Source organism: Pyxicephalus adspersus, chromosome 6 (genome assembly GCF_032062135.1).
Source record: "Pyxicephalus adspersus chromosome 6, UCB_Pads_2.0, whole genome shotgun sequence".
In the NCBI taxonomy this organism is placed as follows: domain Eukaryota; kingdom Metazoa; phylum Chordata; class Amphibia; order Anura; family Pyxicephalidae; genus Pyxicephalus; species Pyxicephalus adspersus.
This window is the reverse complement of record NC_092863.1, coordinates 18779131-18851219: the sequence shown is the minus strand read 5'-3', so window position 1 is coordinate 18851219 and position 72089 is coordinate 18779131. Positions and strand designations below refer to the sequence as shown.

General features: G+C 37.3%; 3 protein-coding genes across 4 annotated transcripts in view; 2 read left to right on the top strand and 1 right to left on the bottom strand.

Annotated features, from left to right (window-relative positions):
- The window catches only part of LOC140333285 (embryonic polyadenylate-binding protein-like), a 29482-nt gene extending 19553 nt beyond the window's left edge, over positions 1-9929 (top strand). Inside the window, exons 12-15 of one of the 2 annotated variants that reach the window (XM_072414849.1) lie at positions 1370-1407; positions 4672-4762; positions 6492-6622; positions 9603-9929. In XM_072414849.1, the coding sequence (XP_072270950.1) occupies positions 1370-1407; positions 4672-4762; positions 6492-6622; positions 9603-9680 (338 nt within the window). In that variant the 3' untranslated portion in view covers positions 9681-9929. Of the gene's footprint in view, positions 1-1369; positions 1501-4671; positions 4763-6491; positions 6623-9602 lie in introns of both variants that reach the window. The other variant, XM_072414847.1, reaches the window with a different exon arrangement.
- A 6695-nt stretch (positions 9930-16624) lies between these two features.
- On the top strand, positions 16625-56953 carry LOC140333283 (serine/threonine-protein kinase 4-like). The gene is made up of 11 exons (XM_072414845.1): positions 16625-16780; positions 24259-24339; positions 24860-24988; positions 27941-28055; positions 31579-31743; positions 33532-33699; positions 42349-42486; positions 45413-45541; positions 48530-48719; positions 52055-52206; positions 56300-56953. Exons 1-11 carry the CDS (start codon positions 16746-16748, stop codon positions 56456-56458), a joined length of 1461 nt encoding a protein of 486 aa, XP_072270946.1. The 5' UTR covers positions 16625-16745; the 3' UTR covers positions 56459-56953.
- Positions 56954-59065: 2112 nt separating this feature from the next.
- Positions 59066-68798, bottom strand: LOC140333284 (delayed-rectifier potassium channel regulatory subunit KCNS1-like). The gene is made up of 3 exons (XM_072414846.1): positions 68538-68798; positions 65643-66630; positions 59066-62249 (listed from the first exon to the last, which is right to left on the bottom strand). Exons 2-3 carry the CDS (start codon positions 66606-66608, stop codon positions 61860-61862), a joined length of 1356 nt encoding a protein of 451 aa, XP_072270947.1. The 5' UTR covers positions 66609-66630; positions 68538-68798; the 3' UTR covers positions 59066-61859.
- Positions 68799-72089: the final 3291 nt, after the last annotated feature.

The following is a 72089-nucleotide window of genomic DNA, read 5'->3' as shown; positions in this document are numbered from 1 at the left end:
GCCCTATGTTTATCTATTTTATTTAGGACATGTTAAAATGGCTAGGCTGAACTTTAAAATATACATTGAAGCAGGTCTTGTCTATCAACGACTAGATCTATCGCCATTTTATCGCAGAGCACCGCTATGCCTCCCTGAACGCTATCATTGGCGGTTCTGGGACGATGTATATCATTCCCAGCACAGCTTTCCCTGGAAATCAATGCATGTGCAGCTGAAGCCTGTCCCTTTTTGCAATAACCATCTGCCTGAAATTTCTATTTTTTTTTTATTTCTGTTTTTTAGTATGTTTTAGAAACTTGCATCACTGTATACAGTTTACCTAGGGAAAACATTTTAAGATTCTGTAGAGAGGTTTGCACAGCTGTTGCCTTCAGTTTATAGAAACAGCTTTGCCAACTTGCTGTGCCATGTATACCTTCCAATCAGGTATTTGCATGCCACCGGCAGAGCTGATAGGGAGCTCAATGACTTAGACTAGGTACACACTTGCAATGGTTCTCGTCTGATCGGAACGGGGCCGATATCGGACGAGAATCTGGCGTGTGTACAGCGCCCATCGTCCGAATGACCATCCTGGCCGATCCACAAACGATGGATGACAAACGATCTTAATGAAAGTGAAGAGGAAAAGGGCACAGCAGGGTGCCACTCCGCGGTTCTCCTCCTGCCTTCTCCATAGAGTAGAACGGTGCTGTATGTACAGCACTCGTTCATGCATCGTGCAGTCATTAGTTGTTGGTAAGGATTGTGAAAGATCCTTTCCAACAACAATTATTGCATGTGTGTATGTAGCTTAAAACATTGCTGCTTATTACAAGGTACTGGATTAGCATTGTCAGCGTGCAACAGGAAGTGTTACTTTTTAGGAGCTTAAAGGTAACTTTGTAAAGGATTTATCAAAATGTAATTGTTTAAAGAAACTTTATACAGTTAGTATAACTGGCAAGTATTTCTGGCACATTAGAAAACAAAGGAATTGTTACATTCCTAAAAGTTATCAAGTATGTTTCATAGTTGTATAGCTAGAATGACAAGACAAGTCCATCAAGTTCAACCACTAGGGAAATAAACATATCCCAGATAAACCCTATACACATAGTTAATGCAGAGTAAGGCAAAAAAAAAACTTACAAAACATGGTACGTTTTACTCTAACAGGCCAAAAATGTTTTTTCTGATCCTGTTTCAGGACTTTTCAAATCACAGGATTCAGTTGAAGCTAACTGGAAAAAGTTAGTGTAACACTAAGAATCTCAACTGAAAACAGGCTTTTTATGTATTTGGTTGGCTTTAGGCTCACATATATAAGTTTTTACATATAATTAAAAAAAAAATGGACATTATTTTTATTTTTTTTATTTTTTAGCAAATATCGGTACCCAAACAGCTGGCGCTCGGGCCCAGGTGAACCCATTTATGCGTATATTTCAACACTGCAAGTATTCCAGCTCTGTAAGAAATGCACAACCATTGGGAGGCAACGCTCACCTCCAACAGGCACTGTATTCTAAGTTTACTTTTGACTGTCACTTTGACATTGTACCTCTGCACACAAATTGTCCTTGTGCTGATCAATGTTCCTGTCTGTTGTTAGCAAGTTCCCTGGTGTTGTGAATCAACACAACCCAAGGAGCTGTTGACAAGCCAGCACCTGCAAAAGAAGAAAGTAAATGCCTACCTCTGGTATTCACCATGCAGCTGAGTATTTTTTGTTCTCCCACCCGGTACTCAGTGGTGTCTTTCTGTTGGATTGTTTGCCAAGTCCAGTGGTGACTTTTTCCCTATTGCTCTTCTGTGTAGAACAATGAAGGACAACTACACCTGCAATGCTGTTGCTGCGGAAAGTGTATAGTCTCCATGTTGTGTAAAGAAAGTCAAATAACTTCCTGCTAGTCATTCTCAAGGAGATAAATATAAGACAAGGCTTGCATGGTTTCTTATGAATGCCTAGAAAAGTTTTTTATGATGACCAAGCTGTCATTTAGCAAACACTGCTAGTATAGTGTCTCTGTAGGTGTAGATAAGTATGAACAATAAATTAATAATTTTTAGGCCAAAAAATTCTTCTTAAAAAGAATGCATACAGTTTTTATCATTGAAATAGATAAAGTACTGTGATCTGTGCCTGCTGGAAATATGCAAGTAGACTGCTATAAGTGTAGTGTAGCCCCCACTGGTTTATGGCAGGTGGAAAAACAGCTGAGCTTGTAAACCTATTGACATTTTAATATCTATTGTAAATATTATTTTTTAGTAGGTAATACTTTATAGTATTTAGTAACCTTATAGTATTTCAAAATTATTAGGTAGTATTTATTTGTAACAAGTTGCAGTTGTAATTATGAATAAATTACATCTGTCAAATTGACAAATGTACAAATGATTAAAATGAAATGCTGTCTATAAAACATTTTAAGTAAAAATATGAAGTATTTTACAAAGATCAAACAGCCTTGATAGGTCAGGTTCAAGAAGACTTGGTGAGGAAAATCCTAGTTGGGAATCTGCACAAACAAGCAAACCGCTCAATATGCAGATGAAATACAAATAATTTAGCTGCTACCTGTTCTTTCTGACCAATAAATTCTACGATTCATACTGCTTGGCCACCCAGTACATACCTATGTCTGTCTTCTCCCTAGCCTATGACTGGACTGTTAGAAGTTCCTTGAGCTCCTCAGGTCAGTTTACCAGACACCAATCTTCCCACATGTGACATTCTTCCCACTGGCCAGCAATGTAAGATGCTTTCTGACCACCAAGCTAATATACTATAAGGTGTGGATATAGAAATTTGAGCAGTTGTTTCCCCAAGACCTGAAAGTGATTTTAGTGGCCCCTGTGCCAGTCTTAATAGACACTACAAAGATGGCAGTCAGAAATGTAGGCCCTAGTAATGAACACAATCTAAAAATGGGAGAGGGGCACAAAATCTTTTCTGAATAATAAAGCACACCAGCTGTGTTAGGCAGCACTTTAGCTTTTACTTTCTTACTTTTTACTGGTTTCCTGTTGCAGCAAGCTAGAGGAGCTTGCTTATGCGGTTATCTTCTTTGCTGTACAACTGGATAGGATGCTCTGTATGGTACACATAGCCCTTTTATTCCTTCAATGCAACTTGACAAAGTTTTTAACTTTTTTTCCGTGTTGGCAGTCCATTTTGTTTACAGTGCACTGAAAACAATGTGCCAAGTTCATCATTCGACCAATTACAACCAACTTTATAGCTTTGACTTTAGTCTGCAAATCAAGGTATTGGCATAGTAAATTAAGAACTTGACTATGTTGGCATAGGCTTCCACCCAACATTGCATTAACTTTAATTTACACAATTAGTCTTGCTGTGTGAAATAAAGTGAATGCAAACACAAAGCGGGAATACTGGTCACCCCTGGCCTCAAACAGGCTTTTACAAGCCATGCCAGCTTCTATTCTAACATTATTTTAACAATTTCCACCAACAGGCTTTTTTTTTTTTATGGTGCAATGTGAAGCAGCATTGCAATCATAAAAGCTCTCCTAAATAAAAGATTTTACTTTGCCCCATAGCTAATTAGGAAAAGAGCTGAAAGCTAACATTTTAATAGCAGCTTACTAAAATAGCACCAATTTGTCCAATATAAAGAAGTTAATTTTATTGTTATTAGTGCTATCCAAAACTCTATTAAAGGAACATAAATTTAACTATTGTGGACATGTCAAGGGCCATGAATAAGGCCACCATATTTACTAAGCCAACCCCCTGCAGCCTCCACACTATCCTCCACATATTCCCTGCCTTGTGTTAAGCTAATGTCATCGGTAAAATACAGCAACTACTGAAAAAACAGGGACCATTCATTATTGTAACAGAATCCCAAGAAGACTAGGTTTTCCGTTTTTTCTTTTAAATCTCATTCTATTAAGAAAAAAAAACTTTAGAAAAAGCATGGTTACTCATGCACAAAGTGGTTTCTTCTTTTTGCTGGGCAAAGTGATTTAACACGATCATGTAAAAAAGTGTACCCATGACATTTATAAAGGGTAAATTTATGCATCTAAAGAAAATTACTAATATGTTGCAATTGAAGGCATTTCTCATGGAGGAGTGGTAAAAAAAACTATTTTACCAAGTTGATGTCAGAGAAGTCATTTCTGATAAAGGGCGAAACACCAATTTTTGAGCCTAGAGTATTCTTTATCCACAGTACAATATTTCAAATAAATGGAAAGGCAAGTATATCACCTTTATCTGTACTGTTTTAAAATGTTGGTCAGCACTTTTTTATGGGGTTCTTCCTTATTTCACATGAATGTATGTTATATCAAACACTGGAATGCATTCATATGTCAGGAAATCCACTGTGTAATAAACATAAAACAGGAAAAGTTACTGAAAAATAATATCAAAGTATGTTGGCATGGAGAATGCTGGGCCGAATTCCAATCCAAAGTAAGCGCCATCGGTTTTTTTAAACAGTGCAGTCTCCTAAAATTTGTGGACACCTCTAATTTGAGAGGATATGTGCTAGGATCAGCTAAATGGTGACCTAATGAATGCATTCTGCAATTTTCTTGTCCTCATGTTTCTTCCCAAAAATTCATTGTATTCACAATCACCATTACCATACAATCATCACAATTACCATTTTATTGAAACACTATTAAAAATGTTTTGTTCCTCCTTAGATGATAGAACCCATAATCCAAATGAAAGAGGGACCCCTAACTGCTTCTACACTTGCAGATGCTCCTCCAAAAGAACAGAAGCAAATGCTTGGTTTGTATAATTTTTACAGTCTGTTTTTTTTTTTTACAGTTTTAGTTTGCATATTTGTCTAAAATGTTTTGCAGTAAAAATAAGAGCTGTTCTTGCTATATACAGGCTCTACACTTGCAGTGCAAAATTGAGAATTTGGTTACTAATAGGATAATATTTTAAAAAAACACTCTGATCAAGCATTTATGTTGGTGACACCATGACCATTTTCAAGACTCCTACTGGCCATGTTTCCTCGTACATGTGATTATTGGCGCATGGCTTCTGGTATGGATGGCACTGTACATGCGGACAGAACACTCCACAATTTAGATCCTCTGCACCAAAATCTCAGTCGAGCATGGAAATGAAACAGATTGTCTTTTCAGTTCAGTCAATCATGCCCTGTATATTTTCCTCTTGTCAATTAGATGTCTAAATATTGCATACCATGATTATTACTGGTTGCAGCTGGCTTAACTCTGCAATACTTTGCAATAGTTTTTCTGCATATACAGTAGCCATGCAGATGTCTGTCATAGATATACCAAGGGTATAAATCCTGGATAATTCTTTTCCTACATCATTTCACATTCTGCATTTTTAAAGGTCAGTCAAATGGAAATTGATTTTACCTATATGAGTGGTGGTGCATTAAATCCCCTGGTAACTTCTAATAATCTCAAACACCAGAGACAAGACATTGTAGTAAAGTCGGTGGGTTACCAGCACAAGTTGCATGTTCAGATGTTTTATCTGGAATGTCGGCACTGGTGCTCAGAGCCCTGCAAAGGGAGTAAAATGCCACTCTGATCTAACGGCTCCTTATGTCGTCTTTTGGCCCCAGAAAGTGTGCATGGTGTCTGTCATTGCCTTACTTCATTATGGAGACTTGCAGGCTTCTTTGGCTAATAAGGATACTTAATTTTATGTCCGCATATTTTTTGTTTCCCTCAACTCTATTTTTTACTGTGGAGTCCCTCTTATGGAATCCCCATTGAGGAATATTTACACCTCTTCCTGTTACAGTAACAGTCGTTAAGGGCTCTGGCCGACTCTGCGCCTTTACCTTTAAAGATGTTAGTGATTTGCATGCAGTCAGAACCTTCAGAAATTTTCACTGCATCTGATTAATTATTTGGGTCCGATACCGGGCACTGCTTCAACCAGAGTTTTGCTACTGCAGGAGAAACTTCTTACACTTTGTTCTACCAGGTTGACCTTTTAGCCTCAACTGATGCTCAACTGAAGGCAAAATAAAAATGTCTGCATGTGATGTAGTCTCTCAGGGGCAGTGTTTTGATAGTCTTCACCCTGACCTTTTTTTTTGTCCTAAAATAAGCATATCCCCAGCAAGCTGTAGAACATTTATATACAGGCTGCAACAGGGATTTGCTTAAACAGAGGTGAAACGGACTTGCAGCTGTTAAATGATGTACCTTGCACTTGTGCAAAAAAAAAAAATCTTACAATCTAGGGGGAGGGGGGGTTAACGCAAAAATGGCAGGACATTTCTGCTATATTTACCAACATGCAATGACCCATCAAAAATAATATCCATATATATCCAGACAGGCCCTCATACAATATTGTTGGTATATATTACAAAATTATACAATTGAGTTAATGTAAAATGTAATGCTAGCTGTAAACAGTGGTGTTTGTGCTGACTTTGCCATATTATTCGCTATTCGCCATAGTTTACCGTTTGAAGTGTTCAATATTAACAGTATTATTCATATATGTACAGGTGAACAGCTATATCCCCTCATACAGAGCATACATGCTGAACATGCAGGGAAGATCACAGGCATGTTATTGGAGATAGACAATTCTGAACTACTTCACTTGCTTGAATCTCCCGAATCTCTTCGTTTAAAGGTATGAAATGTATCTCTATATATTTATACTGTAATGGACGCCTCTAGAAGTGACTGGTCGATGCTTCTTTCTAAAAAAGTAGCTTTGGGTTCAATGCTTTAAGAACAAGCTTACAAATGAGAATAGTCAGCCTAATCCAGACATAGAAATGACCAAAGCTTTTGGATCATCATAAATGAAGAACCTGCAATGTTAGGTCTGCGATGGCAGCTGCTATACCCCTCACTAAAAGTTTCCCTTAAACTGGGTGCCTAGATATAACTATATTAACAAATATCATCAGGCATAATCTGTTTTCTGGAAATATTGAGAGTCAGGTACCTCAAATAGGATCTGCAATTAGGAGCAAAATAGGGAAATGCATTTACTTGAAATCTGTTATAGGGAAGGTAAGAAGCCGCCTTGTTAAATTCTATTTTATTTCCTGGTAGTCAGTTTTGGCTTTTTTTTTTTTTTTGGAGATCTATAAATCTCTATACATTTTAGTATCTTCATCATCTCTGAATGTCCCTGATCTAATCCTGTCCCACTGTCTCTAGTCTGCCATTTATTTATTTGATTTGAATTATAAAAGCTAAGCATCACATGGGGGTGTTACTACCTCTAATTAATAAACAGGATTATTATAGCAGTGTTATATTGTATTACCCAGTGCTGAACATTAAATAGGGGTAGCAAATGACAAACAAATACAGACAGTGACACTGGAGGAGAGGACCCTGCCAGAAGAGCTTACAATCCAGTAGCTGGGGGAATTAACACACATTAGGAGGGGAGATATGTGGTGGGAAGTAGTGACAGTTTCAAAGGACAGAAAAAGATGGGCAGGCAAGTTTGAAAAAATGGGTTTTGAGTGCTCTTTTAAATGAGCAGAAAGTATATAATAGGACGGGGAAGACTGTTCCAGAGCAGCTCTAGAAAAGTCCTGTAGCTGTGCGGGTGAGGAGCTTATGAGTGAGGAAGTCAATTGAGGGTCATTGGAGGAGTGAAGAGAGCGGCAGGGGTAATATTTTTTACCAGGTCAGAAAGGAAAGTGGGACAAGAACTGTGTAGGGATTTGAAGGCAAAGCACAGGAGCTTGAATTTAATTCTAAGGTGAAATGGAAGCCAGTGTAGAGAACTGCGAAGAGAAGCAGCAGAAGAGCAGCAGATGGAAGGATGGATGAGTCTGGCTGCAGCATTCATAATAGATTGTAGAGAAGAGAGTCGGGTTAGTGGAATACCAGAGAGGAGGATGTTACAGTAATCCAGACGAGAGACAAGAGCATGTACAAGGAGTTTGGTGGTCTCTGGGGACAGGTAGGGGCAGATTTTGGAGATGTTGCATAGGTGAAAGTGACAGGACCTGGAAATTTTCTGAATATGGGGGTAAATGAGAGGGCAGAGTCAAAGGTGACGCCAGGACAGCGTGCCTGAGGGGAGGGCTGAATAACAGTGTTAACAGTTAGAAATATGTCGGGGAGATTTGGAATTTGAGGGGGGGATGATGATGAGTTCTGTTTTATCCAGGTTGAGTTTCAGGACTGAAGGAGACAGGTCAGGGGTGGACAGATAGATTTGAGTGTCATCAGCATACAGATGGTACTGTAAGCCAAAGGAGAAGATGAGACTACCGAGAGAGGAGTAGTACAGAGAAAACAGAACCGGTGTTACCATTGAAAGAAACATTAAAAGGAGCAGTCAGACAGATAGGAAGCAAACCAAGAGAGAGCAGTGTCACAGATACCAATGGAGTGCATGATTTGTATTAGAAGTGGGTGGTCAACAGGGTCAAAAGTAGAGGAAAGATCAAGGAGAAGGAGGAGGGAAAAGTTGCCTTGAGACTTAGCTCTGATGAGGTCATTGGCCACTTTAGTAAGGGTTGTTTCAGTGGAATGGGCAGCTCGAAAACCAGACTGGAGAGAGTTGGTGCTCAGGTAATGGGTGAATATTTTGTAGACAAGGCATTCAAGACGTTTGGAGATATATGGGAGGAGGGAGATAGGACTGTAGTTAGAGGGTAGGGAGGGGTCCAGTGAGGGTTTATTTAGGATAGGGTGAATTATGGCATGTTTGAAAGCGGAGGGGTATATACCAGTAGAAAGGGAGAGTTTGAAAAGTTTGGTTAGGGCCAGGGTGGAGGAATGGGCACCGAGTAGATAAGAGGGGATTGGGAATTGAGAATAGAGGAGACTTCATCCACGGTAACAGGGAGGTCAGTGGATGATATGGTAGGTGTGGCTTGGTGGGCAGAGACATCATGTCTGATTTCGTCATGTTTATCTCTAAAGTAGGGAAGTATCTTTAAAGTCTGTCTTAGACAGAGAAGATTGTTGTGGGGGGAGCAGGTGTGGGGTTTAGGAGGGAGTCAATTGTTGAGAAGAGTTTGTGTGGATTGGAAGCTTGAGAGGAAATGACAGCTGAGAAATAATTTTGCTTGGTGACAGTGAGTTCAGTGTTTAAAGCTTTGTAGCTTGGCTTTGTAGTCCATGAAGCCAGCACTGAGGCCAGATTTTCTCCACCTGCGCTCAGCTGCACAAACCGTGGGAAGTAGTGATGCTGTTGCCCTAAATAGGCACAGGACATTTCTTTTTTCATCTTTTTGCTGCAGTTACATTTTTATTCCTAACCCATCGAGACCTTTTTTGGTGGTGTAACCAGAGGTTGATTTGCTATGACATAAACATTACCATGTCATGCATGGGTATATTTAAATGTAGTTGAAGAAGCGTTCTGGCAAACAATGCTTGGTGCTGACAGAAATCGGACTTCTAACGTCTGTATAATGCTTTAGTTTAGGAATGATTGCCGATAACAGTCCCTTACTCTTCATTTTTTTTTCTCATTGCCCATGGTGTTATATGATATGGTTGTTATATATTGTCTGAGTAGTCCTAAAGTGCCCCATAACTGTGTTTTATGCCTCAGTAATACATTCATAATGTACTCGGTATGGAGCTTTTTCCATGTTAATAATTTTTTAAACTATCTTTCATAACAGGTTGAGGAAGCTGTTTCTGTCCTGCAAGCACACCATGCCAAGGAAGGCACTTTTCAAACTTGCACCCCGGTTCTGTGATGTCCAGATTTTCAGGGATGAGTTGACCAATAACTTATGTACACAGTGTATGGAATACACAGTAGAAGAGGGGTAAATGTCTTCACAGAAGACAATACAGTTTTGTTTGTGTGTATGTGTGTTTGTTATTGTTGTGTAAAGTTGGCTATAATACATTTAAAGAAAGCTGTAACTATATGTGTTTCGTTTCGACTATATTTTTTGTCATTTGTTTTTTTCTGCATTAAATAAAAACTTGCAAAAGCAAAATATGTGCCTATTTGTGTAGCTTGTAGTAGCAGTGGTCTGTCTGGAGGAAAAAAAGGCAAAAATACAGAAGTATTTTCAAGTCCTTATAAACTACCAGGGGCTGTGAAGGTTGCCATTTCCATAGGTCATACCACTAGTAGCAGTTGGTTACATTCAGCTGGGCTTGTTTTATGTTGAAGTTTTGTAGTCTATCCGCGTATCTGAGCCAATGACTTGTCCCACAGAATGAGTTCAGTGCTCTCCACCTTGCCTCCTCCATGTTACATGCCAGCTACATTGGGAGATGCTGGTGACCCCATGAGCACAGCTATGCATCTGTCTGTAGAAGTTGTCCTTGTACTTGACACATATTCTGTTAAATCAAGTAATATACTTTGTCTGGCATGAGTTCTGTTCAGTTGTCAAGAGTCTTATGCCATTTAGGATATTTCCTTGCAGTCTCAATAGTCTCTGCAGTTGGTTATACAAGTGACTGCATCAGACAATCAACTTCTTTCTTGACAGATTTCATAGGTTTTGGAATAATGTGATCAACCTGATTGGCTATAAATTTTACCTTTTAATACAATCGCTTAACTCTGAGAGCTGTATTTAAATTCCATCTGTTGTGCAGGGATAATGAGTGTTTTATATGACGATAATTTCTAGTGATTACCAACCACATATTAAAAGCTGTCCTGAGAAAATTTGCAGAAAACACTGTTGTGTTTGGATCAAGCATGCACTATGCAAATTCAGAACTCCTGATGTGCAATATTTTTTACTTTGTTTTTATAAAGCGCTTATGATACAAATTGCTTTCCAAAGACATGGCACAAACTGTACCTTAAAGGGGCTCACAATCCAATGTCCCTATCATAATCATATTCCATTACCACTCTCTAAAGTCAATATTGAGGGAAAGCCAATTAACCTAATTGCATGGGATATATATAAACTATACCCCTAAACCTGGGCCTCTCTGATGAGCAAATCTTGACAACCTCTGTGAAAGCCAAGTCACCCAACTTCATATTGAACATTGGAGCAATCCAACATATTTAATAACTAAGAGTAGGAAAGGTATTCCAAATATCAAAGCACCCCTATTCAAAGGTTTTTTGGCATATCGATGATGCTTTTAAAAGGTATACAGCTCTGTCTAAACTTGAAAATAAAACATTCCTCCAATAACCCTTCTTTCCTAAAGTAGTGTCTAAAGCTACGTACACACTTCCAATTATTATCGTTGGAAAACGAACGACGAACGATCCTGCACGATATCTACGAACGATCGTATAGCACCGATCCTGCACATAGAGATAACGACACGATCGTTCGTAGATATTGTACACACAATAGATACGATCGTTTGAGCGATAGAGGAACTATGTGCACGACAGGAAAGTGAACGAGCGTTCGTTCATTACGCATGCGCAGCCCATGGACGATCAACGAACGACCGTACACACGAACGATGTTCAACGATCGTCGCCCAATCCGATCCGCCAGTCCGGTCGTTCGTTTCCAACAACTTTCCTCGTTCGTCGGCGTCGTTGGTTACTTTTTTACGTGCGATTTTTTGCCCAATCGATCGTTCGTCGTTCGATTGGAACGATAAAAATTGGAAGTGTGTACGCACCTTAACATGGCTGGTATCAAGGAGAGAAGTTTGTTACCAGGGCCTGGCAATGCTAAAATATCCGTTTTCATGCATTGCCAGAAACTAAGCTATTTTTCAAAATGTGGTGCAGTGCACAATTGTGAGCAGCTTCTTTGTTTGAACACGTTGTGACAAATGCACCAGGGTAATTTGTCTTTTCCTTTTCTATAGTAAAATTCGCTTTGCATAGAAGTGCACACACATATACAGGCATCCACACTGACCCTGTACTTTTCCTCATTGGTCTCCTACATCATTGTCTTTCTGCCAACTAATATAGCTGGCTCACAAAATGCTAGGAAGCATTTCTGGGATTATAAACTTTGTTGGAAAAATTATTAAGGAGAACCAAAAATTTCTAGAAATGTACTTTCATTTTTCAAATAGGAATATTGATGCTAAGAAAAGACTGATGTCCCAAACACCAAGAGCTAGTGTTATTTCCTCAAGAACGCTTGTCTTTATCAAATCTGCCTTGAATGTGTAAATGTGTTGGCTGTAAAAAATTACCTCATTTCTTCATGCTGATCATCAGAATGTTCTGGGCATGTGGAAATGAAGACAGTACAAATTGACTGTCAATATCATCCAATCAGATATATTCTAAAATGCTAAACTGTAAATACACAATTTGGGTATAAATTTCTAGTTTACAACTATATTGCAACGTATGCATGTGCAGTTCAACTAGCAAGGTAACTGGGTGTGGAATGTGGAAATTTGATACAGGTGATTAGTGCAACGCATGCAAGTCAAGTCAGGTATAAGTAATTTGTCAAATCCATGTACACTGCTAGTGACGGTTTCAGTCTTTGCTAGAAAAATGTATCCAGAGGGCATGATTCTTAACCTTCCAACATGAGAAGCTGAGACAACATACAATGTGTGCAAGCTAACACTATACATCATACTGTTCCCAGTGTGAAATGCATTGCACATTGTTCTACTCGAGTGTCAAATACACTATTTAGTTTTTGCCCGTTGAAAAATGTATGATCCAATAATAAGTTAAAATGCGAATAACTGCAGCAGACTTTCTATTCATCAAAGTTCTTGTTATTACACCAATGCCATCAGAGCATTCTCACGTGCTAGCCTAATTGAGAAGTATCCTTTCTTTTAAAGAACAGTGATAACCTGACCTTGTATGCCATGCTTAGAAAATATTTTTTTTCCCCATAAAGGATTCTTCCCATAGAATGATAAATTATTAATCTGAGATGTGTAAGGTTTCCCTCTTAACTTTTTAGAGTCTCTCACCCTTCCTGCTGTCTCTCACCTGTTACCACAGGTAAAATATATCAAAACCCACCAGCACAACAATGTAATAAAGTTTATCATTCTTTAGATGTGGGGTGGCATTAGTATTATTTTATTTTTTCAGAAAGTACAGAAAATAGTTGACCATGCATGAAATTAATTTGCTTTGAAAGAAAGAAATGTCCTTTTCCTTCAATAAATTCTCATTATTCTGTGTAATGGTGATGAAGACTTGAAAACCAGTTTAGGTGGCAACTATGGGACTGGAAGTGCATTAATAAAATGCATTGATTAAGCCCACCACGGCAGCCCCCCCCGCCCGCTGCCCTTTGAAAAAAATGACCACACATTGATATCATCCAGATCTCCAGGAAAAATAGGGGATCATTACTCATGGCGTTGGATTAGGACATATAAATAATTCCTTTACACCCTCTGTTTACTTTTGGCCCTTGTCACTGAAAAGAATGAAAGATATGTCTCTAAATGCGTTATGAAGCCTTTTATTAGTTTTCCTAATTATTACAAAACATGTTTACATCTACAACCTATAGGGTTTTTTTTAGAAAGCAGTGAATATGACATTCACTTAAACATACACTAGCACAGAATCTTCCAGGTGCATGGTTTTCAACAGCAGTAATTGATTCTCCACCAGATAATTTTTCAGTGAATTGTCAGGTTCACTACTTTAAAGACCCCCATTGTGTTCTATATATTTTACAATGTTCCAAGGTTTACTCAAAGCTGCAACTGACATTCTGTAACCTTTACCCTGGAAACCTATTAAATGTATCTTCCACTTCCCTAAAACATAAGTGGATATTGTAACCAACACATCCTCTGTTGCTACGTATATATTAATATTTAAACTAAACTTTTGATATGCCTATTGAAAGCAAAGAAATCCATGCTCCTGAAAATTTCCTTGTTCCAGCAGCATATACCTAATATATGATCATCATATGGAGAAATAGAAAAGCCTATATTAGCACTTGCATTCTCCACTTTTAGGGTATTGATCACCCATTTTATAAATGGGATTTGCCAGAAATTAGACCTCAGATACCTGTGAGTAATTATATCTACCTACATCCTCCTACAGCCTAAATATCAGTTTTTGGTGGGCTGGTACTTTTTCTGAAAGTGTCTATGTTTTTTGTACTTGTCTGTTGTCAGTCTTTCCAATCCTGCATGGAAAAAGAGGAAAGAATTTAAAAAAAATAAGGAAATGGAAAAAGGCTTTTGATAACAAAGTGCAGATAAGTTACCAAACAAAAGGACAATACGAATAGATTTGTTTACAAAGGTAAATACACAGTACTACTGGGGATATGTGTATATTAGCATGATGAAGAAAATATACTAATAAAATGAAAAGAAAATATTTGATCTTATGTTTTGTAAACATGTGTGATACTTTGTAAAATATTTGGCATTTCATTGCAGGTCTGGGTTCTAACCATTTCTCCTTGTCTTTTTTATTAACTTCTTGTTATTTTAACACCTAAAAAAATGGTAAGATAATTCAATAGGTAGGTATATGGATGGCACATCCATAGGTGTAGATAACGTGGGGGCCGTCTACTTATCCTTCTTTTACCTGGCAGGTGCTATGGTGATTCCATGGTAGCTGCTGCCTCTCTGGTCATGCAGTAGCACAGTAGGGGTATAAAGTTATATTATTTGCCCCAACATCAGATCCTCCTATTCCATGCAGATGTACCCTGTCACTTAGGGCAGTGGTCACCAACAAAAGTTGTGTCCATACAGGGATCTGATCAGCGGGGATGAGCTGGGGGGGGCGCACCGGCCGGAGCCATTGACCACCAGTGAACCAACGGTTGCCGACCCCTGACTTTGGGCATGTTTATACAAGACACGGCATTTATTTCTCCCAGGCTCCTAACGGCAACCACTACGTGTCCAGGACTGGTGACAGGCGTTTGTTAGGCATTTGAAGGCAGCTACAAATTCCTAGCGAAGTGGTGTCTTTTTTTAAAAAATTATAACAAATAAATGCTTAATACTGCTAACATAAGCAATGACATTTAGTTCAAAATCAAGTCTATTGGGTCAGCTAGGGACGTAATCCACCCTTGAAGACTGCGTGTAATGTCTGAATAAACATGCTGCTGCCACCAACCTTCTTAAAAAAAAAGGTAATAAAAAAAATCAATTTTTCTAATATTTACTATTGTTTGCAAGTGGTCCTAATGGCTAACACCGCTTTTAAAAACCACTAATGTGAACATACCTTTACACCACTTCTGCCCCTTAGCCTTCTTATGTGTCACGTGAGATCACATGACCAGGGACAGACATGTCAGGGTGCAGTGTGTGCAGCTGCACGGGGGCCCTTCACATGCAGATCCGCAATCAGAAGTGGGGAAGAGTTGAAAGAGAAATAGAGAGAGTGAGGAAAAGAGAAAAAGATGGGAGAGATGGATGGAGAGTAAGGTAAAACAGAGGAGAGAGAGGAAAAAAGATAAAGATTGGGGCGGCGGGTTTGTCAGGAAGAGGGGTGGAGGATAGAAAAAGGGGGGAAAAGGGGGGTCATAGAAGGAGAGTGGCAAAAAATAGGGGCGAGAAAAGGAGAGGCAAAGATAAAGATTGGGGTGGAAGATAGAATTAGGGGGGAGATGGGGGGCATAGAAGAAGAGTGGCAAAAAATAGGGCTGAGAAAAGGAGAGGTAAAGATAAAGATTGAGGTTTGGGGTTTGTCAGGAAGAGGGGTGAAAGATACAAAGTGGGGGGAGATGGAGGGCATAGAAGGAGAATGGCAAAAAGTAGGGGCAAGAAAAGGAGAGGTAAAGATAAAGATTGGGGTGGAAGATAGAATAAGGGGAGAGATATAGGACATAGGAGAGTGGCAAAAATTAGGGGAGAAGGAGGAAGAATTAAACATAGGGATTGGGGTGGGGAATGGAAAAAAGGGAGGAGATGGGGGGCATAGAAGGAGAGTGGCAAAAAGTAGGGGTGAGAAAAGGAGAGGTAAAGATAAAGATTGGGGTTTGTCAGGAAGAGGGGTGAAAGATAGAAAAAGGGGGGAAAAAGGGGGGAAAAGGGGGGCATAGAAGGAGAGTGGCAAAAAGTAGGGGCGAGAAAATGAGAGGTAAAAATAAAGGTTGGGGTTTGTCAGGAAGAGGGGTGGAAGATAGAAAAATGGGGGAGATGGGGGGCATAGAAGGAGCGTGGCAAAAATTAGGGGCGAAGGAGGGAGAGATAGAGATTGGAGTGGGGGGTTTGTCAGGAAGGGTGTAAGAAAATAAAAGATGAGATGAGAGAGAATAGAAAGATAGAGAATGGGGTGGGGTGGTTTGTCGAAGGGGCCCCACCAGTCAGTTTGTTCAGGGGCCCGCTCTTGTCTATGAGAATCCTAGGTAGGTGAATGTGGGGGTTGCACAGAAGAGCAGCGGACATTGGAGAAGGTGATAAAGCATTGCGGCTGCCCCATATGGGGGAAAAGTAATTGCTGTGGCTGAATTTGCTATGGGACCCCTGGCCATGGAGTTACCACAAGCAGGGGCAACAAATAGGGGGATATGCCCCATGAGGTCCCATGACTTGTAGTTACCCCTGACACATTCCTCCTGCACCCCCTGAATACTCCACATATGAATGGATTTCCCTGTAGCAGACAATATGTAGTTGTGTGATACATGTATTTATAATATATGGGGGCAGTAATATGGGCCCCATACAGGCTGTTGTCTGACTTGTGAGGTGATGGTGACCCTATTGCATGTTACTGAGTACACATTCGCTTCCTGTTCCTACTTCCGTTCACTTCTATATATTTCTTCTCAGGTCTGAAGTGGGGGAGTGAAAGCCGTACACCAGGTGAATGTAGTGCGGGACCGGGGGGCGGGGGACACAGCAATCCTCCATCGGCGGACACACAGGAGCTCGGCATGGACACGGTACAAATGCGGCACCACCCCAAAAGGTAACGTGCGGTAATTAGCGATCCATACAGTACGCGATAAGGCATACAAAGGCTGTAAATACGTGTGCTTGTTATCACATCTGCAAAGGACTTTTACTGCAAAACGTTGCATTTATTTTACATAAGGAAGGCTTGATAGTTATTAAAGCCAGTGGGGCGATTTCTGTGCTGTGTGAGCAACTTTTACAGAGCGCCGCGCAGGAAAGGAAGCTTCATGCTTCTCCTCTAGGGGGCGCTGTACTGTAGGGTGACCCTTGCTTAATGGCGCCTCCCACTGACCCCCGTGCCTGACAGGACAGAGATATGGGGTGAGGGGGTGACAGGAGGAAACAGCACCCCATGGAGCTCTTCAAAAGGGCAAATTTTGAACACCCTGTCCATATTGGGGAGGAATTTTAAAGTTTTTTCTACAGCCCAATATTGTTAATTAATCAATAGCTGAGGACAGAAACACTTTAATGTTTATTATAATCATTATACACATTAGTTTTATTTTTAATGGGCCACCAATATGTGGCAATGAATACACATGCATGGTGGTGCTTTTTGATTGTAATAGGCACACACTTGTGAATGGGCCCCCAAGGGACCCTCCTTAAGGAATTCCCTCCCCTCAGGTAGTTTACCAGCATCCCCTCCTGTTGCTTAGTTTCTTTGGAGTTCAAACGCCATTTCTGAGGGAACCGGGTGAATGACATCCTCCTTGTGTGTGGTGTTAGGCTGTGTACACACGTGCAATTATTGTCATTGGAAATGAACGATCCACGAATGATTGATAATTGTTAACAAAAAAAGTGCACGACGACGCCAACAAACGAGGAATGTCGCTGGAATAGAACAACCATTCCGGTGGATCTGATTGGGCGACGAACGGTCCTAATCTACTGTGTATACGGTCGTTCAGTGATTATGGATTGTTACACGTCACGCCTCTTAAAAAATCATTCAAATGATCGTTCCTAGTGTGTACATTATTGGTGGATTATATTTGATCGATCGTATCGTTACAGCATAATAATATTAATCGTGGATCATTCATTTTCAAACGATAATTATTGCACGTGTGTTCCTAGCCTTGGGGTCTGGGCATTGCGGGCTCAGGCCAGGGCACTGCATCCTAATATTACTTTTATTAGTATAGTTGTAGTTGAATATATCCTCTGCTACTGATCCCTAGGCATCATGACAATGGTACTAAACCTTTCTAGGACTGTACAAACACAAAGATTGGAGTAACATTCTATCAATCTACTGATGATTCCATTCTGCAGTTCCAGTAATAGATACACTAGTCAGTGGAATGATGAATGCAATCTACTCCTGAAACATCAAGTATCAGGTGCCATGAGAGTACAGATCTGCAGATATCAATTCTATCTTTAAAGCTCACTAAGGAAGTGATGCAGAGGATGGGGGAACCCCCAGCTTCGTGGTATTAGGTAGTAAACAGATTTAATGCTCATCGTATTGTGTCTCGGGACTGGCTTTTAGAGGTATTCACTGGATAAAAAGTAACTTTTAGATTCTTTCCCCAATATTTAGTTTAGTTAATAATGTGACAGTATAGCTTGTCGAGCAAAATCCTATCTTCCCAACATCCTGATTGCACGGCAGATGTCCTTATCGTGACGTTACCCTCGTCTAGGTCAGCGGTCGCAAACCGGTGGTTCACGTAAACATTTTGGACATTATTTGCAATTTTTATGTTTTTTTTGATAATAAAACAAAAATAATATTCTTATAAATTCTTATGTTCTGAATGACAATTTCGCCTTTATATTGCACTAAATTCACGAGGTGTACTAGAAACAGATAAACAAGGGAGGCGCAGTGTAACGTTAGTGTAGTACTGTATGTTAAGTATGTTACTGTACTGTAAGTTGTATGAGGCGACCATTGCCAAGCCGTACGCTTCAGTATTGTTTCCACCATTACAACAGTCACCCCGCTCCTCCAATACCTATTCTCATCCGAGTGTTTTATTTTATTTGTTTATTTCTCAGATGTTCTTTTAGGTAAGTTTGACAGTAACTGTGTATTCTCTTTAACTGTTATATTTAATGGCATCAAATAGTTTGACTGTGATAACTATCATTTCCTGTTTGGTCCTAGATTTAAATGAAATAAACTCATAATGAGTCAGAAAAAGCAAACTAATATTTTGCATATATTTAGTAATACGAAACATAATGTAACTAATGATAATAGTAACAATAGTAATACTTCACTTAACCGTGAGCTGATGAATGAATCAGAACCTCCACAGTCCTTGTCAGCACCATTAGGAAGATCATTATTTTACAAATGTATTTATCTTTTTTAAAAAAGTCATATTAATGTTCCGCAGGATTTAAAATGATGAATTTATTGGTCCGTGAGGTCTGTAAGGTTGGCAAGCACTGGTTTAGGTCCATGATATTTTTAGTTACCTGTTTGCATAGACCCGCTGGCCACAAAACAAACGTAACATGGGATTCTTCCTCCTGTTGCCCACCAATGTAAGTGAGATTCATTCTTCCGACTATTAACAATTAACATCTTCCTTCTGACCAAAAGACAAAAGAGGGACTCATCCTCCATTACCTACCATTTTATTTCCTGCTGACCCCCAATGAAAGGGGAGTTCTTCTTTCCACCAACCAATGTAAGAAGGACTCTTCTTTCAGCCATCCATCTATGTATTAGGGACCTTTCCTTCCACCAACCTCTTATGTAGGAGGGTTCTTCCTTCCACTGGCCACCAATATAATTTACAATGAAACTGCTTTGGGTAAGGATGTTAAAACGAATCTTCTTCATGTGTCGGATACACCAAGCATGCCACTAATTACACATAGATAATATAGTTTGCTATACAGAATTTTAATGACATTTCTAAATTGCACAAGATATTCTCAGCTCTAAAACTATTTTTTTTTTCTTCTTGAAAAATACCAGCTCTGCCAGCGTGGGTGGTATAGCTGGTCAAAAATTGGGCAGGCATTAGTTTGCCTTCCTCATACAAGTCCCCAAGAAAGCAAACCCAACACAAAGCAACCCAGAGGGAGTTCAGAAGCATTTAAAGTGCAGACCAGTTAACCTTTGACTTCCAACATCTCCTGGTGACTGGGATGCTGAAATTCCCCTCTGACAACTCCAGCTCTGCCGTCTCTCTTCTTAAAAGTATCTGCTGCATATTTCACACAGCAAGATAAATGAAGGGACATCAGTGCTCCCCCTGGAATATTTTTTTTTATCTGTCCCGGGAAATTAAAGGGGATTTGAAAAAGAATTTTCCTGGCAGTGTAAAGTACCCAAAAATACGCCTTGTGAAAATGTGGATCTGATCCAGTATTAAAAATATTTGCTTACTAACAGTCATTCATTTTTAAGACATCCATTGTAGATTTCCTAGATAACCCAGATTCCCTGATGAAAATGTATCCTCTCCAGTCTTAGAGAGCTTTAAAAAATCAGGCTTATTGATAGTGAGATCTCTTCATTTAAATTCAACAGGTAAAGCTATTATAAGAAAGGGTTATGCTGTATTAGAAGTGGGCAGCAAAGTGTGCCACTGCACAAGGGCCCCAGACCATTCTCAGCCAGCAGGGGCCCCAAGCCAGTTCGGCACTTCCACCACTGCTCCTTACAAAGCTTTGATATGATGGGCTTAAAAAATAAGTTTGTTTATTAAATGGAATAAACTCTGAATTCTATAAAGTTTTGCTAGTAGCATAAATGTAATTTAAAGAGTACTTAATGCAGCACTTTGTGGTATTTGATACACTTTTACATTGGCAATGGTCAGTGAAGAAGTACACTGGTGCAATGGAAAAGTTTGTGGGTAAAATGACGGTCAGTAGGGAAGTATTCTTTGTGTTTGTTAGAGTGTTATTACTGTTTCCATCACGACAGTTTTTGGGTATAGCAATTGGCCACAAGGCCAGAGTACTACTTCACGAGGGTCCCATACTTGCGCCCTTGTACCCAAGCACCTAGAATTTTGCAGTGGCAGGCACAGAATAAGGTCCATTGGGGAGTGATAGAGAAGTGAGTACAAGTATTGGAGATCTACTAATACTTTATAAAATTTTGCATATCAGTGTTAGACTGCATGATCCTTATTTCCAAACCACAAGAACGTTAGCACCTGTTATGCTTTTCTGTTCCTCAATCTGAATATAATAAGTTGAATGTAATCTTCTAGAAACATTTATACTTCATGCTATTGTGCAGTGAATGCTTGGGAACATGCCTTACTTTTGGTTTCACTTTTACTAAGCAAAGTTTAACTTCATCAGGAGTAGAATGAGTAGAGAAGCATTGGAGACATCTAAATATCCAATTTGTAAATATTTTTACCCTATAGAGAAATATTACCACCCTATAGAGATCTACTGGTTGGCAATAGGTCTTTCATGGATACACTAAAGAAGCTAGAATTATATCAGCTGAGTCAGTTCTTTGCAACTGTCAGTGCATTGGTCCCTGCAGCAGGAAACCTCCTAAAAGTCCCCATCCCTTCCCACCGCATAAAACAAAAAGGTTGCTTGGATGTAGCCAAGCAAGCTGTCTGCACAGTGATCATTCACAAAATTATAACCAACGATCACTAAGCCACAATTTCTGGCTTAACAGCACCATTACGTCTTTTTTATGCCTGCCCTGCAACAGGCAAACCCCCCTTAGGACACAGGGCCCATCCAGGTTTTTCTGTGAGGGTTAGGGCATAATTTCTAGTTACACCCCTGATTCTATATAAACAGTGGAGGCCAATTTCAGCTGCATGTTACATTTATTGCATATACCCTATTGGAATATAGTAAAGGTCATTCTTGCTTAGGTTTTCAGAGAACAGTTATTCATAGCACAGTATAGTTCTGTCTATGAATTACCCCTTTTTTTGAGCTTTTTAAGACTCTTCCCTGAAAAAACCGTTATGTATTTGACACTTAATTTTTTGGGGCATAGAGATTTTTATAACTGCTAAAATAAAATTGTATACATGAGACTATGGTTCCAATAAAATGTACATGTAATAAATGCTAGAAAACTGGTTAATCATACAAACAAACAGGAGCCCTTGGGACAAAGGCAGTTCAATGCTGCTTTTGATTAGGCCCATCCTAAAATCAACTGTGTCATTAAAATAAAATAGTTTACCTCCCCCACAAAGAAACATACTTGACTCTTCTGCAGCCCATGCTGCCAATCCTCGAAGTAGTAAAATTAAATGGGCAGCAGGGGACCACAAAGGAGAAATGTATGTGCCCTTTACTATTCCTTTAAAGACAAAACACTAGTTTGTTCCTTATAGGTAAAAAACAGGTTCACTTTAAACCATGAAATACTGTTCCTGAACTGCAGTGTGCCTTTAATCATTGTTATAATCTAGTTTATTTACTTCTTACTCAAAGTCTGTTATATCTAATACACATAAAGCAAACAGTGTTTGCAAGAATGCAATTAGAATTTCTAGCGTTTTGATACGACCAGTAAAAGGTTGCATTGTAGGAGTAATGATACAGGATGTTTGTCATAATCTGAGTTTAGAAAGTCAGCCCTTAGATTTCGCTTACACAACCTTATTTCAGAAGAGGGCTGTGGCTTGTTCTGTATAGCTGCCATGACATATTTGTTCTGGTAACTCTAGCCGGTCATTGTGCAAGACTTAATTGGGAAACTCTCTATTGGTTCTGCTTTTGTTCCTGACTTTTTGCATTTGCTGTATACTGGAACAAGCCTAGAATGTGACCTTTGCTAATTATACTTGCATGTCTTAGTGTGTGTTCGTAAAAATCATAAATGTAAAAGTCAACACCATAGTGTATTTCTTTTATACTAATTGTGTTTTACAAAGGCATATGATAGTAGTGGGGTCATGATTACAGTTGGTATATTTAGCACAGGGGTTGTCAGCCTTTTTCACATAAACTGCCTCATATATTAAAGTTCTCCAAGACTGGAAAAGATACACTTTCTCCAGTAAACCTGGGTAATCCAGCAAATCTGGATTGGACCTGGTCCAGGATTAAAAACATCTGCTAACACATAGCAAATGACTCTTAAAAAATCCATTCCAGATTTGCTGGATCACACAGGTTATTTGATGAAAGTGTATCTTCCCCAGTCTTGGTGAGTTTTATACAATCATACCCAAAGTGTCAGATTCAAACATTAGATCCCTGCATACTAGTAACTTCCTAATCATTTTTACAAACGGCCGCAAATACAAGGCTTGTTCAAAAATTTGGACTGAGTTGTAAAGTGTACTTCCAGTTTTTGTATTATTCCTGCTGAAAGTTATTATACACTACACAATATTATTAGACCTAAATAAAGCATTGCACCTAGCACCTACAAAGAACGTTGCATTGGTTTGTAAATGAATGTTTTTTCTGATTAAATAAAACTTGCGACATAACCAATTTTTAAAACCTAATTACCCATGAAAGCCACATAAAGCAAAATAAATTTGCAATGACATTTTATGGAAACATAAGGTTGTTCCATGTTTATGCTGTGCTTCTGAAAATTGTGTGATGGTATCCCATACAGTACAGAAATCTTGAAGATTGACTTCACTATATCCTCAAGTGTTATAGTTTTTACCTTGACTATTGGCACCCTTACATGATTATCAGAAAATGCACCACTGCTCCCAGAAAATTGTTGCAAAATGCTATAGTATTGTCATGTTTATTTCTTTTGTTGGCACTGGAAGTACACAAAAAAGTCATTTCACACAAAACGTCAAATCTTTACTTTATTTGGTAAATTTACTACAGATTAGTGACATAGGTAATCAGGTTGAAAAAGTTCATTAAATTCTAAAGTAATCATTCTCTTGTATTGAAAGCACAATTATTTGGGTGCCCACCATGGCACTCCCGCTTTATTTAGGTTGCTGATCTATGATCTAAGCTTATATACTGAAGTGAACATGGTGCTGCTACATTATTCTTTTTCTATATCATAGTAATTTGAAGAGTGTGGTTTATTATCACCCTACGGTAAAAGTTTTTGGGGAACACAAGTAAACCATAAAAGTCCCCTTCTGTGGAAATGACTAAGGCTTTGAGAAAAATATGCAGTGTGTGTAAAATGAGGTCAAAAACACCAAGAGTACTGAATGCATACGAATTTACAAACAGAAAAAACATTGTGTATTGAATAATATACTTCTGGTGTATGAAATTGTATTTATTTTGCTTCCCTATAAAAAAATTGCAGGTCTACAAAATCTCTTTGTTGATTTTTCTCAACAGTTTCAAAACTGTTAAGGAAGTGAATTAAAGTTTATCTAAACTCAAACACAATTATTGTACATATTGGAGTTTATTCCCAATAATAAGTCTCTTTATTGAGACCTCTAAACTAATGTGGCCTATTAAACATAATAGGCAGATCGATGGAAAGACCTTAATAAAAAATAGCATGTGATTTTGTATCTTGGATTGACCAATGTGTAATAAAATGTATTTTCTTGGTACATGCAGGCAGTTAAAAAAGTTGAGTGAAGAAAATCTGAATAAGCAGCCTGAAGAAGTTTTTGATGTGCTGGAAAAACTCGGAGAAGGGTGAGCATCTTTTATTATATACCTTTTATTTGGTTGTTTGTACATTAATATATTAATGTATAAATTAATATCTGAATTATAAAAGTTTTCAAAAATGACCTTCTAAAAGGGCCAATGACAGAAAGTTGTTTTATGCAATCAATTCAGCAGTAAGATTTCCTGTCATAATTTCTTGTTCTTTATTCTCTTTAATTGATATTATCTGGGAGGTGGTGAAAATATGGAAATGCAACTGCTAGAGAGCTCACCACCAGATTCACCAGCAGATGTAAGAAATCTGGTGGCCTGAAAGTCCAGCCAACAAATGTTTAGATCCATGTGTTTACTTTGGAATTAGTAAGTCAGGTAAAAAATAAAAATGGAGGGTATAATATATAATTAGGATAAATGCGGGCATGCACTTTATGATTGTCCCTTTGCTAGGGCTTTGACTTAATAGCAAATATTCAGACATTTCTAACATACCATATTAAAACATTGAAATAAAATATGATAAAAATATAATATTTTCTCCCGGCAGGTCCTATGGCAGTGTATTTAAAGCCAGCCATAAAGAAACATGCCAAATTGTGGCTATTAAGCAGATTCCAGTGGAGTCAGACCTTCAAGAAATCATTAAGGAAATCTCCATTATGCAGCAATGTGACAGGTAAAAGATGCTACAGTACATGATTAGTATTTTTAGATGAAAGTGTGTCTGGAGATGTGTATATACCTGTTCACACATATCATGACATGTAATGTGTTGTGTTAAGAAATGTTGCAGGGACATTTTACTGAGTGTTGTTAAAAGAAGAGTGCTATATGACAGAGTGTACCTAACATCAGGAAGATCTTTTATGGCAGTGCAAGTTAGGGGGCATAATTCTGGCACAATTGTGTGGCTCACTAATTAGTATCTTTAGGCCTAAATAGTGGTATAACGGCAGATCCTGAAGTCCAAACAAAAAATTCTGCTTCATTCTTACCTCCCAGTGCCCAGTGCGCTGAAATGTGACAAGCATCTGGTGTTAGTTCTACCTAATGTGATGTTTTCCAAAATTCTGGTTCTCCAACATCCCCCGCACCCATAGGGGTCTATTTTGAAATCTGACATTCACAGAATCATTCCCTGGTGCATGTGTTTCCATTCCAGGTCCATGTGTTTCAATAGCAGTAAGTAATTCTCCATCATGGAATGTTTTCAGTATATGTCAGATTCACCTCTTTATAAATAGACCCATTTAGGTATGTGGCATACCCACTGACTGCTGTTTTTTCATCCACAAAATCCTGTCCTATAGGGCATGGTTACACCTTATAAGTGTGCGATAGTATGGACACTTGAAACTGTTGAAAGCAAAGTTTCAACACACTTACCACTGGACAGGTAAATATAATGCGACATCTTTATCCGCTACTACTTTTATTTTAAGTTTTTCACGTTCAGACAGGATCACCGGGGGCCCATTACAAAGAGGCATATTGGTAATTATATCTGCCTATATTTCAATAAAAAAGAATGTTTAAGACTATTTTAGTGACAGAATAATTTCTTCATCAGATTACTTTAGTTGGGCAGCCACCAACCAGCCAACTGGAACCAGTCCATGAAAAGATTATTATTAGAGATTATTATATAAAGATTATATTTTCCCAGAGACAAGCCTTGCTACATGTTCAAGTTTATATAAGGCTTTGTTCAAAGTGTCTCTTTATATTTCTGAAGTGGAGTAATGATATTGTAGAGAAAATTCAGCCAGAACACAAGAGAACAAGTAGGCATTCAATATTTAAGTTGTAATAAATTATTAAGACATGACCTTTTTTTATGCATCTAGTTATTTCCTCCCCAGTTCTCTTAAACTTGTTTCCGCTGAAGATAATAAGTCATGCATTTAATTCCAGTAATATCATATTTTACCTATTTATGACAAATATGTGTATAGGTTCATAGGGCTAAGTTCAAACCTGTGGTTATAAAACCACAGTGTTTTACTCAGCGCCAAGGGGTTGCCAAAAGCAGTCTGAACTGTAACCGCTGGTCAGGTTGTGCAGGTGTTTGCTTGCAATTAGAAGTAGTTGTTTTTATAACATTTATATGGAATTATGTCATTTTTGTAAGCGCTTGGAGTAGTTACCACTCTTGGATACAGCAAATGTCTGAACAAAAAATAGATGAATGATTAAACTATTCCAAATGTATTTTAGGGGGCTTGAAATACACTAGGTTAGTCCAGAGCAGCCTTTCTTAACCTTTTTAACATAGAGGAACCTGTGAAACACCTTTTAGCCCCCTCTAATAATTTCTCACAATACATTATTATTAACTAATTAAATAACTAAGCAGAAATATTATGTAGAAAGGAAATGCAGGCAGTGTAAATTGTATTGATTCCCTGATGGTCAGTGATGTCCCCCTTGAATTGATACATTAATGATAAGTGTTCTCCTACATTGATGGTCATTAATGAAGAGCTGCTGTAGGTTTGTGTTCCATAGGAGATGGACCACCATACATTAGTTATCATTGGGAGAAGGGACCCCATGCTGTGAAATCATTATTTATTGTTATTTCATAATGACTTGTTTTGTGTGGGGTTATCAGCAAACCTAATCCAAAAAAATGTAAATGTAAGTATAAAATGTAAAAAATTGATTTTACCTTTTATCTAGCATAACTTCTGTATTGCACTGTTCATCACCAGACTCCCTGGCCATGGGTGAGAAAATAGATTTAGGGCGAAAATAAGTGGCTATATATAGGAGGTAAATATTGTATATGGCCCTGCCTGCACAAACATACTTTACATCTAGCCAAAAGAACTGACTGTATATTTAGGCAAGTTATAATAGACTTTATGAATCATTGCATAAAAATGAATTGTATGGTTTCTGGACAGGCCCTTATGTAAACACAACTGCAGATATGTATATGATTTGACATGAAAAAAAGATTCTTCACACTAAAGAAATAACCACGCCTTTACTTATTCTTCTTGGTCTATATCTTCCGTTTTGCACCGTGTTACTTTAGATGTGGGTTGAGATAGAGACATCTGACATGATCAACCTCAATGACAGTACAGTCTCTTGAATTTCAAAAAGGACTGCAAAACTTTAGGGTAACCTGGTAGAAGAGATTGTATTATGCTGTAGTTTGCTATGTTTATAAGAACAATTCAACTCAGACAATTAGAATATAATAGCATTATGTGGAATTTGCAAGATCATACATTATCAATGCTGCTTTAGGTAATTGCAGATGATAAACTCAGTGGTTTGTGAATTTTGGTGTGGATTTTTACTGATTCCCTAGCTATCTGTTTTAGCAATAGAGGAAAAAGCATCAATCCTTAATTGTGGACATCTATAGCTACTGACCATAACATCATTGTATCTTGCTAGATAAAATTGCTTTCTTTATTTTATTAAATTTTATTAATTTTTATAAAACTTAAAGTGATGCTTTGAATGCATAAAATTAATAATATTATTTTGTATTTCAAAGTTGCTGTTCAATGTGCCTTTTATTTAAATGTTTGATGTCCAGTTTTAGTTTATTGTAGTTTGATGGTATCAGCTGAATATAAAGAGGTTTCCTTCCATTCTTCCATTGCAGCACTCATGTTGTAAAGTATTATGGCAGTTACTTTAAAAATACCGACCTGTGGATTGTGATGGAGTTTTGCGGAGGAGGATCAGTCTCTGATATCATTCGACTAAGAAAACAAACAGTAAGTCACCAAAAAGCTCACATTTTCCTAATTGGTTAGATACCTTTGCTCAAAAAACTGTCATTGGTTATTATTATGAATAAACAGGATTTATATAGCACCAACATATTATGTAGCGCCGTACATTAAATAGGGGTTGCAAATGACAGACAGATACAGAAGGAGGAGAGGACCCTGCCTAGAAGAGGTGGGGGAAGTATCACACAATAGGAGGGAGGATATAGAATGGTGGAGAAGAAAAAGACGGGTAGGCAAGTTTGAAAAGATGGGGTTTAAAAGCTCTTTTAAATGAGCAGAAAATAGGAGCAAGCCGAATAGAATAAGGAAGACCATTTGAGAGAGTCGGGTCAGCTCTAGAAAAGTCTTGGAGCCGTGCGTGTGATGAGGTTATGAGCAAGGAAGTCATTAGTGGATCATTGGAGGAGCGGAGAGATCGGCTGGGGGAGTATTTTTTTACCAGGTCAGAAAAGTAAGTGGGACAAGAACTGTGGAGGGGTTTGAAGCCAAAGCACAGGAGCTTGAATTTGATTCTAAGGTGAAATGGAAGCCAATAAAGGGAACTACAAAGAGATGCAGCAGAAGAGCGGTGGGAAGCATGGATAAGTTTGGCAGCAGCATTCATAGTAGATTGTAGAGGAGAGAGTCGGGTTAGTGGAATCCCCCACATGACTGTGCCTGATGGCATTGAAAATATTGTTAGACTCTTGTGGGTAGTACGGTTTAGAACATACACATTGTTGTATTTTTTAATAAAATGTATTCCAATTTAGTCTAAAAAGTAGAAACAGATAAAATAAACGATTTAAAGGAACTAAACCATTGTGTTGTTTAATTTAGCAAAAAGAAATAACATTTTCCCTTAACAAAATAGGACTTGTTACTGATATAACAGCTGAAAATAGGGTGCCATGGAAATCAAGTTTTCTTTGGAAAGTTCTTTCAAATGCTGTTGCCGAAGTTCCTTCACATACTTTGCACATCTTGATAGAGTTTAAGTGTAGACACTTTGCTGCCCATTGTTTCTCTCACTTAACCTCAGACTGATAGAGTCATACAAGTCATTTTTTATTTACACCCTATGTTATATGTTCTGCAGCATTTCAATAAAAGGCAAAGGTGAATGTAAATTGCACAAATTCCTTGTCTAGTACCAAAGCTGGTCATAATATGACAGCACTGCATCAGTCAACTCAAGTTTTCTTTTTTCCAGTCTCAATGTGACAACTAATTATCTTTTATAAAACTTTGCTCCAAAAACATTTATTTTCATTCTTATTTTGACATATCCAATAATATTCTCAAGCCAAGAGGAAGTACTTAGAATGCAGAATGTAAATACAATTTGTGTGTTTCACTTCATGTTTTACACAGGCAGGCGGATGTAAGGTCTGTGGCTTTTAGACCTTTTGATACACCAATGTTAACGAAAACAAGCATGAAGGTTAAAACACAAACACATTTTGTTTATAAAAATTAGCAATTGATATTATGTTGAGGTGGAACCAGAAAACCTTATTCTGGATATACTGTAGTACTTTGTATGAATCTCTTTCATTAACAAGGGTAAAGTTCAGCTATTTTGATGTGAACAAAATCCTTTTTTTTTTGTTAACTATCTATAAAAAAATAGTTCCTAAAACATTCTCTCAGTATGGTTACCTAAGGAATTAAAATGCTGCCCTGGGTACATCATAATGACGAAGTCTTTTGATGCTGTGCCACATGTATCATGTTATTATTTTGGTAAAAATTGAATGCTTACATATTTATTATAATTCAAACATTGCCTGAACGTCTCACTAATACCTCTACTGTTACCAACAATTCAGGTGAATTATAGCTCAAACTTGTCAATTGCTCCGTGTGCTAATCTTCCTTAAAATTAATCGTAAAGGCTTGGTTGTTGGTACATGATAAAGCAGAACCATGCAGATAGAAGAAACCTGGCCTTGTGCAGCCTTTTTATTGTTGGATATTTAAAAACAATGCTAAAAGGGCTTCTTACACATTATATGCCTACAAAAAGTTCCATCCAGTACATTACATCCTCATGTAGACTTCATTAGGGGATGACCAGTGGCACTTACAGATTTTAGCCTGTTGGGCCTATTTAGACCAATGTGTTGGGTTACTGGGAGTTTGACTTTGCATCAAACCCGGTTAATGCACAAATGTGTGCATTGTGGTGTGGTGCTATTTATTGTGAATAACACCCCATTGCATTTATACACAAATGCAAATTCTCTGTGTGCAGCAGTGTGCTGCTATTATGAAAATAATAATCTCAGTGTGTAGGAATCTTGCTTCTCACCTGTGCTTAAAGTACAACTAAATGTATTGTCATGTATTCTTAAAGAAAGTTAAATCTTTACCATCCTTGAGTAATCTAAATTATTTTTGTCTCACATGTACCCTCTCTTCCCCTCAATCCTAGAGGCAGCAGAAAACACTAGGTTTGACTAGGTGTAGCCAGGTGCTGATTGGCAGTGGTTACGCTGATAGCCATACCCCTTGCAACATATTCTCATCCTTGTGTAGTACAAGCAGGCACAGACTACATGAGTGTCATGTACTGCAAAACATATTATTTTATGGAGAGGTCATGTATCAAGGCAGGATGGATCCATATCGATGACACCAAATTCTAACCTAACTTCTTGAATGTCACAGCAGAAATCTATGTTTCTTGTCCTGTTTTGGTGAGCTTTTACTAGTTGTAGCCGGAGGAGTCTATTCCTAACTAACAGGAATGGCAACCAATGTGGTCTCCTGTACCCCATCTGCTTCAAGGTTTGACGCTTTGTGCATTTAGAGACGCTCTTCTGCATACCTCAGTTGTAAAAGTAGTTATCTTAGTTACTTTTGCTTTAATATCTCAAACCAGTCTGTCCCTTTCCTCTGATCTCTGGCATTAACTATGCATTTGCCCAGAGAACTCACTGAATATTTTTTAATATTTAACTTGAGATGGAGATGGTTGAACATAAAAATCTCAGTTGATCAGCAGTTTCTGAAAGAGTCAGACCAGCCTACCCGGGATCACCAACCTTGCCATGTTCACTTAAATGACCTTTCTTCCACATTCTGATGCTTGGGTTAAGCATTAGTCTGCTGTCATGTGATTGGCTGAATAGTAACAAAAGGAGTATGTAATGAAGTAGCTGGTTGGTGTATACTTTCTAGCGGTATTTCCTACTCCCTTAATCCATCAGTCTTATCAACAGTTGTGTATTTAATGCCCGCATGTGCTATTGGAGAATGCATTCTTTCTGGGTTATCAGCAGTTAATATATAGAATAGGAATATATAGAAAGCTCCTCTTACCTTTCCACTGTCGGCATGAGAGCCACTAAGGTAAAAACAACACAGCTAAAATGTAGTGGGGGAGTCATCCTGTAACCAATGTATTTTTTTTTGAATGGCCGTACATGCTAAAAACAACATACAATGATTCAAAAGTCCACTAGAATTATGATACAATTTCTGACCTATCATATCCATTCTGTGACATTTTCTTTTGCAGTTGAAAGAAGATGAAATGGCGACCATATTGCAGTCAACTCTAAAAGGATTAGAGTACCTTCATTTTATGCGAAAAATACACAGGGACATTAAGGCCGGAAACATACTACTAAGTTCTGAGGGGATTGCTAAACTGGCAGATTTTGGAGTGGCTGGTCAGTTGACAGTAAGTGCTTTTCACATTAATTCATTTCTGTAAATGGAAAAAAATATTTTATTTTAGTTGTATTTTTTTAAATTGACATTATTTATATGTTTTTATGATACGTAAGATTGGCAATTAGTAGAAATTGTGTGGGTTTAGTGGTGCTCATTGGAGAAATGTGTGTGTGTGTGTACATAGATGGTCAATGTAGTATGCAGGTGCAACATGTAGGGGTGCAATTGGGGGTCAGGGAATTGCATGGGGAACAGTTCCAGATGATGAAAGGCAGAGGATCACTGGCTGTCGGAATTTGCACAGGACCAGTGATGGTCAGTGAAATAGCACAGTAGCAGTCAATTTTTTTTAAGGAAGCAGCAGTGGTCAGTTAAGTACTTAAAAAATGTTTGAATGCAGCACATTGTGCCTTAGAGAAGATGCTGTGGACTGGTATCTTGTGGAAGCCAGGGGTTTAGTGTAAGTATAAGTTCTTTACATCCCCTCTCATAAACAAAAATGAACGTTTGAGTGTTGAGGTAAATCTGCTACAAGTTTTACTTTTTTCTGGAGATAGACTTAAAGCTATTGATGATGCTTACATTTCTAGACCTAACCATCTGTTTTTATCATTCTTTTTTACTAAATATATACAATCTTTGTTTTCCAATTAAACCTGTAATACATCACAAAGGATTTACAGAGTATTATGATTTAACTAAAGGAAAAGCACAACATTAGCAACTTTCCATGATGCACCCCTGCAAAGAACATAGTAAAAACTTGCTTCTCTTGGTGCCTGTGCCATCAAATAACATTGTAACAAAAATGCCACTTGAAGACTGCTGCATTCAGTGGCATCCCTGGCCGACTCCTCAATCATTCATGACTGTGTAGTACCATAAGGGTTGACGGTAAGAACCAATGACCATAGTGGTGGACTAGCAATCTGACTACTACTTGGCTACTGGTGTCTTCAGGTTGCATTTCTTTTGGTGGTGAGTGGCACAGGAGAAAGTATTTACTTTGTTTAGGGCGAATTGACAGTTAGTGACGGAGTTTTATATATTTGTCAGCTTACCAGATATACTGCACACTTTAGATTTCTTTTTGCAGCCTATTTCATTTTTATTTTCACCTTCCTGTCATAGGGTGACAACTACCACCTACCATACTGTATCTATAAAGAAGCAGAGTTGTGATCCTTGGATGGGACTGCAGAATGTAACACAAACCAGAATAAACTGATGGGTGTTTACTATTACGATGTTACGATTCTCTGTTGTATCCCTAACTAATAAAAATCCTATACATAGGCTTTAACATCAGATAGGTGTTAAAATTTTCTTGAGAAGTTTCATAATATAGAGGTATTATAAACAGACTAGAATTAGGATGAAGTCCATGATAGTGTATCAGTCTGTGCCTCCCATATTTTTTTTTCTATTTTTTTGCACTGCTGTCACACTGGCATCCCAAAAAATGTGATGAATATTAATAAATAAAGCAGCTGAAGTCTTAATATGTGTATGTTTAATTATGTATCACAGATCAGTCAGCCGATAGATCAAAGACGCTTAGTTATGTTTAGATATCCAATGTGACATAAAGCGTCAATCAGAATGTACATTTTTTTTTTATTGTGGAAGAAGAACAGCAAAACATTTTTTGATAAGTATGTTTTTAGAAAAATATGTTTGAATATGCCTGTACCACTAGAGGGATCTGATATATACAGGCTTAGGCCAAAGTTTACAATTTAGATGGAAATATAATTGGAAAAAACAATAATTGTAAATTTTCTATCTCTATCAGGACACTATGGCAAAGAGAAACACAGTAATCGGAACTCCATTTTGGATGGCTCCAGAGGTGATTCAGGAAATTGGATATAACTGTGTTGCAGACATTTGGTCACTTGGTATAACTGCTATTGAAATGGCTGAAGGGAAGCCTCCATATGCTGATATTCATCCGATGAGGGTAAGTAGTGGAAAGTATATTTTGAGTAAAGTATGTGGTGCTTAGGAATTTAAAAATGACATTTGTTCCTCCTGGCAAGACTCTGTGCTGGTCTATCAGACTCTAGATGCTTTAACAAGTAGTGTAATGTAGGTTAGTAAAACCCCGCTATTTGTATTTATTTTATCATTAATAAATAAAGCATTTGACATAACAAGTATTTTCATGTACTGCACCACAACATATAATTAGTCAACACTCATTGGAAGGTTTCGCTATGACCCCGAATGGTGGTATATGACAACTGTGTTGTGTTTCTGTATCAACTGCTAAAGTGTGTTTAAAATTTACAGCACCCTGCTTGTTACCTTTCAGCGTAAATCAGTGTCTGGACCAGTGATTCTAGCTAGCATAAAGCAATCAGAGGTGATATGGGTGTCATCTAAATTGGTCAATGTTGGTAGAAGTATGTCTAGACCTGAAAGTCTAACTGACAGCTCAATGTACATTGTCAGCATGCCAAAAGCCAGGTTGAATTTACTCTCAAGTTCAGTAGATTCACTTAGTAAAGAAAAGTAATGAAAATCCACGTGAATTGGAGTTAACAAGGTTGCCGAGCCTTAGACTACAAATTTAGAAGAAAATAGAGAGAATGGCTGATTTTTGTGGCAAAACTGCAAATAAAGTCCTTTAAGTGCTAAGTGATACAAGGATATTACAATACCAATGTACAATGTCACATTTGGTCACATAGTATGTGCCACTGGCTTAATCTTAATCAGTAGATTCACTGCTATCTCAGGTTGAAATGAAAAGTGTCAAAATAAAATACAAATATTGTATCGCCAGAACTCTAAACTCATCCATAGGAATGTAAAAATCCTCATACCTGGTCTAACTAAATTCTTTGTGATCCCCAAAGGCAAATGGATCAATATTCTACAATCTTATTTCCTAATATTACTATTGATATTCCTATCCATTTACCCTTTCCTAGAGTAACAATGCACACTAATTGGACATAGTACTCTAGGACTGGAGGTCTGTTAGGAATATGCTTAATATAGGGAACGTATTTTGTTGTTTACAAGGCAAGAGCAGGGCTGATTAAAAGCAGAGTCCATGGAAATTTTGGAGCTCTGATGGACTGATAGGTTTTTTTTTTTTCATTTATCAGTTTGTTATATCAACAGATTTATCAAACAAATAGGAGATATTCATTGTAAGGTTTTGCTTTAATGTATAGGTAAAGATAAAAGTCACAGAAATCATTGCCTGTATTTTCCAAACCCCATGATTTGAACTTTATGCACAATTCTACCAGTGTGTTATAATATGATTGTAGCTATGTGAATGTTTATTTTTAGATTTGCAGATTTCTATTTTGGTTAGGAATATCAAATTTGGAATGCACAATAAGCAGAGTACAAATCAGTGACTATGTGCTGCTTGGCATGTTAAGTACAAGGTAGTCTTTCTGTAGGAGCATATTGCAACCACTTGATGGCAGCACCTACCTGTGTAGCCAGCGATACATCTGGATGTGACAAAAGGTGCTTCTGTACAGTGTTATATACCAAACACATTGTCAAACACATACAAAAACTGATAAAGCAATTTAAGGTAATGGTAATGGGTACATAAATTGATCCGATGTTATTTGGTTTAAAGAATTGACACTTTATTGTACAACAAAATTTATAAAAGTTTTAAGTTAGCTTAATAAATTGTGAATCACAGTGGCCTGATGATCTGCTTTTTGACCTGAGTTAAATCTGTTAAATAATGATTGTACATTGGAACAATTTCTGGATGACCAAACCATTTTTTTTTACAAGGAGAAAAAGGTGAATTCATATTCTGACCACACCATAGTTGACTATTTGAAAAAAATACAAGAGAGACAAACTTTGCTTTTTTTAGGCTGTTGGCTCAATCCCTCAGTTATATTCAGGTTCTTTTTCATATATTTTATATAACTTTTATCTAAAAGTTCCTAGAAAAGTGTTTTTTTCATAGCGGTGAATATTTTCAGTATGATTTCAGTAACAATGTTGTAAGTATATTTTTTTTTTGTGTTTAAGTAACACAGGGTAGTTAATAATATCTTCAGTGACAACATTTATATATTCACCAGGACTTGAGATTTTATTTTTGTCAAATTAGTGGTGCAAAGATACATGAAGATATTACATTTTTAAACCTGACCTCCAGAGAGATACAAAGCTGCAAGGAAGCGCAGTTCTGTTATCAATATGTAGCAGGGGATTCATTTTGGAGTGTTCTGAAATCTTCTAGATTGTGTTTCTCCCTAGGGAATGATGGTCGGGGACAGGGCTGGAAACCTGTCCTAGCAAGATAGGAACCAGTCCTTGTCCTGGTGCATTTACCTGTTGAACCTGTGGTGACTTTTTATGACCTTTTATGACCTTTTATGACCTTTTCTAGGCAAGCAATTTGAACAGGATAAGTATGTGAAGACCTGAAGCAGGTTGGGGGGGGGGGGCGGACGGTTGGGACCACTAATAATTGGAGTCTACAAGCTCCAAAGATGGCCTGAGGCTCCAGATCCTAGACAATAGATCACTGGAAGGATGAACCTGGCGATGAGTCTAATCCAAGTGATTCAAGTCTTGTGTGCTATGTCTGGGGACTATTGCTTCAAAAAGCAGTCCCATTTAGGATCACAGATGTTTGGCTACATACACACATGCAATGATTCTCTTTTAATATTCGGCTCAGGGCTTATATCGGACGAGAATCTTGCATCGTCCCAACGACCGTCTTGCTGGATGTACAGATGATTGACAGGGAACGTTTGTAAAGGAAGTGAAGGGGAGAGAGAGCAGCGGGGTGCTGCTCCATGGTTCTCCCCCTCCGCTCTCCATAGAACAGAATGGCGCTGTTTGTACAGCACTCGTTCCTGCATCATGCAGTTGTTTGTCGTTGGAAAAGATCATGAAAAATCCTTTCAAATGACAATTATTGCACGTGTGTACCCAGCCTTTCTCTCATTGTCTTTGATGATGATAAGTTCAGCAAATAATACTGGAGGTTAGCCATCAGAACTGACTATCATTTTTTCTTTTACTGAGTTACAAAAAATTACCCCTGGACTAAAGAAGCCTGAGAATAAGAGCACATTTTGTGGGGTTGAATGCAGCAAAAAAATGTATTTTTTTAGTGCAAGCGGTGTAAGAAACTGAATTTGATTTAATATCAGACACTTCTACTCCTTGGGTAGAGAATCTCAGGAGCATTCCAATAGGAGGATAGATGAACTAATTAGTCTGCTGTGTCAGCAGTGTCCAGATAAACCCAAAGTACATCCAGAGAATGGTATAAAAAACCTTGTTATCAATTTGGTTGAATTTTCTTCAACAGGGAAACAAATCCCTCCTTAAATCTAAAAGGATCGCCATTTTACAATGGTATTACAGTATCCATTTCTACATTATTAATTAGTTTTTTTTCTGGAACAATCTACTGAGCTGGAAAATGTAGAAGATTTTTCCACATTTGGACAGCTCTTACATGATGGAAACCTTTTTATAAGGTTATGTTTTTCTCAGGTCAGAAGGAGTGCCCTCTTTTCTAAAGTATATGTAAATACAATCACTAAAATCTTATATATTCTGTAAAATGTTTATGGAATTTTAAAATTAAACGCCAATATTTTAAAATATTCTTTATCCTTCAGTAAAATGATACTTGGTGATCCTGCCATGGAGGTCTTTGTTCAGACATATCCTGTTATAGGGTGACAGAGCTCTGTCTCCTCTGTTGTCAGGCTTCTGATAGAGATTACAGAACACCAACCAAGCAAGTTGTACGTTTAGAATCAAGTCAGAATTTGCAGTTTACGTATCTCTCAGTGAAAGATCCACTTTAAAACTTGTAAAGGGGTTTTTAATTACACCTAACCTTTAACTATGGGATTTTGGCAGTGACACCTATGACTGCATGAATGTGTACCTGCTGGGAAATCAGTGATTGCACTTCTAGAAAAACTACCTGCCTATCAAAGAAAAGGAAGTAACAAGATTTCAGTTTATTCAACTTTAAATAATTTACTTGTACGTGGTAAAAATAGCTCTTGGGTAGCTATCATAAATTAATTCACATGCTGAAGAAACAGGGCCACAATGTAAAAAGTGAACACCACTCAGAATTCATTAGAATTCATAATGTCACTATCAGGGTTATATTAAAGAGCAACAATAGACTTCATTGGCATGTATTCATGTAGTTTTAGTTCTTTTGGATGGACATTTACCAGCGCATATTCCTTTGCTATGCAGCTGAAACACACTTATCCCATTACCAACTATTGTAGGCCACAGACAGCTTGAACCCACTGGGAGAATATTAGCGAATTAACTGTATGTAAGGAGTTAGCTTCACTTTTAATTAGAATTTCTTTCACGGTATATTCAGTTTTGAGAAGCTGTAAGCTATCTTCATTTTTAGCTTTTTATTTCCGAATGTGACAATTGCAATGTGGGTAATAAAATGCCAGAGTTCCATATGGCATGGGCTGTGCTTTGCTGGTGACTGTTCTGCATGCAGTCAAAGGAAAAAATACGTCAGTGTACATTGTACATTTAAATTGCATTTAGAGCCAAAACCTTTTTGATAGAATAGGGAGTTTCACCTTCTCTTTTTGTCTGTGGGACCATTGTAAGTATGGTGATTGAAAATTCAAAATATGTAAGTTGTAAGGTGAGGGGTATTCTTCTAATAGTGCCACCAGCTGGAAATTTTTTCTCACCTTGTAGGGTCATCCTTTTCCTTCCTGTTGCATTTTTAGGAAAAGGAGGTAAGGTTTCACTCTCCAACACTAACCACTTTAGTCTATTAAAACAAATGCAAATCATTTAAAGCAGAACTAAGGCTAAAATTTAAAAATTGTGACCTGGCTGGTCCTTTATTGCAGTTTGAATAGGCAATGTCCCTTCTGAAATAAAATAACCTTACCTGGCTGATCACTATTTTTAAAATACACTTGCCTGTCCCCAATCTGTCATGGGTGCTGCCATCTTCTTTTCTTCTGGGTTGCTGGGCTGGGCCTGGGATGATGTAACTTCCACACATGCAAGTGGAAGTTAATTCACTCCCAACACCCCCGGGGGATGCCAGGATGCCCAACATATCCTGGGACTGTAATCTGAGCTGTTTATACAGTGATTGGTTTAGATAAGTGTGATCTACAATCAGGTAAAATATCTATGGATGCAGCATGCACAATACTGTTATGTCTCTTGGAATAAATTGAATATAACGATCTATCAGTCGATCTATCAACGATCTATGGTTATGGCCTATTAAAAATAATATTGTAAATATATTCTTCCTCCAGCATTAACACCGTGTTTTTTTTTTAATAATAAATCAGAAGTGTTCCACCATGGCTGATTCGTTTCAAAATATCAAATAAAGGCTCATGAAATTAATAAAATGGAGAATTTTTTTGCAGTATTTATTCAATTTGACAATTTACATACATTCATTGATCAATTTGTGGCCACCTTAAGTAACTTTAGGTGGTAACGTTTTGTACCTTTTTTTTAGATAAGTATACAAAAATGAACACGGGAATCTGCTGGTGGACCTCCTTAGTACAAAACATCCTTAAGGTTCCCTTGAGTTTACTTTCAATGTTTATTTCCACCCTACAGTGTAGTCATACTCTAGTCATAGGTCTAAATAAATCTGAGGTCTAAGAGAACATACATTGATCTTGGTTAATAGATCTAAATATAGGCCATGTTGTACAGTCATCCAGTGTCTTCCCGCTCTTGGAGCTCTGCCTGGAAATCTATAGTCACCAAAATAAGCTTGGATTTAACAGATTAAATATCAGCATTAGGAGGTCAAACTGTAGATGTGTTTTTTGATACTGGCTATGTTTAACCACCTGGGCTGATGTCTGGATTTGTGTACCAAAAGCAGTACAATTTTTTTCATGAAATTTTTTTTTAAATTGTAGACCTGTAACTTACAGAAATATGTCCGAACAAGGGTCTAGTAGATATCCTGAATATAACAAAGTTTGAAACAAAATCATGTAAAAAAATAATAATAAATAAAATAAATAAAAAAACACAAAAATCAGCTTAAACAAGAATGCATAAATAAATAAAAAATACTGAAAATGCGATAATTCTGTATACTGTATAGAAATATATTTTTCTAAAACACCTCCCTAGTGTGGTAAATTTTAAAACAGAGTCCAACGTAACATACCTATAGACAAAACCACATAAATATATTTTGTATTGGATTGAATACAGGACTTTGTATTGAATCCAATACAAAATATATGAATTTCCTGCTACGACCCCCGTCGACGGGCGCATGCATGGACATCATCAGGAATCGCAGAGGGACGCGTACACGAATGCCGGGAGTTCTAATTCTTTCCATACTTCCATGCAAAAAGCGTTACATTTTTTGCATGGAAATTTATTTTAGATTGTAGGCTATAATTCTTAGGCATACCTCACCGAAATATGTCCCAAATTTAATAAATTTAATAATAAACTTAGTTTATAAAATTTTTTTTATAAAACATTATAAAAAAAAAAAATAGTGTATAATGTAATTTAACTGTATAGTAGCTTATATAATATATATATATAATAAAATTATATATAAATTATTATTTAAAGATTTCTTTGTATTGGACTCACTACAGCTTTTTTGTATTGAGTTTAATACAAAGTTTTTTGAATTTCCCGGCCTGCCTCCCACCCGCACCGACGCTTGCAGTGAACTCACCGGGAAACCCCGGAGATCATCACTGCACGCCCCGGGAGAAGACAGCGTGGGCAGTGACGATCTCCACACGCTGGGACGGACATCTCGGGAAGAGCTGCGGGGACAATTTTGTATGACAATCGGATTGCACTGTAACGCTTGTTTATATTTTTAGCTAGGTAAACGATTGTAGCAAGTTTTCTTACCCAGAACCAGGCTCGGGGTAAACGCCCAGGAGGTTAAGGAAGGGTATATTTTTCCTCATTACATTACAAAATGTATTTCATATCTCATTGAAGACTCCTATTTCAGTGTAATATATTTGTATACTCTGTGGTCTAGAACTTTGGGAAATTCTTAGCCACCTTACATTCTATGTTCTGCCTGAAAATACTTGGAACATATAGGATCAAAATCTTGAGTAAAAATGCAATACTCCTTTTCCAAGGCACATAAGCTAGATGTGTACAAATATAGGGCTCTCTCTTTATATTGCTTGGCTGGGAGGCTGAACAATCTATCCGAGTGAGAAGAAAAGGCCGAGTATAGATGCGAGTCAGTTATGTAATTGACCGACTGGCCTAATTGTTTTTTTCCAATTGATAACCGTTCTGTTGGAAGTCCCAAAACACAATAGGCTTATGTACTATATTCAACCCTTACAATGATAGCAAGGAGAATCTGGACCACAAAACATATGGAAGCTCCTGATCAGGTATGTTTGATCATGTATACACACTAGGACAGCGTTCGCCAACCTTTTCGGTTCACGGACCACTAAAATTACCGGCTCCTGAACGCGCCCGTTGTCAATCAAATGGGAGCAAGCTCCCCATAGTGAAGTCATAACACCATAAGCTCGCCCACTCTGCCATCGCAGATCTGAGCCTGCGATGGGAGAGTAGATGGGTTGTGTCGTGAAACACAGCCTGCCCACTTGCCTGAGCCAGAGATTTGCACAGGGGACGTGGTCCTCGGCTCTGGCCGACGCGTGCCTAGCAATCATACACCGAGTGGGGTCCTTCTCCTGACCCCACTTGGGGGTGCTCCTGCCAGAGCCTCGGACCACCAAAATCTTCTAACGGATCACCGGTTGACGACCGCTGCACTAGGACATTAGATGATACTATAGGCTTTAGATTCACTTCAGATATGATCATTTTATGAGACCGCTATATAATAGGAAGTAAGAATTGACCTGTCTGTGCTAGGTTCAAGAGAAAATAAAACCAGATAGTACTAGATAATGCTATTGAAGAGTATTTCAATAGCAATATCTCATTTCTTCTTTGTCTAGTCACAGGCTGGGGTCAGGACCATGATGATCTTCATTTTTATCTCTTACACTCTTGCTCTCGACATATCACTGGTAATAACTTGAATTCATCCAGCTTCTAATCATTTTTAAAATTTATGGAAGCGGTTTGGATCCATACATTTTGTTGGTGGTAATGTCTGACAATACCTGGCACTTTTATTTATTACTTGTTAACAACATTGTAGTAATGTAAAAAGGAGATTTTATATATATCATGTTACCTTCATTGAAGCCGGACAAACTATTTTAAATTTTAGGGTTTTGAGAAAGTGAAACGCATCAAAAAGAAACTTACTATATGGTTAGCAAGCCCGCATTTAAAATCTTGGTACATAAAATACCTGCCTGTGTTGAAAAAGTTTGTGTTACTATTTTTATTTTTTTTATTTTATTTACCCTGTCATTATATTGTGAATAAAGTTCATCTTTTATTATTAGCTAAATAACCTATATTTGAAAAATGTTTGACTTATATTAGAAATAATACTTAGGGGTCTGTTTATAAAGCAGGAATGGCTATATTCATCGCAGTTGCTGAGACTGAAACCTCATCTTGTTTTAACTCAGAACCATTCTTCTTATCTTTTTTAAAGGCAATGTTCATGATCCCATCAAACCCACCACCAACGTTACGAAAGCCAGAGCTTTGGTCAAAGCACTTCATAGATTTTATTAACCAGTGTTTAGTGAAGAACCCGGAGCAAAGAGCCAGTGCAACTGAACTTCTACAGGTAAAAAAAGATCTTTGTAGTTTTATTTTAGGGGAGGAATTACAAACAGCTCTGAAGTTTAGTCTTATAGATCACTAGTAGCAATGGTAGGAACTAATGTAAGTGGGGTTAAAAATGTTCACAGAGATATCCCCTAGCAGTTCAACCAGTTCACAAACTCAGTAAACACTGGACTATATGTGCTCAGTTTTGTAATTACCATAGGGGAAGGTTTGAATTCCGTACTCCTATTAGGGGCACTTTTACACCAGATGTATAGTCATAAATTTTACTGCATTTTCCAGGCAAAATATGTGAGCCAACGAAGACTTTTTATATAACAACTTGTGTTTGGATGTTAAAAAATGTCCTACCTTCTGTATTCCATGTTTGTTCATTTTGCTATTTAGGTCACTTTATGTGGCGTCTTTCAAAATTATCAAACATGATCATGAACCTATCGCATTATACCTCCCATTAAATTTATAAGTTGTTATGAGGATGTTTCTGACATACTACAGTATATAGCTACATTAAAATTTGTCAAATAAACTGTACATCGTATCTTTAATAAAGACCAATACTCGATCTCCAGGCAAGCTAATATGCTTAAGGTGAGAGGTATTGTTTAGAAGGAGAAAGTCTAAAAGCTATTACAGATTGAAGCGTTTTCTCCTTTCCCACTGTTCTCACCCAGACCAGTTGTGATCAGATTAAAAGTTCACCCCTTGAAACTTTCAGAGAGTTTCACAATAGTAGCATGTTTTTTATGTTTAGGTGCTTTCAAAATAAATAGGATGTAATGCACATCATTGGGTAATCATTGGGTAGTGCATAATTAAGAGAAAGTTGGAGTTATCTTTGGTGTCAATGACTATATTAATACTAAAGTATTGGTTTCACTGGACACCAGCATTAGTGTCAGTGGACTCAATAATAACCCCCCAACATTGGTGCCGGTAACCAGAATAATAACCCCTGCCTCTGGTGTCAATGCACTCAGTATTAACCCTTAGTAATTGTGTTAGGAACTACATTATTAACCACAAGCCTTTGTGTCAGTGACTGCATTAAAACTGATGTCAGTGAAATCATTAAAAAACCTGAGCATTGGTGTCAGTTGAATCAATAATAATCACCAGCATTGGTATAAGTGACCTCATTAAAAGCTCGGAGATTTGGTGTACATGACCACAATAATAATTTCCGGCATTAGTGTCAGTGGACACAATAATAATCCTCCACCACTGGTGCCACTGCTATTATAGAAGTAAACCTTGACTAGAATAATTTATTGCCAGAAACAGTAATGGACAAGTAGACTGCATAAAGGGGAGCAGATTTTCAGACACTTGCAGAGGTAAGCATTTCATGAAGTTAAGCTGATTATCATTATTGTTACAAGAGCAGGCTAGGTCCTTTATTATTTTTATCATGCTTTGGGTGCAACTTGAATCAGACAACATAAAATGCTTTATAACACATGCAGCATACATTAACACAAACATACTGGTGTAAAGGAGCCCTCAGAGAAAACACAAGTCTACTTGACCTTCCTGCAATGTGTGAATTAGGAGTTGATGAAGGATGCAGATAAGAAACAGTATGACATGCTGCCTATTCAGAGTTCTCGCCTCTTGGCAGGAACCCCACTACCGTACAAAAATGCAATGTTGAGATGTTAAAACCCTGACGTTCTGCATCATTAGACATGACTATAATTCTTATTTGATTTAAAATACACACATTAATTCAGATCAATATATTCATGAAATAGTAAGTTTTTTTGTACAGCAATCCTCAATCTAGGACAGGGAAAAGCAGCCAACAAGGAGCCAACTATACTTAAAATAACACATTATTTTAGAAGGAGAAAGCAGATTTACAGCTTGCTGTATTTCCTTTTACTAATACAAGCTGGCGTGAGACAGGACCTGCTACCTAACTACAGAGTTAAATAAGGTTTTCTGCCCTTTTCTGAGAGCATCATTCTGTCTGATGGGGTTGAGTCTTAAAAAATGAATGGGCAAAAAAAAAAAAAACATATCCTTTGGCAAGTAAAACAACTCCCTCATATGTATTTAGCTGATTTCCTGGAGCTCATTATCAAGTATATGTAAACTGCTTTTTATAAAAAAAAATATTTCATTTTCCAGCTAAGCTTTAATTTCCCACATGTATTACACTTTCAGCTGTTTGGATTATGAAACGCAGTGTGAAGTAATGTTTTCAATTAATTTCATGTACAAATCAGAATGAGATATTTCAGTCCTCTAAACCTCCTCAGGGTGAGGATTTCCCTCCATAAACAAGAGGAATCCTCATTTTCTAAATGGTTCACTTGTGTCTGGAGAAAGACGTAACTTTGAGAAATCTGGGGCATGACATGTTGGGAATATTGTGTACTGTAAATATTTTACTAAATTATTCATAGACACCCAACATTCTTTCTGCCAAATAAAACAAATAAGAAATGCAAAATAAATAGAAGTGTAATGTGTGTCCAGGCTACCTTTATTCATGAATATTGAATCTTGTAATGAACTGTAAGCTCATTGAATATATTAGGGAATGGTCACATTATAAAAAGATTATATCTCAACATAGTGGACCTAGTGCTAGACTGAAATTTTATTGGAAGTTTGTTTGTTGGGACTCAAAGTTAAGTAAACATAATATGTAAAAATAAGTTTTCAAATATTTTTAAAGGTTTTGGTGTAGTTCACAAACACAACAGGGAAACCTCACAAAGAATAGTCCCAAGCATGAAGTTATGGCTCAAGGATTGGAGATTTCAAAATAACTTACCTGTTACAAAATGTAAATGTAATCATTTTATAGAAATCATATAATGTTATCTTACTTTGGAATCTTCATAGAATTGTACATTGTATATTACAGCTAGATAATCAAAAACAAATCCTATATTTATGTTCCTGTGATATAGCACCCATTTGTAAAAACAACCAAAGGAGCAGCCATCTTGCGACATTTAATAAATGAAGCAATGGAAGCAAAGATTATACGGAGTGAACTACAGCACCGAGAAGTGGAACCTCTAGAGGAAGAAAATGCGGTTAGTATTATGTTAAAACTAACATATTTGACATTAGTATTGTAGTTGAATCCAATAAATCTTTTTCAGATCTTATATTACTTGTTGTCTTTTAAGATGCCTATAACTTTGTCTTCAATAATATCACTCTAAGAAAAGTTGGATTTACAGTGACTGCAGCACTTTCATTTTGCTTACTTTCAGCAATGATTACATGTGAGTCTTTATAAACCAACACTCAGACAACTGTTCTGGTATTGGGCCTGTAAGGTAGGGGTCCCCAACGATAGTACCGAGACCAGCGGTGGTCCACGGCTCTGGCCGGTGCATCCCCAGTGGGGTCAGGGGAGGGATCCCGCTTGAGGGCCACCGGCCAGAGCCGCGGATTATGTCACCTGTACAGATCGCAGGCTCAGGGTGATGGCTGGGTTGTGTCCCTGGACACAACCCGCTCACTTTTCCATCGCAGGTCTGAGCGTGGGCGGGTACTAGCATCATGACGTCACTCGTGGGGAAGGTTCCTTTGAGTGACACACGGCTCCCCAGTGTGTCCGGGAGTCCGTAAATTTAGGGATCCGCAAGCACCAAAAGGCTGGGGACCACTGCTGTAAGGTATAAACCAGCAATACACAAGAAGACATTTTTAACATACATACATACTTATATATGTATAACAGCAAGACAGAGTGCCTGATAACTTGGGTACAATTATTGGCATAACAGTTGCATTGTAGGAATAGTTTCCTTTCATAACAAAAAGAAAACAGAAACAATCTGAAACAATCTGAAGGTAAAACAAAAATCAGGCTTTTTCCAACATATACATTCCTAATATTTTATAGGTTACATAGTTACATAGTAAGTCCGGTTGAAAAAAGACCCCAAGTTCAACTACTAGGGAAATAAACAAATCCCAGATAAAAACCTATGTCCTATGGACATAGTTGGTCCAGAGGAAGGCAAAAAAACAATTTGCTTTAACAGGGGAAAAAAAATCCTTCCTGATTCCATGAGACAATCGGATGTTCCCTGGATCAATGGCCACTGTTATTTTTACTTTAAAGCCTTATTACCCAGTTATATTCTGTGCTTCTAGAAAAACATCCAGCTTTTTCTTAAAGCAATCTATAGTAGTTGCTGAAACTACTTCCTAGGGGAGCTGATTCCACATTTTCACGGACCTTACAGTGGAGAATCACTTGCATGTTATCTCCTAACCCTCCCATATATCACAAGACATATTTGGGATGTTTATGATGGTCATACAGTTCTAGAGTCAAATATAAGTAGCTGCAATAAGTGTGTGTTTTTGTAATCAATCGTAAACTGCGGTATGAAGGAATATCTACACACACATATTTGTCCTTGAAGCCTGAGAATAAAGTTAAATGGTATGACTGACCTTTCTTGCCAAGATAATTGTGTTGACCTGCCATGGCCTACTAGTTTTTTTTTCATCATTTTGCACTGCAAAAGGTTAGCAAGCTGCATATTCATCATAAATCAGAGCCCTCTCATCTGCCAATAGACCCTGGCTAGGCTGCAGTTATATTTTAATTGTAATGACGGTTTTTGTTTTTTTTATTAATGCTACATTTCAGTATTAATTTTAAGTTGACCTTCAGGTTCTTTCATATTATAACATTTGTAGAACAGAAATAAGGTGCTGAATAAGCTTTTGTGTAGATGATCTTTTTTTTTTCCGCATTTGATGTGCATTTAAAACAAATGTTAGGTCAGCAGATTCTTATTTACTTAAATGGTGCAGTATAGATGACAGTTTTGAGGCTGCGTTTCATCTGCTTAACAACACGTTTTTTTAAACTCAGCATGTCCTATTGAGATGTGCATTAAAGTAAAAAAAGGCCAACACAGCTTTATTCTGTGATTTGCATTTGAACGCTGCTGTAATCATTTGCAAAAACTAGTTATGTCTGCATGCACAAGCTTTATTGTAAAAAAATGCATGATATTGCATTCAAATCATAGGGCAGTATATTACCATTTTATATATTTTTAGGGAAATCTACAGTTTATTAAAAGTGTTTATGCATGTACTTCATACATTCATTTTCTTTATTTACAAAGTTACCAACAGCTGGCAAGGCTTCTCAAACACAGCTTCAAATACCTGATATGGACTAACCATACCAGCCTATAAATGCTTACAGTAGCAGCCCTACTGATAACATATTGTGATTTGAATTCCTTTATTATGGAACTATTTATTATGCATTGTTCTTTACATTTCTATATGTGCATGACAAGCAGTCCAGCTAAAATATTAGTGAATATTTGGGGTTAGGGTAAACTTTAACATTAGCTAGGATTCCAATTGCAGTTGCCTAATGTGTTTTTTTTTCTTTCTTAAAACGATAAGCGCAACTTTTGTTCACTCAGTCTTTTCCTGCCACAATTCCCCTCCGCCTCCTCCAGCACATTCAGTAAAGAATTATAGAATATACCTATCTACAATATTGCTATCTGGAGATATGCCTACAACCAGGCTGACATTTTCTAAAGTAATGCAGCTGTACTGGACATACGCAGTGCCGTGTGGACATGTCACAGAGTAAAGATATCTAGGCAGCAGTGTTGTCAGTAAATATATATGTGAAGTTCTGAGTGCTGGAGGAGAAGAAAATAATACATGCATTAAAACTGCACTGGTCCTTTGAGCATGGGAAAATTGCAAATTGAATTGTACATTGTATGAAGATTTTCTTGGTTCAGAGACCACGGCGTCAATATTACTAACATTTAGGAACCAGTCAGTATGGTTCTTGATTAGATTATTCATATTAACTGTAGAAGCTTTCTATTGAGAATTTGACAGGCCCCCAAGGATTCTACAGTGCTCATTTGCTTTGCTTCCAAACCAACCCAGCATGCTGCGTTACTATTGGAGCAAAGCATTATTTGCAGATTTGCAGCATGTTGGGGAACAAGGCATGCATAATATTTTTCATTATAATAGATATTAAACACTTTACTGCATTTCTGTTATAGGATGATGATGATGAACCAGATTCAGGGACAATGGTTCAGGCACAGGGGAAAGACGTTGGAACAATGTTTAGTACCATGAGTGAAGAAGCAGCTGGCACAATGGTGGAAAATGAACATATGACAACCCAGCTTGGCACCATGTTAATAAACACTGACAATGAAGAGGAGGAAGAATCTGGCACTATAAAACGTAAGCTTACAAAATGTTATTGAACATGTGTGTCATACTTACTATGTTTATTTTACAGGAGATGGCTCTTTTGATTGGCTAGGGCATGTTTTTTTGCATTCCAGCATGTTGCTCAGCAAGTGTGACAATGTGTATGTATATAGTGTATATTGGTAGGGTTACAGCCATAGTAGACCATGTGGCTTCTATGGGTCCCAGGAATGGAAGGGGGTCCCAAAGGCCTGGACTCTTGAGAATAATTAAACATAGCAAATGTGTGTGTGAAGATAACACAAATCTAGTACAGTATATTTAAGAATTACAGAGCTCATGTTCACACTGACCCTGTTACTTATATGACACTTCTAATCCATAACAGCTGAAGTCAGACAAACTTCAGAGCCTTTGTCCCCCTTTGCATCTAGTAAGAATAATTTATTTAGCTGTATTAGCAGTGTAGATTTGCCCTCAGAGCTTCTGGTCATCTCTGGCATCACTAAAAAAATCCTCTATGTGCCTAATCAGGGCAGCAGTTATAATTCTTTCCTCCTATTCTGGAACTCATCCAAGCAATATCAACCAAAACTAATTTAGTTAAGTAAGTAAATGTCCACTAGTGTTATTTGTCTGTGTTTGATGTGCATTTAGATCAGACCACAAATGCAAGTCATCAAAATTCTATTGACTTCAATTGAACAGTACACATGGCTTTAAGAGCTTGCATTTGACTTGCTTTACATTGTGCTGTTTTATTTGGGTGCTGCATGTTTCATTGAGCTGTGCAGGTTCAAAAAAATAATAACAAAATAGACACAGTCACCAAAAATACAGGGCAACCTACAGCAGGGCTGTACCTACCCTGGACGTCTTCTCTCTCAATCGCCATGATATGTTGGCAATAAATAGTCCATTTAACATAGGAGAATAAAATTTGTCTTTCCTAAAAAACAAATTTTGTAGGTAAGACTGAATTCGCCTATAGGAGCATAGCTGATTGGGAAGGTGTAATTCCAAGAGCTTTTGGACAAGCATTAAATAAATTAGTAACTATTGTTAGGTATGAAACCATTTGCCCTTTAGATTTAGTCATATGGTTAGATAGGTACCTTTTGAAGAATGTTGGACTAACAAGGAACTAAGGATATGGACATGGCAGTGGGGAGTCACTATGACTTTGGAGAATATTGTACAACATTTACCTTTTCGTACGATTAAAAAGTATACCTAATAATGAACTTTATTCAACATTACAATTCACAAAACAAGCAGTAGCAGTATGAGAAATTTAGAATAGATTCCACTTTGTTAAGACAGACTGCTATCTACCACTTGGCCTACTATGCACTTATTCTACTGTATGCAACTCAGGTATTCAAATATTTAACAGGGATGAAACAATTAGGATTATCCATCATGTTACTCATTCATGACATTACACCTGAGCAAGCAAGGACTTAAACCTCTGATTTACGTTACTTCTGTAATCCATACAATTCATGACTTTCAAACACAGTTTTAATGGGAAACTAAAATAGCCTGGCTATCTGTACTACATGTTTTTTTGTGGAAAACTCACAAACACACGTCTGCTTTTTAGTTTTTTTTCTTGTTTAGTTTTGATGCATTTTTACTTGCCTGTCATATTTTCTTGCCTAAATCTCAAGAACACTCATAGATTTTCCATCTACTGTATTTGGCTTGTGCCCTTGTCTTTGACATCTATTTTATGTTTTTTTTCTTCTCTCTGTGTATTTAGCACACGTCTCCTTGCAGACTGACACTAGGTAATGGTATCTCACAGCAATCTTTAATTTGTTCTTAGCAAGTCCACCAGTACATCCATGGGAAAGACTATCCTCCCAGAGGAAGAAAGGCTTTTTACTGCTGTCAGAAGTTTCTCAGCTCTGTCAAGGTCACAGGTTCCCAATCATTTCTAGACCACAGTGCACAAAAAGATTTTACTTTGGTCTTGTAGTACAATTCCACAGCTCAAATAATATAGTGCAGATACTAAAATGTTCTAGTAAACAATGTAATCTAAGAGACCAAATCACAAAAGAAAAAAAGTTTGAAATGAAATACTTCTAACCACAAAAGGAAATATTGATCAGTGAGTAGAGTGTATTTGCTGGTATGAATGTAAGCTGGGAAAGTCATATAAGCGGGATTATATTGCTGATAACGTTTTCTGCAGACAAGTACATTATACAAAACTTTACTTTGCAGCCCTGGTCTCTGTTAATGAGAAAATGGAGCTTGCTTTCAGATACATGCTATTTGTATTTAACATCAGTTTGAAACACTTACGAACACATTCAGAATTCATTGACAGCACTTGTGGCTTCATCTGACCTGCATTTTAACTCCTAAAGAACGAATGTTCATGGGCATTAAACACAACGTCCTCTTAAGCTTTCTTTAAACTGCAAATTGCAGAGCAGGCCAACTCAGCCTCTGTGTTTGCCATCAATAGCATGAACATATTTTTATGCATTTGTATATCAAAAGCAGTTTTTGAACCATACGTGCATGGACACATATCCTTAGTATGCATTAACATGCTGCAAGCTGTTTTTGCATTCGTATTGCCTTTTCTCAAGCTGTTCGGCAATAAGAGTCTGTATATGCAGGTGGTAAAATACATTTTTCATATCATTTCCAAAATTACTTTTTGTGAAAATGGTAACTTGCATAATAAAATTCTCATTCTTTTGAAACAAACATTGCATTAAAATTGTTATACAACCCAGCTCAAACTAAATTGTACAATAAGAGATTAAGTTTACACAAAGCAGTTCAATCCTTCTAATGAACTTTCTTATTTGCTCCCATATGCAGTTGAAAGTATTTAGATAAATCTCCTAAATCTGTTTGGTAGGTTAAAAATATGTTGAGCTGGATTCAGATCCCCAGAAATTTCCCAGGTCCTGTAGAGTTTTATCTCAAACAATTTTTTAATTTATCCAGTTTCTCCCTTGAACTACAGAATACTTCACTCCTTTGTTGTGAAGACAAGGGGAACTGGAGGTGTTAGGTAGTGCAGCAAAAGACAGCTATGTGGGGCTGATACATTTCCTTACTATTTAAGTCCGGCAAAAGCACTGTGTTGTCCAACCATCACTGCAGAGCCTTTATTGGGATTAACATGGGTAAAAGTCTTCATGTATTGTCATGTTTAGGATTTATGCTGCTTTATGCATTTTCTGTACCCTAGGCATTAGCACTTTAGAATGCACACATAAGTGCCTTGAATGTAAGTTGCACACATGGCTTTTATTCAGGTTACTGTATTGCAATGATATACCTAGATTTGTATGTTTTTTTCATTACCTACAAAACTCCTATTTCTAATACAGAAAGCAGTCAGCCTGCACAGCCTTCCAAACCATCATTCTTGGAGTATTTTGAGAAGAATGAGAACCAGCTGAGTGTTGCAGGGAAAAAAAGTGCATCTGAGTCTCCTAGTTCTTTTGAATGGAAGATACCCCTGAATGGAGACTACAGCTTTGTGAGTATTTTAGAGTATTCCTAGAGTATAGATCATGTGTGTTGTATATTTGATGATGTATTAAGACCAACCCTCAAGTGATCGTTCTACTACCAACACATGCATACAGTGGTAATATATGATCACAGCAAGAATAGTTCCAGGAAATATAACAAGAAAGGTCCATGGCAGATAATTACAATGTGTTACCTTAGGCTGTCTATATCATGTGATGGATCTCAATTCAGAGAGCTCGGTGGTACTGTAACCTGACACTAGGGGCCAGATTTGTTAAAGCTCTCCAAGGCTGGAGAGGATACACTTTTATCAGTAAAGCTGGGCGATTCAGCAAACCTGAAATGGATTTCATCAAAGTCATTTGCTAGGAAATGTTTTGAATCCTGGACCAGATCCATTCAAGGTTTGATGGATCACCCAGCTTCACTGATAAAAGTGTATCCCCTCCAGCCTTGGAGAGCTTTATTAAATCAGCCCCAAAGAATCTGTGCACTCTTTGCTCCCAGTTTTGCTGTTTTATGAATGTAGTTGTCACTGCTGTAAAAAGTCTGTGGGCTCTCCATTTGAAGTGACTCATTTTAATGTTTTCTACCAAATACTCCCCCTTTTCTTTTTTGAAGTACATTCTATTGATTCAAGTTTAGACAGTGATCTTTTTTTGGTGTGCTTTATTTAGTTTGTCCTTTTCTTACTCTTTGGAATCAGTCCATTGGTTTCAAAATCAGCTGAAAACTGGCAGTTGTCGCCTCATCCCTAAATAGAATTACAATTTCACTTCCATTTAGCAATGTTGGGTTTTTGCCTCAAGAAGCAATTTTTTAATTAAAATTTGGAAGCAGCGTGTGAAAAGTTAAGTACACCCTTAGAAATTAAGATGGCAGTAAGTAGCAAAGTAAGTAGCAGCGACAGTTTGTTAATCTGGAGCATTCAGGTGTATGTTAACACAATGCCATGAAGGAAATACATTGTCAATCATCTATGAAAAGCAACAATATGCTGCCGATTAATCTGGGAAGGGTTATGAAACTATTTCCAAACAATTTGAATTGAGAAAGATAATTTAGAAGCAGAAAACACTTAAGACAGTTGCCAACTGTCAGTCATTGTGTGGACCATGATCCCAAGCACACCAGCTAGTTTTACAACAGAATGGCTGTGCCACCTGCAAATTTTAATGAAATTATACAATATGGTAAAGAAGAGTGGGATTAAATTCCTCAGTCAGTTTTATATGTCATTTTATTACCCTTTTCTGTAGAAATTGTTGAAGCTTTAATATCTGACAGTTTAAATATGAAAAAGTACATTGTTTCCATGAGGTCTACTATCAGAATGAAAGCCCCAAACTTGCACTTTTATTAAACTTACTTTTTCAATCCTTACAGGTTATCTTGTAAATTTGCCATACAAATGTTTAATACCAGAAAACATAATGAGTTGTAATATATTTTTTGTTAAGCAATTTTAGAAACTGAAATACTCCAATTTAGAAATGATATAATAACCTGCACTTTAGGTTTCTTTGTGCAGTACATTGTGTCTCAATATTAGGGAATATGTGCTCAATAGAAACTCAATTACCATTACATAGTTTCAACTTATTATATTACATCCACTTCTGGTGTATCAGATAACATTGAGCATTAGGTGTAAGGATTACCTATCCTAATGTAAACTTTATTCATTTATACACACAGTTGCCTGATTTATTAAAGCTCTCCAAGACTGGAGAAGTTACACTTTCATTAGTGAAGCTGGGTGATCCAGCAAACCTGGAATGGATCTGATCTAGCATTGAAAACTTTTTTTTAACAAATAGCAAATTACTTTGAAGAAATCCATTCCAGGTTTGTTGGATCACCCAGCTTCATTGATGAAAGATATTAAGTGATCCCTAACTAGGCCTTATACTAAGAGGTTATGTAAGCTGCCATTTCTAACCTGTTTCTAAACATTATTAAATACCTGGTTGTTGTTCTGATCCTCTGCCTTTCTCAATTACTGGCCCAGACACCAAGAACCACCATTCTAGAGGATAGGAAAACCCATACATTTTGACCTTCCCTGCTAAACTTCCTGGAAAGTCACATAGATCCAAAGTTTAGACTTAATGGATTTGGCATTTGCTGCTGGTCAATAATTTGCTGTTCATAATACAATAATCTTTTGAAATATAAATTTAACAACATTGAGAGCATTCTCAGTGTATTAATTTCTGTAGCCCTCCAAGACCTTCTTGGGATTGTGTAACCAAACCCATCACTCCTTTGTGACCTAGCCATAGAAAAAGCCATGTCCGGCTGTCAGAAATGAACTGTCCCTATGTCATCTTGTTGCTAAAGGATTGAACTGCTGCAGAGAGCCTAGCGACACTGAGCAACAACTGGACTTTAGACTAAGCATTATGATCTATAACTTCACTATGACCAAGGCAAATGCTCACCTAGGTTATTTTATCCGTTATTAAAATTATAATAGATATTATATTAAAATAAAATATAACCTCCAATTTGGTCTTACTGTGATGGCACTGCTTATCCTAAATGAATCTTGCTCACTACAGCGACCACATCAGTATAAATCAATTTCGGTCTGCTATACTGTTGATGACCTTGCTTCTTGCATGGTATCATACCAGGTAGACCTCTCTCCACTTGCATACCACTAGATAGTTGCCTATGGAGCTCCTTTCGCAGTTAATACATTTTACCTTTTTGCAAAGTTTAATGTTTTAATATTTTCATTTCCAAAAAGGTGGAGTGCACTTTTCAATATGCAGCTTTAAAATTGCTGCCATTTTCTTTCTGGAAAAATTTCTGTCCTGAAAATGGTTATCAAGATATATGAGAACATAAACAAAAATGTTCCTAGTAGATATCAAAGATGCTAAAAACCATTGTTATCTGGAGAAGTGAGTGCTGTAATTAGATACAGCAAGTCTGAGATCAATACAGTCTAAAGTCTTTACTTCAGTATGGGTTGCTGTTGTGATGTGCTTTCTCTCCTTTAAATCAATCATGTTTATTTTAAACATAATGCATACATGGATTATACCAAGGTCATTGGAAAGTCACACCAGTAATATCTGTGTTCCTGTCAATTGTCAGATCTGTGTTAGCTGTGCACCAAACCAAATAGATTTTATCCAATTTTCATTGTTGAAGAGGTTCAGTCACTTTGCTCAGCTGATGGTGTTAAGGCCGGGTGATTAGGGTTTGAACCCGAGCACTACAATCTAGGAAGAACACATATATCAACTTATATTTGGAAACATATGAGTATTTTAAATTTTGACAAAGCCATGTAGTAGCACAGCAAATGGGATAATCAGTGGGTCATGAGGTGCTTTCAGGAGACCATACCAGTCAAAACAACAGAATCTCTTTAACTAGTCTTGTACCACATGTGTTATGTGTATGCCTCAAAAAACTGAACAAAGTGCACACTGTGTATATAGCATACAATGTACCTACCCCAGGGCTTTAGGTGAGGTTGGTATAAATCTTAATCCTAAAACGTTTTCGGTTCCATGACTTCAAGATTTTTAACAGTTTGGTATGGAAAAGCACTGGGCCCTAAGCACCATATAGAGACATATTCACTTTGGTCATCTTATTCCTTAGCTTTAGTTTTTTTTCATCAGGGTGAGAAAAAATAAACATTTTAAATGGAGTTAAGTTACCAGTCATTTGCCTAGAATAAATAAACCTAAAACAGTGTGCTTTTGTTAGGTGTCATTCTCAAAATTGAAAGTGTAAGTCTCATACCATACTTAAGATTTGATTGAATACTATACCAACCAGTGTAAAATTTAATTACCACTCATAATTGTGTTGTCAGTCATTCCAAGTTTAAATATTGAAAAACCTCAGAGGTTTCTTAGTTTTATTTATTTATGAATGCTTTATTTTATTCATTTAAATACTTTTGTATCATCTCCACAAATGAAATGAAGGCACCATTGAATTTTAATCTATTGTACTTACAACATGTACATGAAGTAGTGTGTTGTATGGGCAAAGTACGAAGCCAAATATTGACTTGCTTTTTAGTTTAGCCCTTTATTTTCGTTTTGTTCACTTTTATATCTTCACAGTTAAAGGACTGGAGTGTAGATGACCTTCAAAAGAAACTGAATGAACTGGATCCAATGATGAATCGGGAAATTGAGGAAATCCATCTACGATACCAAGCTAAACGGCAGCCTATACTAGAAGCCATTGATTCCAAGAAACGCAGGCAGCTGAATTTTTAAGCTTTTGTTTAAACAGTGACAATCATCCATTTTATGATCCATTTAAAGGACACATGGGACCCTACGAGCCCAGGGATGCAGCTTTATATCCAGACACAGTAACAGGCTGACCTACTAATTCTTTTCATGTTCCGAAGAACTGAGGGCATCACATTTTTACTTGCAGTAGCCTCTACAACATCTCCACAACCTTGCCAATGTCAGGCGACTTCAACAGTTGACTTTGTCTCCCCCTCTATCAATCGCAATGTTTGAAAACAGCCGAATCTTCAGCAACTCTGCAAGATGCATTGAGTTGTTTTTTTTGAAAGTTTTGCTCTTCCTTTTCTGTAAACTATTACATGGAGTTGCTTTAGCATTGAACTGTATATTTTATAAAATACTTTTTGTATTTTTATTGCAAATTTTTTTTATATTTTGGATACAAGTCTCAACGTGATTTGTATTAGGATGTATAGAATTTATGAGAATTAAAAAATTGTTTTGTGTGTGAAATGGAAGATTGCATGTGTTTTGTAATGTACACCTACAGGTCTTTTTTTAATTGAAAACAGATATTATTATCCATTCTTTCTTGACACTGCAGTAATTACTTTACTCTGTGCCTGTTCTTTTTTTACCAGTAATAATTCTATGCAGGACACAGTGTGGAGCAAGTAAGCAAGACATGACCTGCATAGTTTACATAACTGACCTGTCTTCTTACAAGGCTTTTTTTATTCATAATTACATTAATTTTTTGACTTAATTTGCTTAAGGACGTTGAACACTTCTATAAATTACAGTACTGTTATCTAGCCATAGAGAACAATAAAACATGGTGAGTGATTCAACCCTCTTTTATTAATCCTAATTAGAAATTCTGATTTTAATTATATTTTCCTAAAACCCTTCAGAATGACCAGTGTCTTGTAGAAGGTTGGAACTATATAAATACTGTTTATTATTATTATTATATTATTATTAATAATAATAATAATAATAATAATAATAATAGTAATAATTTATAGAAATCTGCCACTTTCATGTCAAAAGAGTGTATTGATGGTACCACAGACTGTTTAGTGAATGGGCCTGATTTGATAAAGCTCTCCAAGGCTGGAGAGGATACACTTTTAACCAGTGAAGCTGGTGATCCAGCAAACCTGGAATGGATCTGTTCCAGGATTAAAAACATTTTCTAACAAATAGCAAATGACTTTAAAGAAATCCATTCCAGGTCTGCCTAATAACCCAGCTTTACAGATGAAAGTGTATCCTCTCCAGCCTTGGAGAGCTTTAATAAATCAGCCCCAATATGTCAAATGTTTTCATCTCTTTGTCACACTTGCCTCTTTCTCGCTAAAGAGCCAGTTCTTCTCTCCTTTGCAAGTGGGAAAATCTGACCTCAGATGCATCTGCTCTTCCAGATTTAATCAGTGACACCCCTCCCGCCAGCCAATCAGAAGATATCCTCTTAACAGCCCTTGGCTATTTAGCTGGCTCAGACATAGCACTAAGCCTTTGTGCAACGTCCACTAATGCTGAGCCCCCTAGCTCTGCTGAGCATCTTCTACACCTGTTGATTAATTGAGTGCTTTCCCAGTCCTGTCTAAACCCCTTTCTATTATTCCTTGTTTGTACATTTGTGCTGTTCCAGTGTTCCCCTGTTTCTTCGGTGACCCCCATGTCACCTATGCCTTCTGTCGCTTACTGTGTCTCCTGTGTTCTTCTGTGCCTTTGGTGACCCCCATGTCACCAAAGGCACCCCCCATGGTACTTGAACCCTGGCCTGCCTTAACCCTGGCCTTCCTTGACTATCCTCTGCTTGCAGAGTTGGTACCACGCATTGTCCTACTCACCCTGGTGTGCTTAAAGACTACAACTTGGCAGCAGCCTGCACTGCAACATCCTAGTCACTAGAGGCTCTGGAAAAGACCAGGCTGCAGCTTAGATTCTGCACCTTGGCCCTTCTTAGGGCTTGCATCAATACTGTGCAAGTATAGTGCCCCTTAGAGGGTTGGTCTCTCCAAGGTTAACACTCTTAAGTTCACACAAAACAATAAATTAAAAACCTTTCTTTATTTCCAGGAATATTATTTGAGTATATATTGTATATATAAACATTTTTTGCCGGGCAGAGCCATATTTATTGGGGCTGGGAAACATACACTTTCATCAGTGAACCTGGGTGATTCAGCAAACCTGAGAAAGGTTTCTTAAGTCTTTTGCTATTTGTTAGCAATTGTTTTCAATCCTGGACCAGATCCATTGCAGGTTTGCTGGATCACCAAAGTTCACTGATGAAAGTGTATCTTCTCCAGCCTTGCAAAGCCTATAACTGGATCTGGCCATTTAATGGTATCCGGATCTAAAGAAAAAAAAACTGCCTGCTTGTTCCAAGAAAACTACTCATATACAAAGTAATGTAAGGAAGCATCTGTCCAGGCATCAGGATAATGTACTAACCATAAGCTTAAATTTGTTCGTCAAACTCCCCACAGCGTTAAGTGTTTGTATACGGTTCCAATGCATCCTACTTTGTGATAGTGGTTTTGCTTTCATACTTTTACTATACTCATACCAACATGCCCTTTTATATTACTTTGTACATTCTTCTAGCAGCAATGTAACAGGGCATATCATAGCAAGTTCACAAAGCCAATACAAAGTAAGATAATGCGTTTTTTATTGATTCAACTGCAGTAATGTAAAATCTTGCTTACTGCATTATGCACATACTCGGTGGACCTTTTAGTGATCCAGTCTGTAAGTGTTCGTAATTGGGACCATAAAGGGTCTCCTTGTATACAGGTATTAGCAGCACATAGTCAGACATAGTTTACAATTCACAGGTGACAAACAATATAAGCATATTGTAATACATTAAAATAGACCGTTTATCTGTATTATTTATATGTGTGTCTTGTGTATGTCTTTATATGTAAAACGATATGGTCAAGACCTTTTATTTCTTTAATTTTACTGAATGACTAATCCTACACCTAACTTTTTTGTAATATATTTTAGAGTAACTCAGACGGATGGTCCTTCTGAATTGGAACTTTCCAATATTGGCATTACATTGGAGTTTTTTTTCCAGAGAGTTTTTCAGATAAGTCTATAATAGAGATTATAGAGAAAGGTAGATGTAATACGTGTGGGCTACATCTAACACTACCCACCACAGTTAAGTAAATTGGTGGTGCATCTGCTGTTGAGCTGGTTTTCTTCAGCATAGCCTGGGCATCATGTTGAAATAGAAGGGAAAATAGTAGTTCAAAATTCATATAAATATTTTTAGACTTTCAGACTGCTACTAAAGGAGGCTAGATATAAAGACTTATACCTAAGTCTTTTTCTGATGGGCTTTTGTCTAGTTTGATTGGGTTTTTCATTTCTATAAAAGTCTATGTTAATGGAGCACCCACCTGATGCAGGCAAACGATGGTCAGGAGATAAACTGCAAATAAATGCATTTGTCTGTAAATTATGTATATATAATTTTGATGCCTTCGACAGAAGCCCAAACCCATCGACACAGACCCTTATAATCCCAAAAGCACAGCCAAATATCACTAGATTAGTTCAAGAATAGTCATGGCTGAATTTCCTCATTTTTGTTTCCTACTTAATTCATTAAAAAATCCTGTTTTCAGTGGTATTCTGGAGGATCTTCAGGCACAGACTTTTCCCCCTGCTCCTTTCCCTATTTCCTTATATACTGTGTATTTGATATTCTGTATTGCCTTGTTCTATTTAAACTTTTGGTTTCTTTTTTTTGTACTTATGTGACTTTTTGTATTTGATTTTTTGCTACTTTTCGCCAATAAAAACAATTGTAAACGAAAAATTCCATAACCCCTCAATCCAGTGGGGATTATTTATTTGCCAGATTGAATGACTCCCAGCATCATCTATGCCACTTCCTATGAGGCCGTGGATGCTTTGTATTGTGATGTAGTGTTACCGGTATCAGTATTCAAGCCCAATCTCCATGAAGGAGAATACATGATGTCATATAACTAGACCTTACACACATGTAAAAAATATATTTAGATATCTGCACATGCAAGGGTGCTCAAAGAGGCATGGAAGAAGGCAGCAGGGTATGGGTTGCGGAAGTAAGGGTTTAGTAGCACCACTAACAATGTTCTTGGTTAAAATATAAATGTTTAGTAAAGCATAATGTATTTATTTTTCATTTAATAATTCCACATGATAATGTTATAATCATAACATCCCTGTATAAGTGTGGCAATCTTATACATGCAGGTTGTGTTGGGAGCAGTTCAGGGTATGGCCAAGATTTCTCTAGTTATAAATGGTAATAGCTGAGAGAATCGTTGCTGTTAACATCTGTCTGCATTTATACTTCTGCATTTAATCCAATGAGAATTGTGATAACTAAATGTTACAGCCTTTCCAAGTTAAATGTGTAAAATGTGCCCCAAAGGCAAGAAGAAACCACAACACCAGTCACCAGTATTGCCTGTGGTCTCTCTGCAGCTGATATTTTCCTGGTATCTGACCTAACCTGCCTTGTTCTGTTTATCTGTTCGTAGGCAGACATTTTGGCAATGGCACAGCTTTGCTTCCTCATTTTCCACCTGATAACTGCTAGGGGAATATACAAGAAGCAGAAAAGTACAGATCCGTAAAATGAATGATGCAGAATCAGGGAGATCCTTGTACTGCAGGTGTTTAGGTACATTTTTTCCTCTAGCATGAAGGACAATGACCTCTGTAGTGACTTTGCCAAAACTCATTCCAAATCTTCTGAGAATAGCAGTAAAAGGCAGTAATACCCTAAATGGTTTCACACTGCAGATGTACAGCTATGAGGCTCAAGGCACAGGAATTACACACAGGAATTTTAGGATGGCTTTAAGACCAACCATAAATATTTTAGGGTTAGGCACAACTACATCATGATAGGATAACAAATCTTTGCCTTTGAGATCAGCTATAAATTAGACCTGAACTGAAAAAATATTGATAACCCAAATTTGTTCAGAAAGGTCCTTTATACGGTAAATGGAGAAAACGATGCATTGGCTAGTAGGGCAAATATGCAGCACTGGATGAGAAGTCCCTGACACCTGGAAGCCATGCTGTAATGGGGTCTAAATAGCACTTTTAGGTAAGTATATCCTGAAACACAATATAAGGCAGACTAAAAAGCATAGGGAATGGGTTAGAGGGGGGTTAGACATTTTTTCATTGGTATTTAACAATCAGGTAACCAACAATAATTTATAAGGATATAAGAATATATCACTGAACCCTCTACCTGATATATTGTCACAGTTCTGGAGCTGATCATTGACATCTCATATTTTGATAATCTAGTATTGGGGTCATTGTCTCTTTGTATTAATGTAATAATTTGATACATCTTTTATAGATATTTATTTGCTGGTTATATTTCTGTAAGGCTCTCTGATATTATATCAGCATTGGTTTCAAGTTCCTTGCTTGGTTTCCTATCACTGTTCCTGACTGCATTCTCCAGGGCTTTCTGTCTCCTGTAGAAGTGTGAGAATTTGTTGAATATTATGGTTATCGGCAGTGCCACCACTAATATTCCACCCAGGATACAGCCTGAAGCAGCTAATTTTCCAGCTACGGTGGCTGGGACAACATCCCCATAGCCTACAGTTGTCATGCTTACTGTCCCCCACCACCAACAGGAAGGGATGGTGTCAAACCCCGTGTCTTCATCTTTTTCTGCTGTGTACGCTATTCCAGAAAAGACAGAGACTCCAACAGCCAGGTAGAGTAGTAAGATGCCAACCTCTCTGTAGCTGTGCTGAAAAATAAATGTAACGGTGAAATAGTAAATACATTGCAACTTGTTAAACCACAGATTTGTCCAATTTTTTTCTCTTTTTTTAATATATAATTATTCATTCTACCAAAGGCAGCTGTATACCTATAAACATCCTGCAGTCACTTTTGTGACATAGTCTCATACACTATGTATTGTACTCTAATCCATTATTATGTAAAAAATCACCATAAAATAGGCAAAGGGAAAGAAAATAATACAGCTGAGGTTGAAAAAACATAATACCTAACCTAAATACCCATCAAATACAGAAAAACATAATGGAGGAAGGAAATTCGGGAGCCATTTCTTCTTAGTTATCACACCTATATCATACCATTTCGTCATGAGCATTACTGGAATAAATTCTTTTTCCAGGTTACAATATTATTTTATAACACAAAATATGTAGGGAAATTGGGATATTTGAGATGTACAAAAAAACACTCAAATTTACAAAATTACATTATTTATGTTATTTAGAGTGAATTTTATCTCTGTTGGGCTCCATTTAAAATTGGCTGTGGTAATGCAACGCACTTCTTTACATGATTCACATGTAGTATTGCATTGCACTAGAGAGTAAATGGGCCTTTTGCTGTTTTAGTTACTGTTTCACTTTTGCATAGGACCTTAGCATAGTATTATGCCTTTGGTATACACACTTAAAATAATTTTTTTGTTTTTTGCTCTTTGTATGGAAAGTTGACACGTATGTTATGTTTTGATCCACTCTTTACACAACCTAGCTGCTAGGTTGTGTAAAGGGACGATTATCAAAATGTCAAGAAATATTGGCAGTCCTGAAGGCAAGTTAGTCCAACCTGGTACTAGTAAGGCGTACCTAAAAAGGAGCCAGCGAGTGTATATTTACATGCTAATAATTTAATAAAGTGTTCCAGTGGTTTAAATCAGACAGAAACAAATTAAAAGCAAACTATAATTCCATTTAAAATATTATACTATACGCCATTGCTACTCAAGTTATTTTTTTACTGTTTTTTGACTGGCTCACTGATTTTCCCAGACATTGGCATACAAACCAAATCTGCAAAAAGAATTTATTTGGGGTAAGATGCTTTGTAAGGGTTCAATAATCTTAAGGGTATGCAGATATAGAACACTGAAGAATGCATCAGATGATTTTATTTACCCATGCCTTCCTATTCAGGAATCATTTTGGAAGGACATATGGACATTTCTGCAGAATAGTAACAGGAACCTGCAGAAAAGTTATTTACACTGTAATCCTTAGAGCATTGTTAAATGTATTTTTAATATCATCATTGCACCAATGAGCAAGCTAATAGGGGGAAAGGGGAAAGTGACTGAGATATGAGCTCATAAGTCTTTTTTTATTGTCCAGCTCAGGTCTTCTTCCCTATCAGAAACAGCATTGTAGTGTGGCAGAGCTGTGTAAATTGGAAAACATAATGGACAGAAATACAAAAGCTTTGACAGGTAAAACAATTGGCTTTTATGCATTTTATATTAACATTTCACTGTCTCTTGGAGTTCAGCTTAAATTACTCCAGTTGACCTATTGAAAAATGCCTTGGTACACTGGGTTATTTTAGTGGTGCTAAAATAGTCTTTGCCTTTTACTTCAGAGGGAATGTTTCCAACAAAATAATCACACTCTTTTTAAAGTAAGTAGTGGCTAGGGTGAAAGCACCATAAAAGCTTTGCTTATCTTTATTTCATAAGCTTAATTCAGAGCTGAATTGTTTAGTGTGCATCTCTAATAGGTAGCTGCTCACTGCTCACATTTAAAGTGAAAGTGGTATTAAATCATAATCATTCTTCTGATCCCAAAATAACTGCTGGACATTGATCACCCATGAAGAAACAAACTTACCAATGGTTATAGGGTTTGTCTATATGAATGGAAGAAAATATGTGGCCATTCAAGGTATTTCCTGCTGCATTTTTCTGAATATTCTTTGCTTGCAGCAGGCAAAATACTACACCGTTTTTGGGTCCTTGGAAAACTAGCTGGCTGCTAAATGACCTAAGATCAATATGGTGGTTTTCTGATGCTATACCAAGTTGAAAGTGATCTGATTGTATTATATATACATATATTATATACAAAAGGTTGGTATAGAAAACAATTACCCCTTTCAAAATGTTGACATTTTGTTGCTTTTCAGCTTGAAATGAACATTCAAATGAAAAATATAATAACAACAGTTTAGAAAAAAAACCCAAATACAGAATCACTGAGATGGAAAAGGATCACCCCCTCCTAAAAATAATTGTGAACTCAACCAGGCAGAGCTAATCACCTTCTCCATTGCACACCAGGCTACATAATTACCTTCCAGTTCAACTGTAATCATTTTAGTTCAGCATAAGATAAGTTTTCCATGGAGCATTCCAGTGCTTGGGAGTACAACTAAAAGCTGACAATCAACTATGAGTGGTAAGGTCAGAAGACTTCAGGGATAAAGTTGTGGCAGGCACAAGTCAGGAGATGGATGCAAAAAAAAATCAAAGGCTTTATCAATCCCAAAGAGCATAGTAAAGTTTATAATCAGGAAGTGAAAACTGTTTGATTCTACTAAGACCCTTCCACTGGTCCAACTAGTTTCTCTTCCAACTGGTCAGGGAGGCCTAAGGCAAGTTTAAAGCATTTACAGGAATTTAGGACAAAGAGTGGTCATTGTATACCACTGTTCAGTATCAAGTGTTCCACAAATGTATGTAGGGAGGGGTATGTACTATTTAAAACAAAGATGACCCTTCGCACACGCAAAGGGATACATTTCAAGCCATCACTTGTTCGATTTCTAAACCCTCCCTTGCCCTACTAGGTGTATAAGAGTTCTCCAGCAATGCATAACTGGCCCGTTTAGCACTCTAGAGACTTGTGAAACTTTAGAATCATAAAAAACGTGCCCTTTTTACATTCTGAGAGCTTCCATTGCTCTCAACCACTTCAGTTATCACTTACCTAAGGAAAGGCTAAGAAAGTTGTTCTGCCACACTCCAGGGGCGTACAGCATCCAGTCGGCTATATATCATACAAAAATGCCAGATTTCACAGAAATTCATTTTTCTCGTTCCAGTAGTTGCATAAGTTATTCTCAATACCTTTTCCTATCTCTTGGGAATGCACAACACCTTCCCACCCAGGGATAATATTTATCATAGATGGAACGGCAGATTTTATGGGAGTCCCTTCTCTCTTTGAAAGATTCAGACTTTTCATTTACTACCCTATGATGCGTTCACTATTCATGGAAACCTTCTGTTGTTAATTGGTATTTACATTTTTCTAACTTTATATCATCAGTGTAAATTCATGCTTTTTTTATAATGGTATTGTGAAAATAAAAGACATTTATGAACTTTTTTCACATAATGTTTTACCTTGAGCGTTGCTCCAAGTGATCGAAGGCCAGTTGAATGCCGTGCCAACTTAAGCACTCGGAAAATCCTCATAAGTCGAAACACTTGCACAACCTTCCCCACATTTCCCAACTCATGATCACTGCCAATAGTCAAGTCTACCAATAGAGTGAAGTAAAAGGGTAGAACAGACACAATATCAATCAGGTTTAATGGATGCTTAAAGAATTTCTTCAGACTGGGAGCAAGAAGGAGCCTAGAGGACACTTCAAAAGTGAACCAGGAGATACAAAAATACTCCAGATTGTGGAGGATAGGGTCATCAATAGGAACATCATCCTTGTCTACATGTTGATATTCTGGCATGCTGTTTATACACATTGTAGATATAGATAGAAGAACTACACAGATAGAAATAAAGCTAAAAATTTTGCTTGGAATAGAATATCCAGGATTTTCCATAGTCAGCCAGAGCCGTTTCCGCAAATTGCCACATTGTAATGTGTTAAAGTGCATGAGGTCATGGTTGAAGTCGGAGATTTCATCTACAGATGTGTCCACACTGCTTACCTCACTCTCTTCATCCCAGTTCCGTCTTCTACTTTCTAACTTTCGTTCATGGTATCGATAGCTACAGCAGGAGTCTAGAAAAAATTCACTTATTCCCCAATATTCAATTTCTTGAGAAAATGAGAAAGCACATAAGTCATCCATCATGTGAAGCTTTCCCGTCTCATAAAAATATAAAACATATGGAAACAAGCCGGGATTTCGGTCAAAGTAAAACTCTTTAGACACCAAGTCGTAGTCATCGCAGATCTGGAGAATGGATTCTTCAGAATCGCAGAAAAGCAATCGTCCAAGCCTGGTGTCTGGAAACTGGGATAACATGATGGAGCTAATTCGCTTCTTCATTCCTCCAACATTTATATTAATGGCATGATCTTTAAAGTTGCCAATCCAAAATGTTTTGCTTTTATGGACCATGATCACCAGTTATCAAGTGCTTCTAAAAAACAAGCATAAAAAGAAATGGAGCAAGGTAGCATAAGAATACCAATTATATTTAAATAGATCCTGTTTTTAATAATAAAAGGGAACCTGAACCCATAAAATGTAAAGATTCATTATTTTTAGGATACTAGAAATGTTAAATATATCTAAACAGTTACTAAATGTAACTTGTGTTTTGTGTTCCTGAAAAGAAACTTATTTGGGCACTGCTGCCTCTAACTGTTAGTTTCAGGAGATTTGGATTGAGATTTGTGATGCACAATGTTACTTTCATCTATTTGTGCTGGAGAGAAAGCAGCAGTGCAAGGATCTCCCTGCTTCTGCTTTATTATGTGGATCTATGACTTTTTAAGTAATAAAGTCTACACTTTTTTTGCCTAAACATAAGTATTCTTTCAACATTTGTTCCTATCTCAAGGTCTACCTTGGTGTATACCTTGGGCCTACCACTACTGATTCCAAGAAACCAGAAAGGGTTACGTAAAGTAGCAGTGCAGTCTCCAGAGCTACTTCTAATTCCCCTTGTAGGAGCAGCAGGGAAGTGGCTTGGAGGTGTTGGGGGATTGAATCATTCGGCTGTAGTCCCAGCCAGATGTGCTTGCATACAAGTTGCATTTTTTGCAAATAGTTCTAATTTGACTTTCAATATATCTTTTCCAGCCCGGTAATTGCATCCTATACAATTATTTTAGTATGGGAAGGACTTGCTGACTTTCTTGGGTTACATGCTTGTTCTAGGTCAGTGACTTTAAAATCATTGAAGCACTGGTATGGTGTATATATGGGTTTGTTGCAAAACAAAGTCAACCCATTCTATGGTTGTATATGAAGTGGACCTAGAAATAAATAGGTGAGTGGGTTAAATGATCTTGGACACCATTTAACTATGAAGACTCACAACAATTAATAATGGAAAAGAAATACTAGGGGGCAGCTGCAAACCGAAGGTAAGTATTGGTAAGGTAAGTTCCCCAATAAATAGGACAGCACCCATTTTTTAAATAAATAATAAATATATTAAATAAAAAACAATCAGACTTTTAGTCTGTTTCTTTGACAGTTTAGGGTTTTGGTTACTCTGTTCGTTAGTTCTAGTGCCACGTTCTCAGATAACGAGGGGCCATTTTTCTGGCAAAACCAGTAAAGATCGAGGGAGGCTAAGAAGAAGCTTCAACGAGCCATTTAAAGTCCATTGCACTTAATTTTGCCCTCTCTATTGGCATCAATCCAATTTGACAAAATTTCACATTTTGTAAAATAGTGAAATACAACCTCAGTAAAATTATGTAATATTCTTAATTTTCAAAGAAAGATCAGTAAAAGAATAGAAGACAAAAGTATATCAAACTGGAAGCAAGTTAGAACATCAAACAGTACATATTAGGTATGATTTCTATATGCTATAAAGGCTTCCGCTATTGATGGTCCCACTTATTCTGGACCACTTGAGCTTCTATTTTAGTTCTTTATTTCTATTTGTTCTATTAATTTATTTCTATTTTTTCTTATGAATTTATTTCTATATTCCTGTTATTCTAGGTTCACACCATATATTTGCCAAATGAACTAAGTAAAATTGATCATCTTGGGGATACTAAAAATGGGTTGTGTTCTTTATAGATGTGTTTTAAAATCAAATATTGCAGTAAACCTAAAACAATACACATTATTTTACTTAAATATCAGATATCATGCCAGTTTCCTCATCAAAGGTAGCATCCTGCTCACATTTTAAATCATCCCATTACTATAAAAAAAACAAGCAATAATAAGTTGTTAACCCTACTGACCAACCGGCTCTACATCACACATAGCATATCAAACTTTCTAATCACTATAGCTGCATTTAATTGAAATGATAACTGGTAATCAAACAGAAATACAGAATCCATGTTTACTTACCCATTCAAAGAATCCACAATTCTTCCCCTTGTTTGAACAGCTTTTTCTTCATGGAACATCAAACAGTATAAATGATTTGAAGGTGCTCTTTACTAAATCCAGCTTAAGAAAATAAGTTAGGGTTCAAGGTTTGTCATAAGCATGAGGCTGTGAAAGGGAATGGACGTGACCTTTAGCATAAGAAAAAGGTTTGAAAATGATGTGTCTGAGAGCCACTTAGAGAGCAATGCTTTTGTCATCTACGTCTCCCTTCAGCTTTCGTAGGCTTGTAGTTAGATCTGGTTACTTAAATATTGATGTACTGTATGCACACTTCCAGGCAGCTCCAAGTCTGCACTCTTCATTTGTAAATTTAAACAAGGATGAGCAGCTAACCTCATGATTTGAGAGGAGCGGTCCAAATGCTCGGTGCTCATTTTGAAATTTAGAAAAATGGGGAATTCCATTTTATGGAGGCTTTAGTATAGAACCATTGGGTTTCCTGAGATTTGCAATTACGAATTTAAAGCGGAACTGAACTTTCAGTCTAAAACAAATACATTCCAGAGTATAAAAGGATGTGCCCTAGTTCTCTGTGGGGGAAGCTGTGATCTCTCTGCACAGCTCCAACACACTACTTACTAATAAATCTACAGCAAAACTTGTGTCAATAGTTTTTAGTACAGATGGATGAATAAATAAACATCTAAGCCATAATACCGTACCAAAACCAAAATGTGTAATGGTTTTCATCAAGCCTAAAACCATAAGTAGTTCCATAAGTAGTGCAAGCACTTGAAGTACAATTTCTGACCTGGTATCAATCTATGTAGAGAATGGCTGGGAGAAGCAGTACAATTACATATAATTACATAGTCAGTTAGGTTGAAAAAAAACATAAGTCCATCAAGTTCAACCACTAGAGAAATAAATATATCCCAGACATGAGTTGGTCAGTCCATATGCTAAGACATAGTATTCTAATAATAACAGAAATCATAGAAAATAACAAATTCATTGATGAACTGCCTTTTCTTGCACTGTTCAGTCACATGCTGGGATGGGCTCCAAGTAAGTTAAATGATGCCAACCCTAAGGCTATGTACACACGTGCAATAATTATCATTTGAAAGGATCTTTAACGATCCTTTCCAACGACTAACGACTGCACGATGCATGAACGAGTACTGTACATACAGCATACTGTACACCATTCTGCTCTATAGAGAGGGGACGGGGAGAACGACAGAGCAGCACCCCACTGCGCTCTCTCCCCTTGACTTGCATTATATCATTTGTCGTCCATCGTCCGTGGATCCACCAGGAAGGTACACATGCAAGATTTTCATTCGATAACGGCCCTGAACCAATTATCGGACGAGAAGAATTGCACGTGTGTACCTAGCCTTTGACTAAGGGCACCTATTGGCAAAAAATACTACATAGTATATTTCTGGATTGAAAGCGACTATTGCAGTATATGTTGGTTTAATTGTTGTTGTTTATTGTTCCATGGGCTATTTATTTTTTTTGTGATATTTTTTGCTGTAGTTCTGATTGAAAACTGTAATTAAAGGAATACTAGACTATGGATAATTAATGAAGAAGCAATAAGTTTAGTTTTAAACTGCTGTCCAATTCCCCCCAAATTGCAAAACTGTCCTGTTATTAAAAGGTATAAGACTGAATGAGGAAGCACAGTCATCACAGTTCTGGATGGATGCCTTTTAGCAGATAAGCAGCCTTACAATGTAAAAATGTACTGCGCATACTTGCCAATAGGGATGAGCGAGTTTTTAAAACATCAGTCTTGCTGCGAATTTGGCCGGTCCCACTTACCGACATTGTAAGTGAGAATGGCCAGAGTAAATTTGCCAATCGATTTCAAATTTTAATTAAAAAAAAAATTTCAAACAAAAAATCACGGGCTGTGCTGTTCAATGAATGCAGCCCTGAGAATCCTCCTGTAATGATTTCCTCGATCTTCCGATGGTTTAGCGAAATCGGTTACCCGAAATTTCACGCGCCCATAGGAAGTTTGAGGAAATTTTTGCGAAAATGCCGGAGGCATTCTCGCTCATCCCTACTTGCAAATTATAACCAGGCCTCTGGGGTATAAATTGGGCAGTTAGTGGGATGATTTAGTTCAATTTGCTGTACAGGATAACAGGAGCTAGAGCTCATACAGACTGAGGCACTGTTTAAAGAAGGACTCTATATAATATTGAAAAGGTCTGTAGGAGGTAAGTGCAATGTATTATTTACACCTACTAATGTGCTGCCTTTTCTGAGATATAGCTTTTTGAGTACCCTGATGTGCTGCAGTGCTGTATTCCAATGACCTCTGTCACCTGTGGATTTTATTGTATGGAATTAGTCAGAACAATATATATTTACTATGATAACGAAGATGGAAATCAGTTGCATATATATATATATATATATATAAAAATCTGATTCATAAAAATCACTGTATACTAAAATGTATAATATATATACCTTCACATTTACCCCCCCTATTCTGTTGAATTTTGGTACTTCTGGTAGGCCCAGTATTTATATTACACAGTATTTATATAGCCCCATCATATTACACTGTACACACAAGTTGATAGTCGTGTCACTAATTGTCCCTCAAAGGAGCTCACAATCTAATATCCCTACCATGGTCATATGTCATTATTGTAGTCTAAGGTCAATTTTTAGGGGGAAGACAATTAACCTGTTTTTGGGATGGGGGAGAAAACCCACGCAGACAAGGGGAGAACCTGCAAACTTAATGCAGATAGTGTCCTGGCTGAGATTCAAACCGGGGACCTAGTGCTGCACAGGCTAGAGCGCTACCTCTGAGACACTGAATTTGACCTGGTATCAGCCTCTCATAGTCCCAGGGCAGGAATGTGAGAAGAAGATGCAGTACAAGGTACCAATTAGTTATTGTGTTGTTGATAAGCATGATGCTAATAAGAAAAGGAAACAGAATTACACTTCACTTTGCTGCTTCTTTTTATCTTGACCAGGGGGGTGCAGGATGACCTGGGCTCAGAGAAATCGTGTTGAATGATGGTCATCAGACCTAGGAATCTAGTGGCAGAATATAAGTACTACTAAGAAATCTTTAGAATAAAGTCAAATACTGAAAACAGATGTTTTTATTCCATTTTTTAATTAGAATTTCATTTCACCTTGTTATTTTTAGATGGGAGCGATAAGAGTGGCTGGTAGCTGTCTACACAATGACAGGCTCTTCAGACCTCAAAGGCTTCTTTGAAGTGTCATGATTACTGTTTTCTCACTCTCATGAATTGCATCTGTGGTTCCGGTGCTATATGTATCTTCTCACCAGCGGAATACTATAAAGAATTAACTGGGGCAGTAGTGAGCAATTTAATTTTAAAATGCTGATCTTCATGGTGGATTCACTCTGCAGTCATCTGAATGATGTGATCTGTAAGCTCCTGATATCTTGAAACTATATCCTAGGTTGTGTTTGATAAATTTGCCATTCTACTTCTATACCCCCCCAACAAGGTAAATAGGGGCAATGTGTGGGTGCCATATTGTCTGTTGTTT

What these genes read in the sequence shown, in the direction of transcription:
- LOC140333283 (XM_072414845.1), top strand. Translation starts at nt 16,746, where the DNA reads ATGGACACGGTACAAATGCGGCACCACCCCAAAAG. An exon ending in CTGATATTCATCCGATGAGG is followed by an intron (nt 33,700 to 42,348) that starts GTAAGTAGTGGA and finishes TCTTTTTTAAAG; the next exon opens with GCAATGTTCATGATCCCATC. An exon ending in AGAATCTGGCACTATAAAAC is followed by an intron (nt 48,720 to 52,054) that starts GTAAGCTTACAA and finishes TTTCTAATACAG; the next exon opens with AAAGCAGTCAGCCTGCACAG.
- LOC140333284 (XM_072414846.1), bottom strand. Translation starts at nt 66,608, where the DNA reads ATGGTCCATAAAAGCAAAACATTTTGGATTGGCAACTTTAAAGATCAT. An exon ending in CACTTGGAGCAACGCTCAAG is followed by an intron (nt 62,250 to 65,642) that starts GTAAAACATTAT and finishes TTTATTTTTCAG; the next exon opens with CACAGCTACAGAGAGGTTGG.